This window comes from Anomaloglossus baeobatrachus, chromosome 3 (genome assembly GCF_048569485.1).
Source record: "Anomaloglossus baeobatrachus isolate aAnoBae1 chromosome 3, aAnoBae1.hap1, whole genome shotgun sequence".
Taxonomy (NCBI): Eukaryota; Metazoa; Chordata; class Amphibia; order Anura; family Aromobatidae; genus Anomaloglossus; species Anomaloglossus baeobatrachus.
Genome location: NC_134355.1, coordinates 320,093,968 through 320,166,056, shown reverse-complemented (window position 1 = coordinate 320,166,056; position 72,089 = coordinate 320,093,968).

Genomic DNA, 72,089 nt, shown 5'->3' with positions numbered 1-72,089 from the left:
CCTCCGGAGAGGCAGGTTGGAGGGAGGGCCCACAGCAGAGCAGGCTGGGGCCCAGCCACCACAGGAACCGGTGGCTACCTTCTGGAGGGGAAGGACAGATCCTGCTCGGGTAACTTGTGCTGGACTGGGGTCAAGGGGTGCTGCCTGGGTGTTAGGGGCAGCATCAGGGCCAGGTTACTTGGGTGGGAGAGAGCGGAGCCGCAACCGTTTAAAATGTTGTAACGTTTAAGTACCGAACCACCCGATGTGGCATGATGTCATAAACTGTAAATATGTTACCGTTTTCTACTTTTCAGAAAAACAAAAAGGAAAATAAAACCAGTGTTGGACGGGCAGCCCGAGGACGGTCTGCGTTTTGCTAAGGGGGAATGTGACGCCCTGGGCAAGCCTGGGGTCACAGGTCACAACACCACACGCACCCTACATTCCCTGCAGGTACACCTAGCTAACCCAAAATCCTTGTTGCCTTCCTCCAGGGGCTGATGTCCACACCAGGGGGTGGGCCAGGCGGTTGGCTCCGCCCACCGAGGAGTTCACAGCCCTGGAGGCGGGAGGAACCAGGCAGATAGAGTTTGGACAGGAAGAAGAACGGAGTTGAGCTCAGGCAGAGCTTGAGTGAGGAACAGAGAACAGTTAAGGAAGTGAAGTAGTAGTGGAGCTAAGGAGAAAAGCTGAAGTGACAGAAAAGTGAGAGTAGTAAAGCCTGAAGTTGGTCCGGGTGTGTGCCCCGGACTGTGACAGCAAGGTCAGCAGATGGCGGTGATAGTCTGCAGGGGGACTGCTCGGAGGTTGCTGGAAGGACCGCGGACGGGTGGTGACCCGGCGGTACCGGAGCAGTATACAAAGAACAGTCAGCACCAGGGCAGGGGCCTTTCGGATCCCGGCAAGGCTAGGAGTCGCCATAATTTGCCAAATCCGTCAGTGAAGGGGACGGCTGTCTCCTAACAACCAAGTCCCGATTGAAGGCAACAGTCCGACCGTGAAGGGGAGACACCGCCACCGCCAGGGCACCAGTTTCCCAGGGCCAGCGCCTGCGGGCAAGAGTGGAGCTCCTTCGGCCCAGCTTGAAGCCGAGGAGTGGGTAACCGGTGGGAACCCATCGCTACCAAAAGGACTTTACATAGGTGCAGGGAAGAGACCGTCACCGCTAACTGCAGGGAACATCAGTACCGTGAACCGTCCGAGGGACCCGTCCAACCAGGCGTTTGTTTACCGAGAACTGTGTCATGTTTACTGGCTGAGTGAGTACCTCCGTGCCGTGCGGCACAGCGCTGCCCCTGCGCCCCTGCACCTCCACAGGCCCCATTCCCGCCTGTCCACCATTCCAACCCCATCATTGGGCCCCGGGAGCACCACAACCCCTACCCACGGAGGGCACATCAACAACTGGCTGCTCCATACCATCACTCCCGGGCTCCCCATACAGAGCAGCGGTGGTGTTAACAAATCACCACAACCGTGGGTGGCGTCACGGACAATAAACTATCCCAAAACCCAATCCCCTTTCACTCACGGGCGAGGAGCGCCGCTCGAGTCCCCGGGATCCGGCCCATCGCTCAAGCCACCGAGCAGCGGCAGGCCGCAGCAGCCACGGCAGCCGGACCCGAGCAGTGGGAGAGCGCGGTGTCCCCTCCTCCGCCCGCAACAATACGATCTATCGTGCAATTTCACGATCAATCGTACCCGCTCCCGTCGTTTGTGCGTCACGGGCAATTAGTTAGCAAAGTCGTTAACCCCATCAAACGCACTTACCTGCTGTGCGACGTCACTGTGGGCGGCGAACATCCTCTTCCTGAAGGGGGAAGGACGTTCGGCGTCACAGCGTCACACAGCGGCCGGCCAATAGAAGCGGAGGGGCGGAGATGAGCGGGACGTAAACATCCTGCCCACCTCCTTCCTTCCACATAGCCGGCGGGTGCCGCGGGACGGAAGTAAGCTGCTGTTCATCGTTCCCGGTGTGTCACACGGAGCGGTGTGTGCTACCCCAGGAACGATGAGCAACCGACACCATTTTAATTAAACGAGATTATGAAACCGAGCGACGAGTACACGACTCACGATTTGTGAGGGATACTGCGTCGCTCGGAGGTGTCACACAGTCTGACGTCACAAGCAATGCCGGATGTGCGTCACAAAAACCGTGACCCCGACGATCTATCGCACAATAGATCGTCTCGTGTAAAGCACCCTTAACTCATGCTGCAGTCAAGAGTTGCATTTTCCACTAATTTGTATAAAAATTACTTCCTCCTCTCTTCTGAAAGTAGTACATGGTCAGGTCCGATTCTTGAGATAGAAGCAAATCCCACTGGTGGGATCCATCTCTATTATATGTTTATGGAATATCCAGTGCTATTCATGTACAATGTGGGAACACCACTGTAAGTAAACACTACTGTCTAAACATCTATCCACAGGTATTAAAGGCTCCAGGATGTGCCAATTAGAGCTGAGCGAACCCATGGAAGTTCAGGCTTTGTGATTTCAGCTGAACTTTAGATATACAGTTAGGTCCAGAAATATTTGGACAGTGACACAATTTTCGCGAGTTGGGCTCTGCATGCCACCACATTGGATTTGAAATGAAACCTCTACAACAGAATTCAAGTGCAGATTGTAACGTTTAATTTGAAGGTTTGAACAAAAATATCTGATAGAAATTGTAGGAATTGTACACATTTCTTTACAAACACTCCACATTTTAGGAGGTCACAAGTAATTGGACAAATAAACCAAACCCAAACAAAATATTTTTATTTTCATTATTTTGTTGCGAATCCTTTGGAGGCAATCACTGCCTTAAGTCTGGAACCCATGGACATCACCAAACGCTGGGTTTCCTCCTTCTTAATACTTTGCCAGGCCTTTACAGCCGCAGCCTTCAGGTCTTGCTTGTTTGTGGGTCTTTCCGTCTTAAGTCTGGATTTGAGCAAGTGAAATGCATGCTCAATTGGGTTAAGATCTGGAGATTGACTTGGCCATTGCAGAATGATCCACTTTTTTGCACTCATGAACTCCTGGGTAGCTTTGGCTGTATGCTTGGGGTCATTGTCCATCTGTACTATGAAACGCCGTCCGATCAACTTTGCAGCATTTGGCTGAATCTGGGCTGAAAGTATATCCCGGTACACTTCAGAATTCATCCGGCTACTCTTGTCTGCTGTTATGTCATCAATAAACACAAGTGACCCAGTGCAATTGAAAGCCATGCATGCCCATGCCATCACGTTGCCTCCACCATGTTTTACAGAGGATGTGGTGTGCCTTGGATCATGTGCCGTTCCCTTTCTTATCCAAACTTTTTTCTTCCCATCATTCTGGTACAGGTTGATCTTTGTCTCATCTGTCCATAGAATACTTTTCCAGAACTGAGATGGCTTCATGAGGTGTTTTTCAGCAAATTTAACTCTGGCCTGTCTATTTTTGGAATTGATGAATGGTTTGCATCTAGATGTGAACCCTTTGTATTTACTTTCATGGAGTCTTCTCTTTACTGTTGACTTAGAGACAGATACACCTACTTCACTGAGAGTGTTCTGGACTTCAGTTGATGTTGTGAACGGGTTCTTCTTCACCAAAGAAAGTATGCGGCGATCATCCACCACTGTTGTCATCCGTGGACGACCAGGCCTTTTTGAGTTCCCAAGCTCACCAGTCAATTCCTTTTTTCTCAGAATGTACCCGACTGTTGATTTTGCTACTCCAAGCATGTCTGCTATCTCTCTGATGGATTTTTTCTTTTTTTTCAGCCTCAGGATGTTCTGCTTCACCTCAATTGAGAGTTCCTTAGACCGCATGTTCTCTGGTCACAGCAACAGCTTCCAAATGCAAAACCACACACCTGTAATCAACCCCAGACCTTTTAACTACTTCATTCATTACAGGTTAACGAGGGAGACGCCTTCAGAGTTAATTGCAGCCCTCAGAGTCCCTTGTCCAATTACTTTTGGTCCCTTTAAAAAGAGGAGGCTATGCATTACAGAGCTATGATTCCTAAACCCTTTCTCCGATTTGGATGTGAAAACTCTCATATTGCAGCTGGGAGTGTGCACTTTCAGCCCATATTATATATATAATTGTATTTCTGAACATGTTTTTGTAAACAGCTAAAATAACAAAACTTGTGTCACTGTCCAAATATTTCTGGACCTAACTGTAGTTCCATTTGGGACCTGTACTTGACCTGAACTCCAAAAGAAGTCAATGATTGGTCAGTTCAGCTCTCTGCCTACATACAGCCAGGCATAAACAGAACCCTTCCAGGGGAAGAGCAGGATTTTCTTTGGACACACTACATTCAATAATGCTGATTTCCGAACTGAACACAGACTTTTGATAGAATATCCAGTTCCTGTTCAGGTTTGTCACCTGAATAAAGCTTGTTGAATGGTTGCCAATCAGCAAACTTTTAGACTGTGGGCACTTCTGGAGCCAATACTTGGCATGGCTGTAAATGGCCAGGGAAATCACTGCAAAAAAAAAAAATGATGTGGGCTACAAATGGAAGTTAAACAGTAGTAAGAGCAGGATAGTTATACAGACCATGTTTCCCGGTGATTGTCGGAGGATCACTCTGCAGTTAGACTCTAATTAAAGGTAATCAATATTCACTGCTTCACGCACCGTATGTGCCAGCGTCTGTGATTGGTTGGAAACTGCTTTACACGCCCTCCTCCCTGTGTCTGCATCTGTGACTGGTTGCAGTCAGTTTGCTGTATAGTAGTGTAAAAAGAAATAAATGAGTAATTAAAAAAAAAAATTTTGCAGACTCCCAGAAGCAGTGAATATTGATGAACCTTAATTAGCGAGCCCAGAAGAAATTCTGACTGCAGCATGATCCTCTGGGAAACACAGTTTGTATAACTATCATGCTCTTACTACCATTTAATTTCTATTTGCAGCCCCCTAGTACTTATTACAGGCCCAAACGTCTTGTTCCCATTGATTTCTATGGGGATCGTTATTCGGTCTTAAGTTCAGTGTCAAGTTCACTTGCCTATCCAAATTTTTTTTTCCCGTGCTCGTTTAGCGGACCCGAATAGCCATGGGTTTGCTCATCACTACTTTTAACACCAATCAGGAAGGATTGATCTGTTACTGCAATTTGTTCGATATTCTGAACTCACCATAGCATTATTGAACAGTAATCTGGATTTATCTTACAAGGCAATGTATTACAATGCTCCAAAACCCAATTTTAAATTTTCACTGGAGTGCTTTGCGTTTCCGATACCCTTAGACAGCAATTGCACGTGCGCTGAAATGAAAGCCCATTTGTGCAAAGGAAAGAGTTGTGCATTCTGATACTTTAGCTGGAGAACCAACATTGTATTCAAATTGCTTGACTGTTCATCAGAATGATTCTTGATCTCGCCCTTTGACTGCTTGTGATGACGAGTTGTTTACGTCAATAGGATTTCCTTTCGCCAAATGTTTGCCTCATGCATGCCACTCAGAAAATGATCAACAAAATTGCATAAGAAAACGTTTTCCTTATTTTAGTTTCGTCCCTGGTTAGCATAAGAAGGAAGACAAGGCCAAGTCACCCAGAAAACATGCTCACAGCACACCTATAGACTAGTATAGACCTACACTGTATCTCCATGTGCTTCCAATTTCACACAAAAGCATGCAAGTTCTAACACTCACATTATGTACAAAAATGATTGACAAATTCAAGAGATGACATTCATTGTGTATTCTAAGTATATACATTAACTGAGAAACTATAATTAAACAACATTTATAATAAGGCATCATCAGGACAATACCCCGATAAATAATGGCTATACATTGGTATTGTGACGCCCTGGCAAAACCAGGTAGTCCCAGTTAGGCCCCTGCACAACACCTTCCCTCACTAGGAAACACACAGCCAAACAGTAAACCCTTAGTGAAAGATAGACACACCAGTGGGCGTGACCAGGCGGTTGGGACACGCCCAGCCAGGGGTCTAGACAGTCCAGGGCGGGAAAAACTGTAGATCAGTTTTGGAGTTCAAGGACAGAGGAGTGTGGAGTGGAGGTCAGGCCTGTGTGTCAGGCCTGACGCTGACTGACAGGTACCAAGGTAGGAGCCCTGGTGCCTTGGCTATGAGGCAGATGGTGGTCTCTGTCAACAGTAGATGGGAAGATGGCTCGGTGGAACCGAGGTGGACCGGGCCAGGGTTGTAGCCCGCCAATACTGACACGGGGAACCGACCCAGAAACCGTAGCACAAAGGGGGGTGCTCGGATCCTGAAGCCAGGACCAGAACCTACTGGAGTTGGTTAATTAACCAATTGAGGCCAGGACTAGAGGTCCTGTCCCACCCAAAGTCCCTCATAGAAGACAACAGCCCACCGATTAGGGATAAGAGATCACCGCAAGGGCCCATAGATCCCAAGGGCCAGCATCTGCGGGCACGGCTCCTTAGGCCACATCCAGCCGGGAGCGGACTCCTACGTTTGAAACTGGGAAGGTAAAATATATCTTTGTACCGTCTCGAAAGCTTGCTATTATTACCATCTTTGCAGTTAGCCATTAAAAGGTATCAACCACTGAGGACTTCAGTTCTTTTAAACAATTTTTTGAAACTGGGAAGTCATTTCTACTTAAAGCAGTGCAGGAAAAGGATAGAGACCACCAGCTGGGTGGGAGATCCCGAAAGCAACTGGCCGCGGCACCGGCCACCACCACCTTGGTTTACCAGAGACTTGTGTTTTTTACTAAAAGTGAGTACACCAGCACCCCCTGCGGTCGTCATCTCCCCTGCACCAGAGCCACCGGGTCCCGGGGCCACCATCCCTGCCCAAGGAGGGGTTAACAACTTGCTGCACAACATCTCCCCCGGGTGCCCCATAACAGCAGCGGTGGTGTCCCACCTCACCACACACCGTGGGTGGCGTCACAAACCTATTACGGCCTAGCCCGTATGTCTACGTCCCCCATTTTATTCGTCATGTACGTGAGACCCCCGGGTCCCGAGACCCTCGAGCCACCACCTCTGAAGGCCCGGATCTGAGCAGCGTCGTCTGCTGGCACGGGGGTGGCACAGTATAGTTACTACGTATTTGAATGATTCCTTTCATCTCACTGGTTAAAGTAATGATAACATTTGCTGCAGGAGAGTAGTAGTAATTTGTAAGGGAGGCTTCACCTTCAGAATGATGCAGATCTTTTGTCTAAACAATATTTAGTCAAGCTTTGTTTTTCTTCTGTAGGAGCATAACTTTGGAAGCTACATATCCTATTTGTGGCACAAAATGCTTTGATTGACTTTCAGTGCAACAGCAGGTTTGCTCCCATGAATTGTCAACTGTGAGCGTGTAGTATATGTCGCTTAATACTCTATCCACAATGTAGTAAAGTCCATGTCCAAATTTTTTCACTTGACTTGCATCAGTAGAATTCTGCATCAATGATATCAACCATACTCCAATTTGCTTGTAGTTTAAAAGACAATACAAAATTCCACATTCCAAATTTTAACACTTGGCCATTTCTCCAAACATCTCATTTCTACTCTCTACTAGTCCATCTACACTATGCACCAGATCCTGGAGTATAGACAAACAGGAGCTAAAGATGTAAAGTATGCAAGGAATTGCTGTTATGTAATGTGAACAACTCCATATAACAATTTATTTTGATTGCAACAAATGAAGGGCAAAACAGCAGATCAGAACTAGGATGTAGATGCCGATTGTAGGAACCACATGAGTTTGTAGAGATAAATTGGAGCATAATGTGAATTTGTAGTGCTTACAGCAAATGATGGGTTAATCAGCAGGTCTTAGAAGACCTGTAAAAATCTCAGGACTAGTGATGAGCGAGCATGCTTGTCACTACTCGGTACTCGCACGAGTATCACTGTACTCGGGCTGCTCGGCGGGGACCGAGTAATCTCGCGATACTCGTGCTTTACTCGTGGTCTTCATTTCTGCATGTTGGCGCTCTTTTGAGAGCCAGCCCTCATGCAGGGATTGGCTGGCAGACCACTGCAATGCCACAGCCCTGTTAGTTGTGGAATTGCAGTGATTGGCCGGCCTGCACAGCGTCACCGAGCCTTTATATAGGCCGGCGCGCTGTGCTCTGCTCACAGCTATTCTGACAGTGAGTGTAGGGAGAGTGTCGCTGATTCAGGGAAAGCTTTGCGGCCCTTTATAGTTAGTTCCGGAGCAGGGCTGCAAACAGTGTGACCAGAAGTCCTTCTCAGGACTATTCTAGTTGTATACAGGCAGGCAGGGTATAGCCAGGTCGGAGTACAGTAGCAGAGTCCTTCTCAGGACTATTGTTGCTATATACAGGCAGGGTATAGCCAGGTCGGAATACAGGCTAGTGACCAGAAGAGTCCTTGTCAGGACTATTGTAGCAGTATACAGGCAGGCAGGCAGGGTATATATAGCCATTCCTAGTGGTGACCGTATACCAGCCTTCATCATATCTGGGGCTGGTGTACACAGTGTAAAACAGTCCAGATAGTGTCAGACTTCTCAGTAATTGTCGCTCCTAAAAACCAGTTAGGTTCTTATTGCGTCCGTGCTTGCATTTAAAAACAGCACGTGTGTGGCAGTCGGTGGCAGGGTACAGGTGCGCGTTTTGCACAAACTATTATATAACGCACAAGTCTAGTGTATAATACACGTCAGTCAGCAGTGTCTGATAGTGTCAGACTTCTCAGTAATTGTCGCTCCTAAAACCCAGTTAGGTTCTTATTGCGTCCGTGCTTGCATTTAAAAACAGCACGTGTGTGGCAGTCGGTGGCAGGGTACAGGTGCGCGTTTTGCACAAACTATTATATAACGCACAAGTCTAGTGTATAATACACGTCAGTCAGCAGTGTCTGATAGTGTCAGACTTCTCAGTAATTGTCGCTCCTAAAAACCAGTTATGTTCTTATTGCGTCCGTGCTTGCATTTAAAAACAGCACGTGTGTGGCAGTCGGTGGCAGGGTACAGGTGCGCGTTTTGCACAAACTATTATATAACGCACAAGTCTAGTGTATAATACACGTCAGTCAGCAGTGTCTGATAGTGTCAGACTTCTCAGTAATTGTCGCTCCTAAAAACCAGTTAGGTTCTTATTGCGTCCGTGCTTGCATTTAAAAACAGCACGTGTGTGGCAGTCGGTGGCAGGGTACAGGTGCGCGTTTTGCACAAACTATTATATAACGCACAAGTCTAGTGTATAATACACGTCAGTCAGCAGTGTCTGATAGTGTCAGACTTCTCAGTAATTGTCGCTCCTAAAACCCAGTTAGGTTCTTATTGCGTCCGTGCTTGCATTTAAAAACAGCACGTGTGTGGCAGTCGGTGGCAGGGTACAGGTGCGCGTTTTGCACAAACTATTATATAACGCACAAGTCTAGTGTATAATACACGTCAGTCAGCAGTGTCTGATAGTGTCAGACTTCTCAGTAATTGTCGCTCCTAAAAACCAGTTATGTTCTTATTGCGTCCGTGCTTGCATTTAAAAACAGCACGTGTGTGGCAGTCGGTGGCAGGGTACAGGTGCGCGTTTTGCACAAACTATTATATAACGCACAAGTCTAGTGTATAATACACGTCAGTCAGCAGTGTGTGATAGTGTCAGACTTCTCAGTAATTGTCGCTCCTAAAAACCAGTTAGGTTCTTATTGCGTCCGTGCTTGCATTTAAAAACAGCACGTGTGTGGCAGTCGGTGGCAGGGTACAGGTGCGCGTTTTGCACAAACTATTATATAACGCACAAGTCTAGTGTATAATACACGTCAGTCAGCAGTGTCTGATAGTGTCAGACTTCTCAGTAATTGTCGCTCCTAAAAACCAGTTAGGTTCTTATTGCGTCCGTGCTTGCATTTAAAAACAGCACGTGTGTGGCAGTCGGTGGCAGGGTACAGGTGCGCGTTTTGCACAAACTATTATATAACGCACAAGTCTAGTGTATAATACACGTCAGTCAGCAGTGTCTGATAGTGTCAGACTTCTCAGTAATTGTCGCTCCTAAAAACCAGTTATGTTCTTATTGCGTCCGTGCTTGCATTTAAAAACAGCACGTGTGTGGCAGTCGGTGGCAGGGTACAGGTGCGCGTTTTGCACAAACTATTATATAACGCACAAGTCTAGTGTATAATACACGTCAGTCAGCAGTGTCTGATAGTGTCAGACTTCTCAGTAATTGTCGCTCCTAAAAACCAGTTATGTTCTTATTGCGTCCGTGCTTGCATTTAAAAACAGCACGTGTGTGGCAGTCGGTGGCAGGGTACAGGTGCGCGTTTTGCACAAACTTTTATATAACGCACAAGTCTAGTGTATAATACACGTCAGTCAGCAGTGTCTGATAGTGTCAGACTTCTCAGTAATTGTCGCTCCTAAAAACCAGTTAGGTTCTTATTGCGTCCGTGCTTGCATTTAAAAACAGCACGTGTGTGGCAGTCGGTGGCAGGGTACAGGTGCGCGTTTTGCACAAACTATTATATAACGCACAAGTCTAGTGTATAATACACGTCAGTCAGCAGTGTCTGATAGTGTCAGACTTCTCAGTAATTGTCGCTCCTAAAAACCAGTTAGGTTCTTATTGCGTCCGTGCTTGCATTTAAAAACAGCACGTGTGTGGCAGTCGGTGGCAGGGTACAGGTGCGCGTTTTGCACAAACTATTATATAACGCACAAGTCTAGTGTATAATACACGTCAGTCAGCAGTGTCTGATAGTGTCAGACTTCTCAGTAATTGTCGCTCCTAAAAACCAGTTAGGTTCTTATTGCGTCCGTGCTTGCATTTAAAAACAGCACGTGTGTGGCAGTCGGTGGCAGCGTCAGGCTCCACGTTGTCCCTGGATAGAGACGTGCATGAGGGCCTCAAAACATTGTTCCCATTGCAAAGGAGTGGGTCTCCTGTCGTTGTAATGTCCATTCTGCAAAGAATGGGCGAAAAAATTTACCACTGGGGGTATACCTGAAACAAAGGCCTAAGTATTGCAATTTGTAACGGTCATCATCATGGTGGCGCATGAGGAGAAGGAGGAGCAGTCCAGCGATTAGCCAAACTCCAGAAGTGTGTACCCATGGGTGAGTGGAGGTACATGGCAAACTTTAAATTCCGCTCTCATTTGCTGGTGGTGTGGTGAAGTCTGGCCCAATCCAACCCTTGTTCATCTTGATCAGAGTCAGCTTGTCAGCATTTTCAGTTGACAGGCGGGTGCGTTTATCTGTAATGATTCCACCTGCGGCACTAAAAACACGCTCTGACAAAACGCTAGCAGCAGGGCAGGCCAGGCCTTCCAAGGCGTAGAGAGCCAATTCATGCCACGTGTCCAGCTTGGATACCCAATAATTGTAAGGCACAGAGGAATGTCGGAGTACAGTTGTTCGATCTGCAAGGTACTCCTTCAGCATCTGGGCAAACTTAGGATTTCTTGTGGCACTACCCCGCACCTCAGGGGCTGTGGTACGTGAGGGGCTGAGAAAACTGTCACACATCTTAAAGACTGTTCCCCTACCTCTGGCGGATTGGACTTGTGCCTCTCTCGGCTGTACGCCTCGGTTGTCCACTGATTCATGACCTATGCCGCTAGCGTTTTGTGAGGGGAATGCTTTGCCTACTTCCGTGACTATGGCCTTCTGGAACTGCTGCATTTTGCCTGACCTCTCCGCCTCGGGAATAAGAGACATAAAGTTCTCCTTTTAGCGTGGGTCTAACAGTGTTACCAACCAGTAATGATTGTCGGCCAAGATGTTCTTAACGCGAGGGTCACGAGACAGGCAGCTTACCATAAAGTCAGCCATGTGTGCCAGACTCTTAACAGCCATCACTTCAGTATCCTGACCGACACGATGACTGAACATGCTGTCCTCCTCCTCCTCATCATCTACCCTGTCCTCTGGCCAGCCACGCTGAACCGAGGATATGACTGCATGTCATATCCTCAATTTGGCCAGAGAGTTGCTCCATGTCTTCATCCTCCTCCTCGTCATAGTCCTCCACTGCACGTTGTGATGAGACGAGGCTGGGCTGTGTGTTATCATCACCCACACCCACTACTGTTTCTTGCTGAAACTCATCGCGCTCCGCCTGCAATGCATCATGTTTGTTTTCTGAGCAGAGACCATTTTAGAAGGCAGAGAAGCGGTATGGTGACGCTAATAATGTCGTCATCGCCGCTCACCATCTTGTTGTAGTCCTCAAAGTTTTGGCGGATGGTGCATAGGTCGGACATCCATCTCCACTCCTCAGGTGTTATGTGTGGAGTTTGACCCATTTCCCGACGGCTTAGGTGATGCAGGTACTCAACAACTGCCCTCTTCTGCTCACATATCCTGACCAACATGTGCAGAGTTGAATTCCAACGCGTGGGGACATCACACACCAGTCTGTGTGCCGGAAGATGCAAACGGCGTCTTAAGGCGGCAAGGCCGGCTGAAGCAGTAGGTGACTTTCGAAAATGTGCAGACAGGCGGCGAACTTTTACCAGCAGATCAGACAGCTCTGACTATGACTTTAGAAACCGCTGAACCTCGAGGTTGAGCACATGGGCCAAGCATGGAACATGTGTCAGCTGGCCTCGCCTCAAAGCCGCCACCAGGTTCCGGCCATTGTCACACACCACCTTTCCTGGCTTTAGGTTCAGAGTTGTGAGCCAGTGATCTGCCTGCTGTTTCAGAGCTGTCCACACCTCTTCTGCATTGTGGGGTTTGTCACCTATGCAGATTAGCTTCAGCACTGCCTGTTGCCGCTTCGCCGAGGCAGTGCTGCAGTGCTTCTGTGTCGCCCTGGACAAGCCAGGGGCCACAGAGCACAACACTTAAACACCCCACACTCCCTGCAGGCATATCATAGTCAAAACACAAAATCCTTGTTGCCTTCCCCAGGGGCTGTTGTCCACACCAGGGTGTGGAGCCAGGCGGTTGGTCTCCACCCACCGAGGAGGAGGGAAAACACAGGCAGTGAGAGTTAAGCTAAGGAAGTGGAAGGAGGAAAGTAGTAGAGAGGAGAAAAGTGACAGCAAAGAGCCTGAAGTTGGTCCGGGTGTGTGGCCTGGACAGGACAGCAAGGTTGGCAGGATGTGGTGACCGTCTGCAGTGGAGGCCGATTGGAGTCTGCCGTAAGGACCGTGGACGGGTGGTGACCCGGCCGTACCGGACCGGTATACAAAGCGAAGCCAGCACCATTGGCAGAGGACTTTCGGATCCCGGCAAGGCTTGGTGTCGCCGTGAATTTGCCAAATCCGTTATTGAAGGGGACCTCAGGGTTTCCAAACAGCCAAGTCCAGATAGAAGGCAACCGTACAACCGTGAAGGGGAGACACAGCCACCGGCAAGGGCAACCGTCTCCCAGGGCCAGCGCCTGTGGGCAAAAGGGGCTCCTCCGGCCCATATCCAGGTCAGGGAGCGGGTTACCGTTGGGAAACCATCACTACCAACACTTAACTTCGGTGCAGGGAGAGACAGTCATCACTAACCTGCAGGGAGGAACAACCGCAGCCGTCCGAGTGACCCGTCCATCCAGCCACTTGTTTTACCCTGAACTGTGTCATCATCATTGGGCTGAGTGAGTACCTCCGTGCCGTGCGGCACAGCGCTGCCCCTGCGACCATGCACTTCATCAGGCCCCGCAACCCGCCTGTCATCCATCTCTACCCCATCACCAGGCCCCGGGACAACCAACCCCCCTACCCACGTAGGGGAGAAATAACAACAAAGCTGCTCCCTGTCACAGGCTCCCGGGATCCCCGTCCAGAGCAGCGGTGGTGTCCACACAATCACCACAACCGTGGGTGGCGTCACGGACAATATCCCCAAAACCCAAACCACCCCTTTTCACTCACGGGCGAGTAGCGCCGCTCGAGTCCCCGGGATCCGGCCATCGCTCGAGCCAACGAGCAGCAGCAGCCGTAGAGCTGCGTCAGCCGGACCCGAGCAGTGGGAGAGCGCACCGTCCCCTCCTCCGCCAGCGACACTTACAGCTTGGGACTGGTGTGGAGGGTAAAGTGGATCAGGATGCGCAGGAGGAGGAGGAGGCTGAGGAGCATGACATTCCGGAGCTGTAGAGTGTGTGTGAAACCCTGACTGAGGTAGGGCCTGCAAAACTTGGTGTGTGAAGGACGTATTCCGTCCCTCGCTCAGACTGGGTCCCAGCTTGCACAATATTAACCCAGTGTGACGTCAACGAGATGTAGCGGCCTTGCCCACATGCACTTGTCCACGTGTCTGTGGTTAGGTGGACTTTGGCTGAAACAGCGTTGTTCCGGGCACGTGTGATGTTTTGTGACACGTGGTTAGTTATGCAATGCGGGGACGGCACACAGGGAGAAATAGTGGCGGCTGTGGACCGAGTAACGTGGGACAGCTGCCACCATCAGTTCGCGGAATGCTTCTGTCTCAACCAGCCTAAAAGGCAACATTTCCAGCGCAAGCAGTCGCGAAATGTTAGCATTTAGAACTGTGGCATGTGGGGTGTTGGCAGTGTATTTGCGCCTGCGCTCAAAGGTTTGCTGAATGGATAACTGAACGTTGCGCTGGGACAAGGACGTGCTTGATGATGGTGTTCTTTCTGCGTAGGCAACTGCAGGTGCAGGAGTGGAGGAGGCTTGTTCGCAGGCAGCATGGACAGGGGATTGGCTCGCATGCACAACCAGCGAAGACGTAGCAGTGACATCAGCAAGCACTGCTCCTCGACTCTGTTGTACTTCCCACAAAGTCGGGTGCTTGGCTGACATGTGCCTGATCATGCTGGTGGTGGTCAGGCTGCTAGTTTTGGTACCCCTGCTGATGCTGGCATGGCAGGTGTTGCAAATGGCCTTTTTAGAATCATCTGGAGCCAACTTAAAAAACTGCCAGTGTCAGAGTTCCTGGTTTTCCAGTTTTCTTTTGAAAGAGCTTGCCCTTTGTTAACATGGAGTTTTCTGTTATGTTGCCCTACTTCCTGTCCATCTGTTTAAAAGCCGCCCCTAAAGCTTAGTCCAGTGCCTGAGTATACTGCTTCCTGTGTGCTCCTGCCCTGCTGCTTTTGGTTCCTGATTGTTATTCGGATCCTCTTGGAAAACAACCGACACCGACTCTGGACTTCATCTGGTATCATCTAGCTGTACCTGGACTCCGTTTGCCGTCTTTGGTCGGAACTTCTGCCCGGTTCCTTCCGTTTAATACCACTCTGGACTCACATCACGTACAGACATTTTTCGACTTACCTATTGCCCTTTTGTGTCCCGGCTGCTGCGCATTTAGGGCTTCTGGGGTGATTGCCAGACAGTCCCTGTATAGGGGTTTGCTGTTGGTGGTCTCCCTGGGGGAGTCCGGTGCGCGGTACCGGGAATTCCCTTTCGCTCAGTCCCTGGAAGGTATTTCCTGTATTTATGTTCTACTGTGTTTTTGTTCCGTTTATGTACATATTTGCTGGTTGCATATTATAAATGTCTTGCACCAAGAACTCGTCTCTGGTTGTCATTGCCCTAACGCAATCGAAATCCTCAATACATACAATAGTATTACAGCCAGACTCGGGAAGACCTAACATTTGTACAGGCACCTTGTGTCGTGTTGTTCCGGGGAACAGTTGACTGACGTCTGCCTGGGGCCACCACTCTGCTTCTTACTGCCTGTTGTGATGCTACGCCTCCCTCCCCCTGTGCACTGCTGTCCTCGCTCTGCATATCCTCCTGCCAGGTTGGGTCAGTTACTGGATCATCCACCACGTCGTCTTCCTCTTCCGCACCCTGCTCCTCCTCCTGACTTCCTGACAATTGTGTCTGATCATCGGCCACCCCTTGTTGAGACACGTTGCCAACTTCGTGAGAACGTGGCTGCTCAAATATTTGTGCATCTGTACATACAATCTCGTCATGGCCCACTTCAACAGGAGCTGGCGAGAGGCCAGAATTTGTGAATGGAAACGTGAACGAACAGCTATTCCGAGTGTCCAAGTGTGGGATCAGTAATGTCCGTGGACGTGTACTCGGCCTGGTGGTAGGAAGGAGGATCAGGTTCTGAAATGTGCGGTGCAGTATCACGGCTACTGACACTTGACCGTGTGGAAGACAGAGTGTTTGTGGTGGTGCCAATCTGACTGGAAGCATTATCCGCTATCCAACTAACAACCTGTTGACACTGGTCTTGGTTCAAGAGGGGTGTACTGCTGCGGTCCCCAAGAATTTGGGACAGGACGTGCGAGCGACTAGATGTGGCCCTTTGTTGTGGCGAAATTAGAGCTTGCACACAACCTCGGTGTCTGCCTGCACCACCATCACGTCCACTTCCTTGTTCGTTGACAACGCCCTTGCGCATTTTGCAATGCTGTGCTGATGTGTATTCACTAGACTTGTGTGTTATATCCAAGTTTGTGCAAAACTCACACAAATGCAGCGGAAAGCTGCCACCAACAGGCACACACGTGCGGTTTTTAAATGCAAGCACGGAGGCACTAAGAACCTAACAGGTCTCTATCCAGGGACAACGTAGAGCCTCCCAATGTTTGGCTTCCCTGCCTAAGGGCTATACTATAATACACCCACTTCCTTCCAATGGGCACTTCAGGTTTACAGGCCTTCATGCACGTCTCTATCCAGGGACAACGTGGAGCCTCCCAATGTTTGGCTTCCCTGCCTAAGGGCTATACTATAATACACCCACTTCCTTCCAATGGGCACTTCAGGTTTACAGGCCTTCATGCACGTCTCTATCCAGGGACAACGTGGAGCCTCCCAATGTTTGGCTTCCCTGCCTAAGGGCTATACTATAATACACCCACTTCCTTCCAATGGGCACTTCAGGTTTACAGGCCTTCATGCACGTCTCTATCCAGGGACAACGTGGAGCCTCCCAATGTTTGGCTTCCCTGCCTAAGGGCTATACTATAATACACCCACTTCCTTCCAATGGGCACTTCAGGTTTACAGGCCTTCGTGCACGTCTCTATCCAGGGACAACGTGGAGCCTCCCAATGTTTGGCTTCCCTGCCTAAGGGCTATACTATAATACACCCACTTCCTTCCAATGGGCACTTCAGGTTTACAGGCCTTCATGCACGTCTCTATCCAGGGACAACGTGGAGCCTCCCAATGTTTGGCTTCCCTGCCTAAGGGCTATACTATAATACACCCACTTCCTTCCAATGGGCACTTCAGGTTTACAGGCCTTCATGCACGTCTCTATCCAGGGACAACGTGGAGCCTCCCAATGTTTGGCTTCCCTGCCTAAGGGCTATACTATAATACACCCACTTCCTTCCAATGGGCACTTCAGGTTTACAGGCCTTCATGCACGTCTCTATCCAGGGACAACGTGGAGCCTCCCAATGTTTGGCTTCCCTGCCTAAGGGCTATACTATAATACACCCACTTCCTTCCAATGGGCACTTCAGGTTTACAGGCCTTCATGCACGTCTCTATCCAGGGACAACGTGGAGCCTCCCAATGTTTGGCTTCCCTGCCTAAGGGCTATACTATAATACACCCACTTCCTTCCAATGGGCACTTCAGGTTTACAGGCCTTCATGCACGTCTCTATCCAGGGACAACGTGGAGCCTCCCAATGTTTGGCTTCCCTGCCTAAGGGCTATACTATAATACACCCACTTCCTTCCAATGGGCACTTCAGGTTTACAGGCCTTCATGCACGTCTCTATCCAGGGACAACGTGGAGCCTCCCAATGTTTGGCTTCCCTGCCTAAGGGCTATACTATAATACACCCACTTCCTTCCAATGGGCACTTCAGGTTTACAGGCCTTCATGCACGTCTCTATCCAGGGACAACGTGGAGCCTCCCAATGTTTGGCTTCCCTGCCTAAGGGCTATACTATAATACACCCACTTCCTTCCAATGGGCACTTCAGGTTTACAGGCCTTCATGCACGTCTCTATCCAGGGACAACGTGGAGCCTCCCAATGTTTGGCTTCCCTGCCTAAGGGCTATACTATAATACACCCACTTCCTTCCAATGGGCACTTCAGGTTTACAGGCCTTCATGCACGTCTCTATCCAGGGACAACGTGGAGCCTCCCAATGTTTGGCTTCCCTGCCTAAGGGCTATACTATAATACACCCACTTCCTTCCAATGGGTACTTCAGGTTTACAGGCCTTCATGCACGTCTCTATCCAGGGACAACGTGGAGCCTCCCAATGTTTGGCTTCCCTGCCTAAGGGCTATACTATAATACACCCACTTCCTTCCAATGGGCACTTCAGGTTTACAGGCCCTCATGCACGTCTGTATGCAGGGGCATTGGTGAACCTCACAATTTAGGACTGCCCTGGCAAAGGAAAATACTACAAAGACTCACTTCCTCAAAATGGGCACATTAGACTCAAGAGGCCTTCATGTACGTCTCTTCTCAGGGACATCGGAGTGCCACACAATGTTTTCACGTAAAATCTTTCATGTATTGATCTCAAAAAGTAACATACACCAGCTCTATCTCACTATTGGGTATGTGCCCTTAACATTTCCGCCATGAAAAATCATTTTGGGGTCATTTTGGAAGGTTTTCTGGTGAGTCCGTAAAAATGGCGTAAAACGCGGACAAAATTGTTCACAGCTGTGACTTTTGAGTGATAAATGCTTCAAGGGGTCTTCCCCATGCTGTTGCCATGTCATTTGAGCACTCTTCTGAGACTTTTGTGACATTTTTAGGGTTTCTCCATGCTGCCGGGAGGTCATTTCACAAAAATACTCGGGTCTCCCATAGGATAACATTGGGCTCGTTGCTCGGGCCGAGTACACGAGTATCTTGGGAGGCTCGGCCCGAGCTTCGAGCACCCGAGCTTTTTAGTACTCGCTCATCACTACTCAGGACTTTGCAGATGTTATTGAAACTTAACCTGAACAGTCTCTATATAACTGTTTGTAATGTAAACAGTAGATGATAAGTTAATCAGCACACCTGAGAAGTAGATTGATGCAAGCTGTATAATCCAGAGGAGTTTGCAGTGATGATGGCAGCTGAAGGAACAAAATAGAGGCAAACCACAACTGAACACATAACTTACTGAGTACTAAGATAATATGAGTGTCAAAGTTGACCTTAAAGGCGCTGTCCACTACTAGAACAACACCTTCAGAATTCCTATGTTTCTCCCTTATATAATAACATTTATATTAAACTCTGGTGCTGATGCCATTCTAATGGTGTTAACACTACTAGACATGAGCCACCCCCCTAGCATTCGAGTTCGGTTCGGTTCGTCGAACAGAGACTCCATTCGACGAACTCCTTCGAACCCCATTGAAAACAATGGCAGACAAACACAAACACATAAAAACACATTATACATGTACACATACAGTTAATAAAAATTGCCATTACACCTACAGGTCCCAGTGACGTGTCCTGCACTCTGTCTCCCGCCGCTTTTCCTTCTGATAATCGCTGCGTCCTCCCGGTAACCAGCACTGATGATAGGACTTTCCGTTATGTCAAAATAGCATGTGACCAGTCACGTGTGTATTATCTCATTGGCTACAGACTGGTCACATGGCTAGACGTCATGCTAGGTCCTGTCAGTGCATCTCTCCAGTACGCGGTGCTCGTTTGTGCATCTCCGTGTACCGGCGAGATGCTCTGGCACATAGTCGGCTTCCTCGTTCCTGCATGTGGGCGCTCTTTACAGAGTCAGCCCACATGCAAAAACTGGCTGCCACCGCCGGTGAATTGCGGCACTGAGAATCACGTGATCGGAGCACTGTTGCTATAGTAACCCACCTGTCAGATTACTTTAGCAGCGGTGATGTCACTGCTTACAGCCCGCCGCCTCTGCTCACTCTCACTGAGTGATTAGACTGCACGGGGAGCAGCAGCGTCTTCCTCCCATGCAGTGCTGCTGATGTAGCAGAGCTGCATGGGTTGAAGGAGAAAGAAGACAGAAGACCATGGATCGTGGAGGGATAAGAGGGAGTAATAAACATGGAGTCTCTAAGTGTGTCTGTGTATTTATTTCTATTAAAGTATTTTTTCTCTGTGTGGTGTCTTTTTTAACCCTTTATTGGAGATTCTTAATGGCTGGGTCAAACTTGCCTGACATTAAGAATCTCTGGCTTAATACTAGCTAGTAAAACAAAGCTAGTATTAACCCATTATTACCCAGCAAGCCACCAGGCTTCAGGAAGAGTTGGATGCAGCGCCAGATGATGGTGCTTCTATGAGAGCGCCATTTTCTGGGGTGGCTGCGGACTTCAATTCGCAGCAGAGGGGCCAGAAAGCTCGGGCCAACCTGTGCTGCAGATTCCAATCCCCAGTTGCCTAGTTGTACCTGGCTGGACACAAAAATGTTGGGGTTTTTTTAACTAATTCATAAAATTCATGAAATAATTGAAAAAAGGTCTTCCCTATTTTTTTTTTAGTTCCCAGCCGGGTACAAATAGGCAGATAGGGGTTGGGGGCAGTCGTACCTGCCTGCTGTACCTGGCTAGTATACAAAAATATGGCGAAGCTCACGTCATTTTTTTGGTGGGCAAAAAACTCCTGCATACAGTCCTGGATGGAGTATGCTGAGGCTTGTAGTTATGCAGCTGCTGTCTGCTCTCCTGCATACACTAGTGAATGGAGCATGCTGTGCCTTGTAGTTCTGCAGCTATTGTCAACTGGCCCTAAGGCCGAAATTCATGGTGTCACGCCAATATTAGACATGGCCACCATGAATTTCTAGTACAGATTAAAAAAACACACCACACAGAAAAATATTTTTATTAGAAATAAAACACAACACAATTAGTGACTCCATCTTTATTGAAATAAAGAACCCCCCTCCGCAGTAATCCTGGGTCAAGGGTCCCAAGCCGTACAATCCGGCCGGGCGGTAAAAAGCCGGCCTCACCGCTTGACTCATAGTGTCAGCTGATGCTGTCAGGTGACCGCATCAGCTGATCATCGCCAGGTCTGAGAGAGAGAAAAAAGAGAGAAAAGAGAGAGAAAAGACAATTGAGAGAGGGAGAGAGAAAAGAGAGAGAAAAGAGAAGAAAGAGGAGAGAGAGAAGAGAGAGAGAGGAGAGAGAGAAGAGAGTGAGGAGAGAGAGAGAGGAGAGAGAAGAGAGTGAGGAGAGAGAGAGGAGAGAGAGAAGAGGAGCAAAGAGGAGCGAAGAGGAGAGAAGAGAGAGAGAAAAGATAGAAAAGGAGAGGAGAGGGAGAAGAGAGAGAGAAGAGAGAGAGTAGAGGAGAGAACAGGAGAAGAGAGAAGAGGAGAGAAGAGGAGAAGATAGAAGAGGAGAGGAGAGAGAAGGGAGAGAGAAAGGAGAGAGAAAGGAGAGAGAAGAGAGAGAGAAGAGGAGAGAGGAGGAGAGAAGAGAGAGAGAAGAGAGAGAGGAGAGAGAAGAGGAGAGAGGAGAGAAGAGAGAGAGGAGAGAGAGAGGAGAGAGAGAGGAGAGAGAAAGGAGAGAGAAAGGAGAGAGAAGAGAGAGAAGAGGAGAGAGGAGGAGAGAAGAGAGAGAGAAGGGAGAGAGGAGGAGAAAAGAGAGAGAGAAGAGAGAGAGGAGAGAGAGAAGAGAGAGAGAGAAGTGAGAGAAGAAGAGAGAGAGAGAAGAGAGAGAGGAAAGGGAGGGAGAAAGAGAAAAAGAGAGAGAAAAGAGAGAAAGAGAGACAGAGAGAGAGAGAAGAGAATGAGAGGAGAGAGAGGGGAGAGAGAGACGAGAGAGAGGAGACAGCAATGCAGCCTCATTCTGTGAACTGCTCCGATTTTAGCAGCTGATGTCCGACTCGTCCCTTCAGTGCATAATTAAATTAAATTATAATTATATTTTAAATTAAACTCTTTACCGGGGCGACCGGGACTTGAACTCGTGAACTAATGCTCCCTAGGCAGTAGCTCTAACCATTGAGCCACTGCCTCTAATGAGAAGTATAGGAAGATTTGGTCATCTTGACCTCTGAATTGCAGAGTGAAGTCTCCGGTGACAACACAGCTCACTTCAGGTGCTACGTGGAGAGGACACAGATCGCTCATGTTCTACGGCGCTTCCTGTCATCTTCATGTAGCAGAGCTGAAAGCGTTGTGTGGATTACTTCAGACCTGGATTGTTGTTTGGGGATTAATAAAGAGGTAAATGAGGTGTTTTTTGTCTTTTATTCCAAATAAAGGATTTTTTGCTGTGTGTGTTTCTTTACTTTTACTTACAGGTTAATCATGGAAGGTGTCTCAGGGAGACGCTTGTCATGATTAACCCCGTTATTACCTCGATTGTCACCGCACCAGGGCAATTCGGGATGAGCTGGGTAGAGTCCCGGGACTGTCACATCTAATGGATGCGGCAATTCTGGGCGGCTGCCTGCTGATATTGTTAGGGTGGTGGGCTCCCCATAACGTGGTGCTCCCCATCCTGACAATATCAGCCTCCAGCCGTGTGGCTTTACCCTGGCTGGTATCAAAATTAAGGGGAACCGCATTTTTTTTTTATTATTTATTTATTTATTTTACTGCCCGATATAGCCCACCAGCGGTTGTGATTGGTTGCAGTGAGACAGCTGTCACTCATCGTGGTGGCGTGTCTGACTGCAACCAATCATGGGCGCCGGTGGGTGGGGAAGACAGGGAATATCTGATTGAATAATGAAGCGGCAGCCATTTTCAAAAGAGGAAAAGCCGCCGAAGATTTGTGACAGCCGTGCAGCGAGGCGCCCGTGATCGGGGAGTAAGAAAGAGAGAGGGATTGTGCTGGGGACACAGGACGCACGCAGATACGCATTGTGCGCACAAAGCCTTACTCTGAAAAGCCACTCTTTTGGTGATCAACCCGTTCTCGAACGGTAACTCAAACTGCCGAACTTGAAGCAAATTCTTCGAGTTCGTCGAACGACCAAAATCACTCGAACTTGAAATTGGCGAACCGTTCGACTCGAACATCACTCAACTCTAAACACTACCTCTCCTGGGGATCATGTAATATTGTTATGTCAAGCAATTCCAGCAGCCAATCAATGCTGGCTTTACTCTCCCCTCCTTTTGACAAATCACATTCATCTGGAAAAAGTGAGATCTGCTGTTCTCTCTCTTTCTCTGGATGTATGTAATTCTCTGGAATGACGCTGCCACCAGAGTTGAGTATAAAGGTAAAGTCACACTGGCGTATTACTCTCACGAATGCAGTGTGAGACAGTCTCGCTTTGCACTCTGCCCAATGTCAGTAAATGATGCAGCTCAGATCTGCAATGTTTTCCTCAGTCCTAATCAGACTGAGTAAAAGTGACAACATGCTGCAACTGTCTGCAAGTCACTCAACACTCACACCCATACAAGTCTATGGGTGCATGGGAACCATCGAACTGCGCTCGGATGTCATCCACGTGCAGTGTGATATATGCATAGACAGGCTGTTGCAGAAGATAGAGAGATTAATCTCTCCCTCTTCTCCGCACCTGTGATCTGATCACAAGATTGGATTACAGTTGCATGATACTCACCTCACGTTAGAGCAGAGCCTTAGCCGTGTGTCATCAACATATCACATCCAATGCTCTCTCATCGGATGCCATACATAATTCGGGGCCAGGCCTTACGGTTATTTTACAACCTGGAAACAGGGAATCAGATGGTGTTGCCCCAATAGTGGACAACCTGTTTAAAAGATCTTGGGTGCTGACGTCAGTGAGATACGTCAGGCAACTCGAGAAACCCAATGTGGAGCACAGAAAGAGCAGTGGCCATAACGGAAGGGAACAGAGCTTTGCACTGGAGTCGAGACAGGTGTGTAACAGCTTAATTTATGAAATTAGCAACTTCCAGCTACAGTCCACTGAAGGACTCTCCTCAAATATGCATAGATCTTTATTCAGACACTATGACCAGACAACTTATGCACTTCATGTGGTCTGAACAAAATCATAAACGCATTGGTGTCAACATATACCAGTTTATAACTTTTCTTCTGCCCCTTCCCTTTTAGGCACCTTTTCATGCATTAGTAGGGTCTGTCAGCACTACCATGCACAGTGGGCCTCCAGTCCTTTACATTCAAGGGCTAACAAAAGTGGGCAAAAAACTGTCATACATGCAAAACACATTACATATGAAACAAACATTCAGCATCAACCCTTAAAGTAACATACACAATCTATAAGGATATAAAACATTATCCGTAAGCCATACTTGTCATTTGTAGCAATATATAGCAAACTTTTCTTAAACATAGGTTCACTATTCTAACAACTTGAGAATGACATTCCTCCAGTTCTCTAACACAAAGTGTTAAGGCTATGATAATGACAAGAACTATATAGACAAACTGAAAGGAAATCTGCAGAAAATACATTTTTTTTCACAGGTTTCTGTCTTCATACTGAGAACTTTTCATCTGGGCTATGCTTGTATAGTTCTTCGTTCAAAGTCTACTATTATTATCAATTGTATGCAATCCTTCTTCATAACCTTTTAAAAGAGCCACTGGATCTTCCCTCTAGAAAAGAATAAAAGAGTTGAGATTATTCGCCTTCTTTACATCCTAATTCTTTTTCTGCAGTCTATTTTCTTCTCTTAATCTACAATATTTTACTAACCTCTTCATTTCGTTGTATAATCCGGAATACAAAGAATGTTTTGGTGAATAGAAAAAGTATTGTATTCTGCAAAAATTGAAAGGTATCTTGGTTCTTTTGCAGAGATCCAACTGGTGGAAGGAGTCCTGCATGCAATACTCCATGGAATAGCTTAAAGTAATACTAAAGACATGGGTCCACACAATGGAATATCGACTAGTTATTTTATTTAAATGACCAATGTCTACTATACTTCCACTATGTTCTTCTTTTTATCCTTTCAAAAACACCAGGTTACTATTAGCACAGTAAATATATTTCTTTAATTTTCAAAAGCAAATCCATAATGTAAACATCAAGATATTTTCAGAAGTTGATACTGAGTCAGAAATGAAAAAATGACCACTACATGTAAGAGGAATGACCTGAATGTAGGGAATGCTACGGTAGTGAGGTGAAATTCAATCCAACGTATAAATGGATGCTTAAAATTCATCTTCTCTTACAGTTTACAATGTGGCCTCCAAGTGCTCACATTAAACAGCGATAACAGGCAGTAAAGATAGTTTCTGTGGAATTTGGATTATTCCTGACATTTTCCTGCATACTTCCACCAGTTTTTGAAATATTGAGAGGTATGAATCATGAGTGAAGCAGTCCAATAACAGCTAGTAAATTTCTGCTTATCTAAAGATGACACATTTATAACAAAGTATTTTGCTGAGAAATCAACTTGACAGCAGAAGGAAAAAAAAAAAATATGTATATATATATATATATATACCTGGTTGCCATATATGATGAAAGACAATGTGGTTGGGAGTAATATACCCCAAATGATACTTAGTACAAGGCTGTCTGTATGGTAAGTATAAAGGCTGTACAATGGCAATAAGAAGCCCCAGTTGTGCAATGTGGATGACACACTGGTGTGACTAAAGCCTCTGATGCTGAGGTTAGGCTTGTGGTGAAAGGTATCTTCCAGGTATCACTCCAAGGTAGTCCCTGGTTCTGTGGAAGCTGACTCCAGGGGTCAGGGATGCAGGTATGGACTACGGTACAGCCAGAATGGCTGGTACGGACTGGTCAGCAGGTACTGGCAGCATGGCTAGTACAGATTGGTACATTAGTACTGGTATAAAGGACAGGAATGGACTCAGGAACTCAGGTTAAGTAACATAGGACTGGAACATACTCTGGAACTCGAGTTCAGAAGCACAGGACTGGAACAGACTGGAACTCAGGTTCAGGAACAGAGAATTCTAACAGACTCTGGAACTTGGGTTCAAGAACACAGGACTGGAACAAGTTCAAGGGACCTGACAACTCGCTAATGTTCAGACTAACTGACAAGACACATTGCTCAGGCACCTCACTAAGGGGGAGAGTGCCTTACATACCTAACATCCTAGCATTTGAAACCTGCCCCATGCCTGTAAGACAAACCCCACTGCCAGGAGGAAATTAACTTTAATCCTCCCGGCAGCATTCAGGTTTCAGTCACAGGGGTACTGCTGGCATGGGTTCAGTCTCTCCTCTGTGTATAGAGAGTGGCGGCTGTAATTGAACACCCCGCACTGACTGACAGCTGGGTTTAAAAATGAGTGCTGGTCAGTCAGTGCAGGGAGCGCTGTCACAGTCGTGACTGTCCTTACATAGAGCGCTGACTGAACCTCTGCCAGTGCCGCCCTTGTGACTGAAACCGGAAGTTGATTTCTGCCCTGCAATAAGATTCAATATGCAGGTGTCGGGCAGGTTTCAAAATATTATTAACCTGCAGATATTGTTTTTACAGGTGACAGGTTTCCTTAAAGGGGCCTTTATCATTTACACTGATCCATGCAGCTCAGCTCCCTACTTTGAGCAACTTTGCGTTGTATTAGAACTCAATCCATTCACTTGAACCAGATTACACTACAAAGAATTGTAATACCAAAACCAAAACCAAAAGTAAAGAGTTGTGCCTGATAAACTATCAAGAGAATTCTGCACTAGAAAAAATGATGTGGGCCCCCCACAAACAGCTTATTAATGGAAGTGTATAGAGTCAGACTCTCACAGATCAAATCAATTTTTGAAGAACTGGAAAACATTTTCAACTCCCGCAGGAACAGAGAATTGGATAACCTAACGATTTACGCTTGCAGTTTTTATGTGAAGGCAAAAAAATGTCTGATGACAATGCTTATAGTCTGTCAAGGTATAATGCAACCCCTGCCCACTTCACATCTGCGCTCATATTTATCTGAGTAATCCTCCACAGGCCCCACAACAACCTATACAATATATGCCTACCTAGTTCTCCTTGTGTACTGCCACCATTTTTTTTCAAAGCCAAATAGGTTCTTTGTTAGGTAATTTTAAGATCGGTAAACTGTAGTTTATTGATCCATACATTCTGCCATGTCCACATATTCCTTGTCATTTTACAGCAAGTTTGAGCTTGTTCATAACATACAGTGCCTTGAAAAAGTAGTCATACCTCTTGAAGGTTTCACATTTTTTCACAATACACCTAGAAATTTAAATGTCTTTCATTGGGATTTTATGTGAAATACCAACCCTAAGTAGAAAGTATTTGGAAAGGAAATAATATATGGTTTTCTATATATTTTAAAAATATAAATCTTAATAATGTGACTCTAGATAAAGGGAAAAAAGGAAACATGGCAGTAATACCTGCAGATATATAGGTTCATTAGCATATGTTTTGTAATCAAATTATCACACAAATTTCCTGGAATATACTGTAAGTGCTTTGCATTCTTTGAAAAGCTTTTACAGTAAAACACAATGGCCCCTCATCGGTTTGCACATGGCATTTGCATTGAAGCCTTTGGTCTGGTCCTTCTCCTGCATGATGCGTGTAATCCTAGGAATAGGCCAGTCAACTGTAACTGTACGACGAAAAATAATGGAAGCTGTGTGCATGGTCTCCTCTTTTCAAAGGAAGCCATTGTTATCCCAAGAAACTGAAATGCAACAATGTAGTCATAGCTGGGGGAGTGACAGTGGGAGTTGTTGCCCTAAGTCCCTGAACCATTAAATGTCCTCTGATAAATTAGCCAGCTGAGCCAGCAGTCATAATATACAACTATGATAATGTGCCTTACTATTATGGTTATACTATTGTGTGTATCTCTATAGGTAAAGCCTTCACTAAAATGTTCTACAATCTGAGAAGCGTAATATAATGCTTTATACTACATTGTAGCAAAATATTTTAGAGTTGCTTGTTACATAAAAGAATGATGTCATGCCTTTTATTCGCTCAGCACAGAGGCTGACACGCTATGCAGATGGTGCTCCTTAACGGGCTGTGCCATGAGTAAGCTGAGGGCAAGCGGTGAGGTCATGCAAATGAGCTTGGTATTTTATAAAATATATGTATGGAGAGACAGACCCAGCAAGAACAATAGGCCGCTCTCGCTTCTCTAACGTAATATATGGGAAGAGTAATTACTGGACTGTAAGCACTCATTTTTAACATAATGAGAATCTATGCCAAGAGCAAAAGTGAAGCTTAGTTGTAAAATAAAACTTGAATTTCTTTCTGGATGTCTTCAGCCTGCAACATGGACACTTTTTAATCATAGTTTTGACTTTTCAATTTGTTATACAAAAAAATGAAAGTATTCAGTTTACTAAACCACAAAGTCATTGTACAAGGTGGCCATAAAATAACCTAAGGTGATTGTGTTGCAGGCAGGGGTGACTGACCACGGCAGGGAAGGCTACCCGAGGCGCTCGGATTCGGGATCTTGGCAGTGGTTCGAGTGGCAACCGGATCCGGGGCTCGCGCAGCAGCCCACCGCCCACAACAATAAAAAAGGGGTATTTACAAGGGAAGAGTTTGTCAGTGACGCCACCCGTGGGTTGTGGTGATGGTTGATGACACCGCCGCTGCCTTGGTATGGGGCACTCGGGGCTGATGGAGCGGGGCAGCAGGATGGTATCCCCTCCACGGGTAGGGGAGGAATTGTCCCAAGGCACAGGTGTATAGGGAAGGATGTTGCGGAGTGTATTCTGTAGGGCTGGACCGGGTGGTATTGGTGTACTCACAGTTCCAGAGGAATTCACACAAAGTCCAAGTGGTAAACCAGCGGTGACCTCCGGCGGGTGTATTCGGGTCCCACACCCTGGTACAGCAAACAGGGGTCCCTTCCTCCTGCACTTCGTGTTTGTGTCCTTAAGGTACCGTCACACATAACGAGATCGCTAGCGAGATCGCAGCTGAGTCACCGTTTGGCGACGCAGTAGCGATCCCGTTAGCGATCTCGTTATGTGTGACATCTTCCAGCGATCAGGCCCCTGCTGTGAGATCTCTAGTCGTTGCAGAATGGTCCAGGCCATTTTCTTCAAAGGTGATGTCCTGCTGAACAGGACACATCGCTGTGTTTGACACTGTGTGACAGGGTCACAGTGACTGCTGAGATCGTTATACAGGTCGCTACTGCGACCTGTATTGTTCCTGCATCGCTGGTAAGATCTGACTGTGTGACATCTCACCTGCGATCTCCCAGCGACTTACCTGCGATCCCTATCAGGTCGCATCGTTTTCGGGATCGCTGGTAAGTCGTTGTGTGTGACTGGGCCTTTAGTTTGACTACTCCGCTTGGAACGGGGAAGTCCACTCCTTATGACTCTGTGTGTTGGGAGCTGTGGCCCGCGAGAACTGACCCGTGGGATCTTAGCAGGCAATTGCGGAGCCCTATCCCCCGCGTTGGGCTTCCGTCTCTCTCTCTGGGCTTGCTGGTGGGACAAGACGTGGAATATTGTCCCCTGCTGGCTAATTGACAAGGGGCTTGAAGCAGTCCTTGCCCTAGGGTCCAGGCAACCCGACTGTGCACGGCCTCCAGACCGGATCCCCGCTATCGGCACCGGCGGGCTACAACCCTGCCCCAGTCCACTTAAGGTCTCCCTCGACCGGATCTCCGTCGCCTGTGGCCCTGTCTGCCGACTGCCACATTGTCAGTAGTCCGGTAATAATAATAATAATAATAATCTTTATATAGCGCCAACATATTCCGCAGCGCTTTACAATTCAGGAGGAAGCTCCAACCCCTGACTACCCTGCCACTTCACACTCCTCTCACTTTCTCTGTCTGCACTGAACTGTCTTGTTCCTTCCCAGAACATCTCAGGACCCCTAGGTGGGCATCACCATCCACTTGTCCCCGCCCACTTGTGTGTCCCGATTGTCATGGGGGGTGACTAGGCTTTGCTGGCTGATGTGTACCTGGGTGTGGGTTTGGTTGGTATGCCAAGGAGGATGTAGTCCTGCACATGGAATATTTGTGCAGCCTCTGTGACAACCTGGTTTTGCCTGGGCGTCACACTCCCCCTTGGTAGAATGCAGCCCGTCCCCGGGCTGTCCGGCCACTGACGTTTATTTTTAACTGCATCTGGAAAATGTAGAAAATAAAAAATACATAACAATAAAACATTTAAACATTTCTTCCTTTATAGGGAGGCACATTTTCTTAAATGTTGCAAACCGTTCCTTCTCCCTTCAACCAGCCACCCAAAACACCTGAACCCGTGGTGCTACCGCTAGCTCTGGTGTCATACCACCCCAAGTTCCTGACAGTGTCCTTGGTGACAGAATTGAAGTTCCTTACCCACCAGTCCACTCCAAAGAGTCCCAAAGTTCCGGGACCCTCTGGCCTGGAGGTTAGCCATCGGTTTTGCTGGTGACTGGGCCTTGGCCGACTCTACCGCAGGCCCTTCCTCCAACCAGTCCTCTCCAGCCAGTGTTACAGTCCTGGTGGTGAGATAACAAGAAAGTAGATGGGGTTATATACAAAGACCCAAGAGAGTTTTTGGGTGACCTCTACCAGTCCAGAGGCCTTGGTCCATCAAAAGTAAACAGGGAAAAGGTGGGTTTAAACTGGGAAAGGGGGTAGCCGGGATCTGCTACCTATTACTCCTTTTCATAAAGGTGACGGTGGGAGGCGAGGCATGGCTGCTCATTGACCACGACCCACTTTTTGACATCTAGGGAAAGCCACCTTCGCTCTCCACAATGCCTGGTGTAGCCGACCATATCTTCGGGTTCCAGATTCCTGTCTGGGTGGCCTGACGGTAGATGGGGGGCCACATCCCTCCGGGACACAAATATCTCGGCTTCCAGTCCCGGCTCGTAGATGAACCGCCACCCTTTGTGGGGTCAAAATGGCGGACCTGTCCTCGGTACGTTGGGCCCCTGACCTGGAAAGTTGCTTGCCGGAGACAGTCCTTCTTCCGGTAGGTCCGGGCAACTACACCCGCCTTTTCTTCTCCTGGGCAGCGATCTCTTTACGGAGCTACTGCTGCTGCCGCTCCCAGTATGGAGCACGGGTTCCGTGCTCCTCCTCCTGCGCAGGAGTCAGGCCCACTCGGATGCCCTCGGCGTCGGCTACGACCAGCCTCTCATACTGCCTTGGGCACCACCGATCGGTGGCCTGCTCTGCTTCCCTGCAAGTACACTCCGGCTGCTTCTCGGCGGGTGCGGGTTGCTTGGGAGGGGTTGGTGCTGTAGCTGGGGTAGACTTAAAAACGGGTGCCGCCTCCGTAGCGGTCGGGCAGATAGCCGGGGCCGACTTCATCACTGGTGTGGCCAGGCTCGGGGCCGGGACGGACGACACAGGCGGTGCGGCCTGGCTAGGGGCCGGATGGGATGTCGTCAGCGGTGTCGGAGCGATGGTGACGGTAAGGCCTGAGAGGACCCAGCAGCTGGGTCCTCCCCTGCAGATGGTACGGGCTCCGCTGCCACGGACTGAGGCAGCGGGTCGGTCAGGGCATTGTCTGCGGACACGGGTGACGAGGGAGGCAGCGTGGCAGATGGGAGCAGACTGGACCCCTCAGCCGGGAAGGCCAGTTCCTGGGGAACATAGGGGTGTGGGTCACTGCATACCCGCTCCTCCGAGGCCATCTCCACTTCGCATGACTGGACAGCTGCAGCCAGACTTTTCATCTCCGACGTCCACTTCGCAAACATGAAGTGGGCTTGGGCCTGGATCCTCCGACACATCCTCTCCATCAGCTCCTCTATCCAATCAGCGGTTTCGAGGACGGGATTCTCCGGGCTCTGCTTGCCAGGTTGCTGCGACATCTTGCTGCCGGTATCCAGGAATGGGTTTCTGCAGAGTCCTGGCGTCCCTGCACTCACGCTCTTTTCTGGGATGAAGAAGGTGAGGTTGTTTTTGGCGCCAAATATAGCGGGCAAGATGGTGGCAGTCCAGAAATTTCTACGTTTCATAATTCAACAGTTAAGAAAAAGGTGCACTTCACCCAAATCAGTGGATGGGGTAAGAATCCTGTTTGTGACCCAAGATTTGTTGCGGGCAGGGGTGACTGACCACGGCAGGGAAGGCTACCCGAGGTGCTCGGATCCGGGTTCGTGGCAGTGGCTTGAGTGGCAGTCGGATCCGGGGCTCGCGCAGCAGCCCGCCGCCCACAACAATAAAAAGGGGTATTTACAAGAGAAGAGTTTGTCAGTGACGCCACCCGTGATTTGTGGTGATGGTTGATGACACCGCCGCTGCCTTGATATGGGGCACCCGGGGCTGATGGAGCGGGGCAGCAGGATGGTATCCCCTCCACGGGTAGGGGAGGTGTTGTCCCGGGGCACAATGTGTATGGGGAAGGATGTTGCGGAGCGTATTCTGCAGGGCTGGACCGGGTGGTATTGGTGTACTCACAGTTCCAGAGGAATTCACACAGAGTCCAAGTGGTAAACCAACGGTGACCTCCGGCGGGTGTATTCGAGTCCCACACCCTGGTAGAGCAAACAGGGGTCCCTTCCTCCTGCACTTAAGGGTGCTTTACACGAGACGATCTATCGTGCGATAGATCGTTGGGGTCACTGTTTTTGTGACGCACATCTGGCATCGCTTGCGACGTCGAGCTGTGTGACACCTCTGAGCAACACAGTATCGCTCACAAATTGTGAGTCGTGTACTCGTCGCTCGGTTTCATAATCTCGTTTAATTAAAATGGCGCCGGTTGCTCATCGTTCCCGGGGTAGCACACGCCGCTCCGTGTGACACCCCGGGAACGATGAGCACAGCTTACCTCCGTCCCGCAGCACCCGCCGGCTATGCGGAGAGAAGGAGGTGGGCGGGATGTTTACGTCCCGCTCATCTCCGCCCCTCCGCTTTTATTGACCGGCCGCTGTGTGATGTCGCTGTGACGCCGAACGTCCCTCCCCCTTCAGGAAGAGGATGTTCGCTGCCCACAGCGACGTCGCACAGCAGGTAAGTAGGTGTGACGGGGGTTAACGACTTTGTGCGCCACAGGCAACTAATTGCCCGTGACGCACAAACAGTGGGGGCGGGTACGATCGATCGTGAAATTGCACGACAGATCGTACCGTGTAAAGCAGGCTTCAGTGTTTGTGTCCTTAGTTTGACTACTCCGCTTGGAACGAGGAAGTCCACTCCCGGTGACACTGTGTTGGGAGCTGTGGCCCGCGAGAACTGACCCGTGGGATCTTAGCAGGCAATTGTGTAACACCCCGCACTCGGCTGCAGCCGAGCCACTCGGATCCGGGCTCGTTGGTGGGTGGCTCGGGGTCACTTCGCTCTGAAAGGGGGTGCTGACGCTTTTGGTGGGGGCTAGGTAGGTGCATGGCCGGAGCCGTACTTGAGTTTGTGACGCCATCCACGGGTCGTGGTGAAGTTGGACACCACCGCTGCGATTACTGGGCACCCGGGAGAGATGGTAGTGCAGCAAGATGTTAACCCCTCCGTAGGTAGAGGTGATGGCCCCGGGACCCCGGGATAGCTGGGCGGTGCAGGGAGGTGCGCGGCCAGATGGCACTGTTGTACTCATGGTTATTGACACACACAAGTCTCTGGTAAACCAAGTTGATGGTGGTCGGTGCCCGCAGCCAGCTGCGTCTGGTCCCTCACCCGGTTTGGTGGTCTTGGCCTTTCTCACGCATCGTGTTGTGTATCTGTGGACTGCCTGCGCTTCAGCGACGGGAGTCCACTCCCCGGCTTTGTGAATGTCGGGAGAGCCCTTTTGCCCGCAGACGCTGGCCCGTGGGATCTCTCTGCCTGTGCGGTGTCTTTCTATCCCCCTCCGTGGGCTGTTGTCTTCAGTCGGGACTTGGATGGGAAAGGACCTATAGTCCAGACCGCAATCAGTTAATTAACTCAGTCCAGTGGATTCTGGACCTCGTTTCAGGGTCTGAGTGCTCTGGTTTCTGAGTAGGTTTTCCGGGTCGGTACCGGCGGGCCACTACCCTGTCCCGGTCCACCATGGTTCCACCGAGCCATCTTGCTGTCTCCTGCAGGCTAAGGCCACCATTTGCCTCCTAGCCAAGGCACCAGAGCTCCGACCCCGGCACCTGTCAGACTCCTTCACTCCTGTCAACTCTCTAGTCAACTGAACTCCACTCAACTGAACTCCACTCAACTGAACTGCCCGTGTTTCCTGCCTCAGGCTCTCTGAACTCTTTGGTGGGCGTGGCCAACCACCTGGCTCCACCCCCTGGTGTGTCCATCAAGCACTGAGAGAGGTGACTAGGGTTTTAATGGTTGGCTGATGACACCTCATTGGGAGACAGGTGTAGTGCGGGGGTCTACTGGTGACTACCTGACTAGTCCAGGGCGTCACACTTGCGGAGCCCTATCCCCCTCGTTGGGCTTCCATCTCGCTCTCTGGGCTTGCTGGTGGGACAAGACGTGGAATCTTGTCCCCTGCTGGCTAATTGACAAGGGGCTTGAAGCAGTCCTTGCCCTAGGGTCCAGGCACCCCGACTGTGCACAGCCTCCAGACCGGATTCCCGCTGTCGGCACCAGCGGGCTACAACCCTGCCCCAGTCCACTTAAGGTCTCCTGTGACCGGATCTCCGACACCTGTGGCCCTGTCTGCCGACTGCCACCTAGTCTGTAGTCCGGTAGTCCAGAGGCTCCAACCCCTGACTACCCTGTCACTTCACACTCCTCTCACTTCCTCTGTCTGCACTGAACTGTCTTGTTCCCTCCCAGAACACCTCAGGACCCCTAGGTAGGCATCACCATCCACTTGGCCCCGCCCACTTGTGTGTCCCTATTGTCATGAGGGGTGCCTAGGCTTTGCTGGCTGATGTTGTGTACCTAGGTGTGGGTTTGGTTGGTATGCCAAGGAGGATGGAGTCCTGCACCTGGAAGATTTGTGCAGCCTCTGTGACAACCTGGTTTTGCCAGGGCATCACATTTGGAGCATGTGCAGACTGACCCAGTGGACAGAATTGGCTGAAAATTGCTATTCAAGGTATGGGGAAATGGAAGGCATCTTAAAAAAAAAATTATATCAAAACTCCCCACCAGGTGAAAAAGTGGCGCTGTACATTGAACGATCAGCATAACTGTTCAATATGGCCACCATCATTCATGGTGATCATGTTCATCCTATGCAGAACATGTGTGTAAGATGTCTGGTGAGATGCTGCGCACTTCCAAAATGAAGCGTTCTTTGAGGTCAAGCAGGGTGTCGACATTTCCCCGATAAACATGCTGTTTCAAGTGTCCCCACAACCAGAAATCACAAGGATTGAGATCGAGCAAATGTGGTGGCCATGTGTTAGGGAAGGCGCGGCTCAAAATCCTGTCATCGGGCAAATCTGCATGCAGATCTGTAATCGTTTTTCACATGATTTACCATTTGAGTAGGTGCTCCATCATGCATGAAGGTGGTTATCTGAAGACACTGCCGCTGTTGGAGTTGCGGAACGACCACTGTTTCCAGCAGAGGTGTATCTAGGCTTTCCAGCACCCGGGGCAAGACTTCAGTTTGGCGCCCCCCCCCCCATGTGACCAATTATTCATATGTGATTTGCACACTCACAGTCACGTGATGACGAGCTGCTCTTAATTTAATTCTTTCAATGTTCAAAGAGAAACAGAGAAAGAAAAGCCAGCTGTCACATGCAAGTATGAAAATCACATATGAGTGGAGTGGCCATATGATGACTACTGGAACCAGAAGCAGAGCTGGATCCTGACAGGGAGTATATTGCATACTGTTATGATTGGGTTACAGTGCTTATTTTTATAAGTAAATGGGTTGTCCAGGTTTGAGATGAAAATCTGCAATCAATATGTGACTGCATACTTCTGAATTCTTACAGTGCACACATTGCACGCTGTCAGGATTCTCTAGTGTCGGTGGTGTAAGTGGAAGGTCACGAAACTGAAAGTATGGGATTTACATATATGTGGTCACGTGCCGACTAGACATGTGTGGTCTTGCTCAAAATGAATTTGAGTGAGGCTGGGCTCGTCAAATCAGAATGTGGCCAGAAATACAAAAATGTCATACTTGCGGTCACATGACCGTCCACTATTGCCACTGGCACCGGAGAATCCCAAAATTGTGTAGAGTATGCACTGTGAGAATTCAGAAGCCCGTAATCACTGCAGAATTTCATCTCAAACTTGGGCAAGCCCTTTACTTATACTATTAAGCACTGTATCCCAATTCTAAGGGGCCCTTTGCACACTACGACATCGCAGGTGCGATGTCGGTGGGGTCAAATCGAAAGTGACGCACATCCGGCGTCGCTGTCGACATCGTAGTGTGTAAATCCTTTATAATGTGATTAACAAGTGCAAAAGCGTCGTAATCGTATCATTGGTGTAGTGTCGGTCATTTCCATTAATTTGGAAAGACCGATGTTAAGATGTTGTTCCTCGTTCCTGCAGCAGCACACATCGCTGTGTGTGAAGCCACAGGAGCGAGGAACATCTCCTACCTGCATCCCGGCAGGCTATGCGGAAGTAAGGAGGTGGGCGGGATGTTTACGTCCCGCTCATCTCCGCCCCTCTGCTTCTATTGGCCTCCTGCCGTGTGACGTCGCTAGGACGCCGCACGACCCACCCCCTTAATAAGGAGGCAGGTCGCCGGCTAGAGCGACGTTGCAGGGCAGGTGAGTGCATGTGAAGCTACCGTAGCGATAATGTTTGCCATGGCAGTTATCACCATGATATCGCAGCTGCAACTGGGGCGGGGACTATCGCGCATGGCATCGCAGCATCGGCTTGCGATGTCGTATTGTGCAAAGGGCCCCTAAGTAAAGGGGTTGTCCAATCTTATAATTTATGAATTGTTACTTGTGTGTTACATCACAACCATCAGCAGTACAGAAATTCATCATCAGAACGACCAGCAGCACAGAAATACATACATATAACCCCTTCAGTTCAGAAGCACAGCATCAAAACTCTCATCAGTAGAGAAATTCCTCATCAGTACCACAAGCAGTACATGGTACATCAATTGTAATGTCAAGTCAGAAACATACAAATTTTTGATTGCATGAACCTACAACTTCCAGTACATCCAGGGCTGGCTCCAGGTTTTTGGTGGACCCTGGGCGAAAGAGTCTCAGTCGCCCACATACACACATAGAAACTAAAGCTGCTCGGACTCTCAAAAAAACAGAACCGGTGGATCACTGCTCAATTAAAAAAAAACCCCAATCCACTCCGGAATCTGGTGTCCATATAAGTCAATGGGGACCAGAATCCAGAGATTAAAAATGTTGGTGGAAGGGATGGGGGGTAGGAGCGTGCGCGGTATACTCACCTAGGCTGTGTCCTGGCGACAAACTCCTTCCTGGTTATGCTATTCCCTTCTGGAGCTGACAATTTAATATTCAATGTTTTACCCGCCCACCGGCATGTGTAATTGGTTGCAGTTAGATGCCACTCTCCAAACATGAGTCTGCATGTACATAGAAACACATGTAGCTTGCTCATGTTAGAAGAGTGTGCGGCTGTGCCGGTGATGCGATGTCAGACTAGTGTGAGTCCCTTGGAAATGTGACTCTGACCTAAGAGAACCCTCATTCGGCTTTTATTTTTAATTTAAATTAATAATTGAAAAAAAAACGACGTGCGGTCCCCCCAATTTTGATCCCCAGCCTAGGTAAAGCCAGCTGGGGGCTGGTATTCTCAGCCCGCAGCCGCCCGGTATTGCTGCATCCATTAGATGTGACAATCCCGGAGCTTTACCAGCTCATCCCGATGCCCTGGTGCAGTGGCAATTGGGGTAATGAGGGGTTAATAACAGCGTACAGCTGCTACTAAACCCTAGATTAGTGATGGCACAGGCGTCTATTAGACACCTGCATCACTAACCTGTACATGAAAGTAAATAAAAACAAACAGAGAAAAATCCTTTATTTGGAAAAAAAAATACAAAAACACACCCTCCTTCACCCCTTTTTTAACCCCCACCACACCCTCCAGGTCCGGCGTAATCCACACAAGGTCCCACAGATATTCAGCTCTGCTACATCTAAATATCACAGCGAGCGGTTATAGAGCACGACCGCTTGCTGTGAGCTCCAGAGAATGAATGGGCTGTGCAATGAGCGGTGACGTCACTCAGGTCATTTGCGGTCACAGCTGGAGGTTCTCATTATCCTTCACCTGTGATCGCAGGTAACCTGACCTCAAGTGGAGGTCACTGAGTTCACAGACCTGCATCTCCTAGCAGAAAATCGCAGGGTTTTTTTTGGCCAAGAGATGCAGATTTGGTGCTGAAATGTTTACACCATATTCCTGAACCCAATCTACACCTCCTGGCAAAAAAAGCAGTTTTTTGACGCATTTGTTTTCCGCAGTTTTTGCCGTGGTTTTGTGCCAGGAGGTGCACATTTGGTTCCGAATTCGTTTTCACCAGATTTCAGCACCAAATTTCCACCTCCTGGCAGAAAAAAAAAATCATTTTTGGGCCAAGGGATGCAAATTTGGTGCTGAAATTTTTACACCATATTCCTTGCACCCAATGTACACCTCCTGGCAAAAAGACGTTTTTTGACGCATCTTTATGCTGCGTTATTTTGTTCAGGCTTTTTGCCGTAATTTTTGCTGCGGTTTTGTGCCAGGAGGTGCACATTTGGTGCTCAAATCGCCTGCACCAGGTTTCAGCACCAAATTTCAACCTCAAGGCAGAATTTTTTTTTTTTTCATTTTTGGGCCAAGGGATGCAAATTTGGTGCTGAAATTTTTACACCATATTCCTGCACCCAATGTACACATCCTGGCAAAAAACCCCATTTTTTTTACGCATTTTTTGCCGCGTTTTTTTGTTCAGGCTTTCTGCCGCAGTTTTGTGCCAGGACGTGCACATTTATTGCTGAAATCAATTGCACCAGATTTTAGCACCAAATTTCCACTTCCTGGCAGAAGGGGACAGACAGTACTGGGGTGGAGACAGACAGTTCTGGAGCTATGCAGCACTGGGGTGGAGACAAATGTGCCATTCCGGTATTGATCGGGCTGCTCGGATCCGGGATCATCGTGGCTCGAGGGGTCCAGACCCGGCTTGGCGGACACTCTGATCCATAAAAGGGGTCATTTACAAGTGAAAAGTTCATGATACTACCTGCAGGTTACGGTAATGGGAGTACCGCCGCTGCTGGAGGGAGGACCAGGGCAGATGGTGTGAAGCAGCAAGGTGTCAGTCTCTCCGCAGGTAGGGAAGGCCCCGGGCTCAGGGGGTTGGTAGATTTTGGAGTACAGGGTGCAGGGACCAGGGTACTCACTGCAGATAGTCATGGTGTTGGATGAGGTGGAGAAAGGAGACACACATACTGTAGGTAAACCAAAGTCTTTGAGTACAGCTGCTGCTGCCAGGAGCTCGTCCAAGTACCCGGTCCCACCGGTGTCACTTACAGATTCAGAGCCTGCCTCCGTGCACAGTTTGTTGTCCGTTGATGGTCCCCATGGTTTGAAACTGTTGGGGGCCTTGCTGTTGCTGTTCTTTCTTTGTCCTGAAGAAGAAGGCGGAGATACCTTTGAAACGCGTTGACCTTTGAAAATAAAGAAAGGAATCTATTACATCCCCTGGAATTGTGGTTTTTTAGTGCAGCATTAAGCCCGACTTCCCCATCCACATTGTGTTTCTCAGGTGAATTGTCAGGACGTTGAATCGGCTCCTGACCTAGGGTCCTGTACCCCGTCATGCTCGGTACTGGTCAGTTTCTTTTGGGCTTGCTGCTACCGACAGTCCTCCTAGACTATGTCCGTCACACCCCTTTCCAATGTCACTGCCACTGATCCACAACTCCTCTGGTCCCGGACCACCGTCTGTGGCCCAACCTCGGTCTACCTCCCCGGGAGCTCACTCTCCCCAGCTCCTCTCTCCTTGAGGGCTCTCACTACTCTCCTGCTTCCTTCCTTCCACCAGTCTGCCTGACCCCTAGGTGGGTGGCCCTTTTCCAGCTAGACCAACCCCCTGGTGTGTCTGACAGGTCATGATGTGAGGTGTTGATTGGGATTTGTGGTGCTGATGGTAGTGACACCGATTTCTTAGAAATCTGGAACCATGTGGGGTAGGCCCTGCACCCCGGGTAAGGATGCAGTACCTTGTGGCACCCTAATGTACTCAGGGGCGCCACATTCCCCCTTGGTTAAATCGTGGTGGCTCAAGGGGCCCGAACGTGGATTGTCGGACACTTTGATCTGTGAAAAGGGGGTATTTACAGGGGAGAAGTTTGTGATGCCCCCTGTGGGTTGCGGTAATGGGTGTACCGCCGCTGCTGTAAGGAGTACCGGGGCAGATGGAGTTAAGCAGCCTGATGTTAGTCCCACCACATGAGGGATGGCCCCGGGCTCAGCAGTGTGGGTGGTTGTTTGGGAGAGCAGGGTGCAGGGGAAGAGAGTACTCACTGTGGGTAGTTGTGGTGCTGGATGAGGATTTAAAAGGCGACACACACGCTGCAAGTAAACCAAGTTCTCTGTGTGCCACAGTCACTGCGGGGAGCCCGTCCAAGTATCCGCTCCCACCGGTGTCACTTAGCAATCCGGAGCCTACCACCGTGCACAATTTAATTATCTGTTTGTGACCCCGTGGCTTGAAGCTGTTAGGGCCCCGCTCACTTTGTGAAGTGTAGCTGTGCTTTTGAGGCCTGACACTTGGGACTTCAGTGGGCTGCTTTTTGGCTGGAAAACCCTGTCCCCTGCGTTGTGCTGATGCCCCTAATCTCTGAGCTCTGTGGGAAGGTCCCTGAAGGTGTCCTTATTCTGCAGGTTAATTGCCAGGACGTTGAATCGGCTCCTGACCTAGGGTCCTGTACCCCGTCGTGCTCGGTACCGATCAGTTTCTTTTGGGCTTGCTGGTGCTGACAATCTTCCTAAACTATGTCTGTCACACCCCTTTCCAATGTCACTTCCACCGGTGTGAGGTTTTCTGACTTTTTGCCTTGTTTTGTCATTTTGCTTTATTCTGTTTTTTCTTCATTGGCTATCTTGCTTCCTGTTCTGTTGCCTTCACCTTTTGTCCTCAGTCAATATGGATTCCTCAGCTACTATGTTCCTGCCCTGTTCCCTGCCAATTACCTGCTTATGCCATCTCAGCTGATGGACCAGGGCTTCTGAATCCTGTTTGCAGTCTGCCTGTAACCTGATCTCCTGAAGTCTTTGGAAGAACTACTTTTCTGCCCTCCTCTGTTTTGGATCCCTGGAACTTGTGTCCACACATGAACCTTTCTGCTCTGCCATGGACATTTACAAGTACAGTAAGAGAAACTGAATTATACTTTCACACTTCTGCTGAACTTTGAGGATCCATTCCTGCTTAATTTGTTCCGAGCCTCTACACCCTGCAACTGTTTAACCCTTCATGTTTTGTGCACTTACTTGTATGAAGTAATACAAGAACTGTTTAGCAAACCTGTGTCTCTGTGTTTTCCTTGTACCCTTGCAGTAGACTCTATACAAACAGTATTTAACACCTTACAACCAGTACCCGACTCCTCTGGTCCCGGACCGCCGTCTGCGACCCAACCTCGGTCTAGCTCCCCGGGAGCTCACTCTCCCCAGCTCCTCTCTCCTTCAGGTCTCTCACTACTCTCTTGCTTCCTCCCTTCCACCAGTCTACCTGACCCCTAGGTGGGTGGCCTTTTTCCAGCTAGACTAACCCACTGGTGTGTCTGACAGGTCATAATGTGAGGTGTTGGTTGGGATTTGTGGTGCTGATGGTAGTGACACCGATTTCTTAGGAACCTGGCACCATGGGGGGTAGGCCCTGCACCCTGGGTAAGGATGCAGTACCCTGTGGCACCCCGATGTACTCAGGCTCGCCACATGTGTGCTGTCCGTGTGACAGCCTTGTGTCATCCATATGACATGTACTGGAATAAAATGTGTTATAGATGTGCAAGGATGATAGATAGATAGATATGTTTTGAATAAAGAAAAAGATACATTTTTAACCATACAGGATGTGCTGGATTTGCTAATTTTTTGATAGATATAGCTTTCTTTTAACCAAACGAATAAATAATTGAATGAAAAAACACATGTGGGCAGGCTGATAGGAGCTTGAGAATCTCCAGGCTGCTGATGACTGGCAGTGACCTATGGAGCCTCATTCTGAGAATGTTCTTAGAACGAAGCTCCATAAGAATCAATAGGTATCATGAGACATGACTCCATTGGATTATGTCAGAACTTCCAGAATTTCTTTAGACTTAATTAATGAAGAATAGAGTGTGGGGAAGTCTTTATTCCCTCAATTAGAATATGTCAGAGCTTCATGGGAACATTTTTGTTAATAAATTAGTGAATGAGGGAGTGTGGGGGAGGCTTTATTCAAATAAACATTTTAGGATGGGTGGGGCAAATGACCATGGCCCTCCCAGTCTGATAATATCAGCCCCCAGTTGTCTGCTTTACCTTCGCTGGTAATCAAAAATATTTATTTACATAATTTAAAAAATCGGCATTGGATCCCTTCTGTTCTTGATAACTAGCCTAAGGTAAAGAAGACAGCTGAGGGTTGCAACCCGCAGTCATCTGCTTTACCTGTGCTGGTTATAAAAAATAGGCGGGATCCATGTCATTTTTTAAAAAATGTATTCTCTATCTACATTTGTTTGGAGGGCAATTGACCCATTTGCTTCCTTTTGCAACCCCCTAGCCCTTACTACAACCAATAGACAACCTTTTTATAGCACAGAAGTTCGGGTCCCCTTTGACATATATGGGGTTTGGGTTCTGGGGTCAAGTTCAGGAGAAGTCTTTGGTCTCAAACCAAACTTTTAACAAAAGTCCAGCCAAACCCATTAAACCCAAACATCCACAGGTCCTCTCATTTCCACAGCTGACACTGATCCCCTTTCCTTCACTAAAGGGTACTTGACACACTGCGATATTGGTACCGATATCGCTAGCGAGCGCACCCGCCCCCATCGGTTGTGCGTCATGGGCAAATCGCTTCCTGTGGCGCACAACATCGCTTACACCCGTCACACAGACTTACCTTCCCTGCAACGTCGCTGTTGCCGGCGAACCGCCTCCTTTCTAAGAGGGTGGTTCGTGTGACGTCACAGCGACGTCACACGGCAGCCATCCAATAGCAGAGGAGGGGCGGAGATGAGCGGCTGGAACATGCCCCCCACCTCCTTCCTTCCTCATTGCCGGTGGACGGAGGTAAGGAGATGTTTGTCGCTCCTGCGGTGTGTGATGCCGCAGGAACGAGGAACAACGTTACTGCCCAGGCAACGATATTTGGTGTTTGAACAACCTCTCCAAAACCAACAATTTCTACCACGTTTGCGATCGTTGAAGGTCGCTCGTACGTGTCACACGCTGCGATGTCGCTAACGACGCCGGATGTGCGTCACAAACACTGTGACCCCGACGATAAATCGTTAGCAGTGTCGCAGCGTGTAAAGTACCCTTTAGACCTTTGCACACACCCTTTGGATGTAATACAAAAGACAGGGTCAGATTTTGTTCATTTTCATGAGGATTTCCTCAAACAACAGGAAGTGAGAGCCTAAAAAAGCACAAGTGATCAGTGTACAAGTTCAAAAAAATGTACATTTTTATTTTTAATATAGATTCTGATATGAAAATAAAATATTGTCAACATTTTTTATTTACAACCACAATTCCCAAATAGTTGGTATGCTGTGTAAAACGTAAAGAATGCAATGATATGCAAATCTCTTATAGCCATATTCACAACAGAACATAAAGAGGATATGAGACGTGAAAGTTAGTCATTTTTCTATTTCATTTAAAAAGATTAAATAATTTAAAAATTGATGGCAGGAACACAACTCAAAAATGTATAGGCACTTCATGGACTACAGTATTATGCCTTTTCATCCAATGAAACATGGTATAAATCTGAGAGGAGAGAAGAAAGTCATCTGTATACCTCTGTATTAAATTAGTCTGCAACCTCAGAAGTCTATATTACCTCTTCGTATGACTCAGAACCCATATAGACCAGTTAAACATTCATGTTCACCGACAAGCAAAAGGGTAACAATATTTTGAACTTTTGACATCCAGGCCCCCTATCTCATCATCAACTACAGCTTCAAATATGAGACTACCATCATTTTATAGACAATCATATCTCATACATACATTTGACTTGCAACTATTTAGCATATGATTAGTTGTGCAGATTTTTATCATGTCACTGCATTGTTACTGTTTTGTTCCTGGTGGTGGAATATATTTTTCTTCCTGTATACTACAAATTACAACCTGTTCTCACATTGATTCCCATGAAATAAGAATTAGCATCATCTAGCTCATCAATAGCAGTCTCTTGGTTGCCAAACTGCATCAAGTGCGTGCCATGACAATTGGAAGAATATAAAATGAAGTACGCAAGAGGTTGGTGGACGTCCAGGCAATATATTGGAGCCAACAAGTCGGCTCATTGTAAGGTCTATCAGTTCTGGTGCAACAAATACAGCAGTGGAGGTGGCTTATATGCTTCATAGTAGTGAAATGACAGACGTCCATGCAAGCACCATGTGACGCACATTACATAAGTTTGAAATGGTGGTTCAAAAAAGATGAAAATGTCTCGACTTCAATATCGTCATAAGAAACATTGGTTCAAGTTTGTAAAGTACGAAAAGTGGACAGTAGAAGATAGGAAATGGATGATTTGGAGAACTGAGATGAAAGTCAATAGGCAGTGGTATTATATGCACATAGGCAGTAGTCAGTCAAAGAAGTATGTATAGGCAGATTTTTAGTCACAATGGTTGTAAATCCAAATTTAGACATCCTAGTATCAAATTATGGCAGAGAAAATGCTTATACCGACTGCAGAGCTACCACATAGGAAGAGTCCCCAATGCACGTTTCACGTATTAAATGTGTTGCTTCCTCAGGAGGTCCTGTCAAATCTATAAAGTATTCATAGATTGATGACAGGGAGCTATTTTTTCTCCCGGAGTTATTATACATATAGCAGCTCTTTTGATTACTAGGCACCCACAGCTTTATGATGCTCAACAAACAATATGATGTCTCATGAGGCCTTATGCTACATCATGACATCATGGGAGCTTAGTAACTAAAGTATGCCCAGGATGCCAGTATCCAAGTGTTGCCAAGGAAGTTCACATTGTCCTGGTGCAGTTGTTATAGAGTACTGTGATGCCGGACTAGGGTAGTGCATATTTTTGTGTACAACTCTAAATGGCACCAATTCATGAATAAAGTATTGAGCAAATGATAGCTAACCACTAAGGTTTGTTGCTCCTTGCTGATATGTTATTTTACACATGATCCAAATAATAGGTCATTTTCTACACCGTGTGCAGAATTATTAGGCAAGTTTTATTTTAGAGGATTTTTTTTATTATTGATTAACAACTATGTTCTCAATCAACCCAAAAGACTCATAAATATCAAAGCTTAATATTTTTGGAAGTTGGAGTGGGGTTTTTTTTAGATTTGGCTCTTAGGAGGATATCTGTTTCTGCAGGTAACTATTACTTAGCAGAATTATTAGGCAACTTAATAAAAACCAAATATATTCCCATCTCACTTTGTTTATTTTCCCTAGGTAAACCAATATAACTGCACAAAATTTAGAAATAATCATTTCTGACATGCAAAAAGAAACCCCCCAAAAAATTGTGACCAATATAGCCACCTTTCTTTATGATAACACTCAACAGCCTACCATCCATAGACTCTGTCAGTTGCTTGATCTGTTTACGATCAACATTGCATGCAGCAGCCACCACAGCCTCCCAGACACTGTTCCGAGAGGTGTTCTGTTTTCCCTCCCTGCAGATCTCACATTTTATGAGGGACCACAGGTTCTCCATGGGGTTCAGATCAGGTGAACAAGGTGGTCATGTCATTATTTTTTCATCTTTTAGACCTTTACTGGCCAGCCACGCTGTGGAGTAGTTGGATGCATGTGATGGAGCGTTGTCCTGCATGAAAATCATGTTTTCTTGAACGATACAAACTTCTTCCTGTACCACTGCTTGAAGAAGTTGTCTTCCAGAAACTGGCAGAAGGTCTGGGAGTTGACCTTCACTCCATCCTCAACCTAAAAAGGTCCCACAAGTTCATCTTTGATGATACCAGCCCATACCAGTAGCCCACCTCCACCTTGCTGGCGTCTGAGTCGGAGTGGAGCTCTCTGCCCTTTACTGATCCAGCCTCTGGCCCATCCATCTGGCCCATCAAGAGTCACTCTCATTTCATCAGTCTATAAATCCATTGAAAAATCAGTCTTAAGATATTTCTTGGCCCAGTCTTGACGTTTTATGTTATGTTTCTTGTTCAAAGGTAGTCGTTATTCAGCCTTCCTTACCTTGGCCATGTCCCTGAGTATGGCACACCTTGTGCTTTTTGATACTCCAGTAATGTTGCAGCTCTGAAATATGGCCAAACTGGTGGCAAATGGCATCTTGGCAGCTTCTCGCTTGATTTTCCTCCAATTCATGGGCAGTTATTTTGCACCTCCTTTGCCCAATATGCTTCTTGAGACTCTGTTGGCTATTTTCCATGAAACACTTACTTGTTCAGTGATCACGCTTCAAAAGTTTGGCAATTTCAAGACTGCTGCATCCCTCTGCAAGACATCTCACAATTTTAGACTTTTCAGAGCCCGTCAAATCTCTCTTCTCACCCATTTTGCCAAAGGAAAGGAAGTTGCCTAATAATTAAGCACACCTTATATAGGGTGTTGATGTCCTTACACCACACCCCTCCTCCTTACAGAGATGCACATCCCCTGATTTACTTAATTGGTAGTTGGCTCTCAAGCCTATACAGCTTGGAGTAGGACAACATGTATAAAAAGTATCACGTGATCAAAATACTCATTTGCCTAATAATTCTGCACACAGTGTAATGATGGCTTCCCTTTAAGGTACAGTATCTGCACACGTGTCAGTTATGAATTATATAAATTCAACAATTACAGCATTTACTACAGGATCAATGGCTGACATCCAAGGGTTATACTTGAATTTCTTCCATAGATCTTTGCAATGCCATGGATTGACATAAATCTTAGCTCATTGCAATTTGGATTAATGTGTGGATATTTTGACTGCTTTTTCTTTCAGAATGCATTTCATTATTCTGCCAGATTTTTTTCCACCCTGTCAAAAAATTTGCATGTAAATCTTCAGTAACACATTAACTGGCTTGTGGAAACCCTATTTACATGCATGGCTTGTGGAATGTCTGTGGATTTTATGCAGATTTCAGCATCTGTGACATTCTGACCTCCATCCTTTTTATAAATTTGGAGCTTTATTTTCACTGCCTAAACCAAACAAACAGGTAACAAAACATTATTTGTTATGTTGTAGAGGACTCAGCCTATCTTATGATGTCACTTCATGACATCATTGTAATGAGATTATTAGTGTAGTGTTCATTCAGTGGTAAATAGAAAGGCTATGAAAAACTTTCTTATTTCATACATCTACTTTCAAGTGGTTTCTTCCTTTCTCATATTGTGACATCTAAAGCCTTTCCACAAAAGACAGGAAAACAATTCATGCTTGACTTGTGCATATTTTTGTTTTTTCCATAGTTTGTTTCAAAAGACCAAGTTTGAAAAGAGATTATATTTAATCTTGAATTATGGACTACTTTGTTACGTAAATTCATTTCATAACATCAACGATCAAAGCCTCTGACAGTGGCTATTGTCAGTAATGCACAAGACCTAGGCCAGCTGTTATGAAAATCTTTCCTTGGCCCTGCAAGACAAGGTCTTTAAATCCCAGACTGAGATGACATCACAATGTCCTGAATGCTATTCCACATGTGTTTTAAAGACATTTTTTTTAAACCACTTAGCTATTCAGTAATAGTGGGATGAATATTCAGTTTCATTTGAAGGAATAGTCACATTCTCAAAAGGTCCGAGGCCTCAGCCTACAACTATGTAAGGGGAGTAACCATAGTATTCCATCTCTGCCCGCTTGTAAATAGTGTGAGGTTCCCTGTGAATTTTAATGTTGCTCTGTTTGTGTGTCCTTATATGTGCCCCTGTGCCTCTACCATACACTGAGGGGCTGCCAGACTTTTCCAGTATCATTGAGCACCAGGAAAGTTTCCTATGTACCGGCTTACTAGAGAAGGAGGCATAGAGAATATTTGCCAATCCATGTAAAGCCTGACCTTAGCATTGTGATGCTAGGTGTTTTGCAAGTGGAGCATGTAGGAGTGGTGATTGAAGTGATTGAGATCTACAGCACTGCAGGAAAATAATAAATTCACAAAAAAATCAAATTCTCCAGATCTCAGAATTTTTGTGATTCTTTTTAGGACTGGGAAGGGATTAAAAAATAAAAACCATATAACTTGCCTCACTGCTCAACTATCCTGGTCCACAGCTCCTCATCCAGTCCTCCACTGGCTTGTTTCTTCAGACGTCTCTTGATTTCTCTTCTGTCTTCTTCCTCAGGTAATGTCATGACATTACAGGTTGATAAACATCATAACATCATGTGAGGCCTAGTCAGCACTGGAGGTGCCGACGAGTAAGGACAACTAAAGATGGAAAGAAAGACTCCAACCGGAGGGAAAACCGAGTCGGAGAAAGAATTGCGATGAGCGGCGTGAGGTCAATATTTTTTAATATCTATTCCCTCCTTTTATTATGCAATGGAGTCTGGAGACACATCAGAGCATAATAAATGGCTTTTACCAGCAATTAAATTCTAGAAAATTCAACAGAAATTGAATTTCCCCATCAAATTCAAAAGAATCAGATGAATTGTATCGAACCAGATTCACTCATGATTAATAATGAAGTGTCGAGGGCGGAGGAGGGGACACTGCACTCTCCCACTGCTCGGGTCCGGCTGCTGCTGACGCTGCTCGGTGGTGGCTCGAGCGGTGGGTCGGATCCCGGGGATTCGAGTGGCGTTCCTCGCCCGTGAGTGAAAAGGGTGGGGATTGATTGTGGGGATTGGATATTATCCGTGACGCCACCCACGGTTGTGGTGAGTTTGGTGACACCACCGCTGCTCTGAACGGGGATCCCGGGAGCGATGACAGGGAGCAGCCTGGATGTTAGTTCTCCCCTCCGTGGGTAGGGGGGTTGGTAGTCCCGGGGCCCGGTGATGGGGTAGGGATGGATGGCAGGCGGGTTATGGGGCCTGGCGAGGTGCAGGGTCACGGGGGCAGCGCTGTGCCGCACGGCACGGTGGTACTCACTCAGCCAATGATGAGGACACAGTTCTCGGTAAAACACACGGCTGGATGGACGGGTCCCACAGACGGCTGCGGTGTTTCTCCTACCGGCAGGTTGATGGTGACTGCCTTTCCCTGCACATATGTAGTGTAACGGTTCCAATGGGTTCCCACCGGTAACCCGCTCCCCAGCTTGGATGGGTGCTGAAGGAGCCCCTTTTGCCCACAGGCTCTGGCCCTGGGAACTTTAGCCTTGGCGGTGACTGTGTTTCCCTCTTTTGGTTGGACGGTTGCCTTCTGACGGGACTTGGCTGCTGGGAAACCCAGGAGGTTCCCTTCTCTAACGGATTTGGCAAATTCACGGCGACTCCTAGCCTTGCCAGGGTCCGTAAGCCCCTGCCGGATGGTGCTGGCTTATCTTTGCGTACCGGTCCGGTACCACCGGGCCACCGCCCGTCCACAGTCCTTACGGTTAGCTCCAATAGGCCACTCCTGCAGACGGTCACCACCATCTGCCAACCTTGCTGATCCATCCGGGCCACACACCCGGACCAACTTCTGTCTGCTCAACTGCTACTTCCCTCCTTCCACTTTCACTTCCAACACTCAACTCCTTACTTTTCCCGCCTCCAGGACTGTGAACTCCTCGGTGGGCGGGGCCAACCACCTGGCCCACCCCCCTGGTGTGGACATCAGCCCCTGGAGGAAGGCAACAAGGTTTTTTGTCTGACTTCGGTGTGCCTGACCGGGAGTGTGGGGTGTGTTGGTGTTGTGCTTGTGACGTCCTGGCTTGTCCAGGGCACCACAGAAGCATTTAGCTATACCAGATACAGTGTATGTGGGCTAATATATATATATATATATATATATATATACTGTATATGTATATCATGGTCAGTCAAAGATTTGGACACAACAAAAGTAGCTTTTTGCACTGTTAGTGTAAAAAAAACTGTCTCTATCCAGACACACTTTTACTGAATAAGATGACAGTATGGGCGGCTTTGCACGTTGCAACATCGCACGTGCGATGTCGGTGGGGTCAAATCGAAAATGACGCACATCCGGCGTCACTTTCGTCATCGTTGTGTGTAAATCCTAGATGATACGATGAACGAGCGCAAAAGCGTCGTTATCGTATCATCGTTGCAGGCTCCGACTTTTTCATAATTACGCTGCAGCGACAGGTACAATGCTGTTCCTCGTTCCTGTGGCAGCACACATTGCTGTGTGTAAAGCCGCAGGAGCGAGGAACATCAGCTTACCTGCCGTCGGCGGCTATACGGAAGGAAGGAGGTGGGCGGGATGTTTACATCCTGCTCATTTCCACCCCTCCGTTGCTATTGGCCCCCTGCCGTGTGACATCGCTATGATGCCGCACGACCCGCCCCCTTAGGAAGGAGGCGGGTCGCCGGCCAGAGCGATGGTCGCAGGGCAGGTGAGTGCATGTGAAGCTGGTCTAGTGATAATTTTCGCTACGCCAGCTATCACAAGATATCGTACCTGCGACGGGGGCGGGGACTATCGAGTGCGACATCGCAGCATCGGCTTGCGATGTCGCAACGTGCAAAGCCCGCCTAAGAGATAGAGGTGTAATACAACTTATACCTCTGCCTCAGACAACTGCTAGTCTGGTCTTGTACACCTAACTAGGCCTAGTGACTAAATTGTAAATGCTCTTAGACATTCAAATACATTTGGATACATAGAGACTCAAACAGCGCTGCAAACATGGGTACAGTGACATAGAATGCTTTAAATTAAAAAAAATAAACTGTAACTAGAAAAGAAGTAAGTGGCTATGTATATGGACAAATGAGCAATGGAGGCCATAGGATGTCTTTAGGTTTCAATATATATTTGAGTTAAGGCAGAACTTTTCATGGACCTTGAGTCCTGATTACCATAAAACTTTGTTATGATATATCTTTGTAGTGTAAGACTCTGATCAAGCTATTTTCATGCAAAATAAATTGCAGAATATTGTACTTATTTCAAAGACTGTAGCTTGCGAGCAGGACCCTCATTCTTCTTGGTTTCCATTGAATTGTATTATTCCGTAATGTCTGCTATTGTCTGAATATGCATGTTAAAGTGCTACGGAATATGTTGGAGCTATATAAAAATACAATTATTATTATTTTGTTCTATTCATTTTTTTCCTTCTTATTATTAATTTTCAATAAAAAGTAATACATTTTAAAAAAAGAAAGATGTGCTATGTGGCACACATATTAAACAAGACTTGTAGACTGTATGGCCTCACGGGCAGGGTCGTCTCTTCTCCTGTGCAAGTCTGTGCCTTGTATTGTTCATGATTATTGTACTTGTCCCTATTTCATCTACCCCTTTTCCCTTGCAAAGCGCCATGGAATGAATGGCTCTATAATAATAAATAATAATAATATTGGGCTAAAATAGTTGTTATGAAGTATGCCCATCAACCAGACGTTCAAATATGTCCTTGCACTGACAGCAGAAAAAGCAGCAAGTATCTAGGTATTTCTAGGGATATGCCATCCAAATAAATAACGTAAATATGCTATGTTTAAGATTTCAGTGAACATACTTTAAAACAGAACACATCTTACTTTGAACTTTAAACATGTTCTTCCATAAGAATTCCCAGCATGATTCCAGAAGCTAGTAAAATCTGAGTCCTGTAGGACTGGTTGCCCATTTTCATTAGTTTCCATCTACAGGGGCTTTAATGAGCTTTCAAAGTAGACACATAGGCTCAAATATATGACCTTTAACCTCAGTCCCATCCTGCCATTATTCACTTATGCAATATAATACAATTTAAACAGCCTAATGCACATCACCTTGTTGTAGCTTTCTACTTTAATTATACTCTTGAATAGTAGCTGATCTGCAGTTCTCGGCATTGGCTTCTACATATTGCGTAGAGCAGTGGTGTTCATCTTCGTTCAATGTTAACATCCCGCCATCGCAGGAACAAATAGCTGAATGGGGGGCAGTGGCGAGTGTGAGACCCCAACTGATCAAATATTGATGACTTATCCTAGGTTAAAGAGTACCAACCACCAGGATTTTCTTATATAAACTAAAGCCAGTGCTATACTGGTGCTATCATGCTGATTCTATACATACTTTTAGTTGTGAAATCGGATGTATAGTTTGTGAAATACAGGCAAGTAAAGTTTGTCAAATACACTGTTACTTGATTGAAAGTGACTACGGGTTTTGCTACTTACTCCCGCCCCTGTCTGCCTGCCTGTCTTTCCTCCCCCATCTCTGTTATTACAGACTAAGGAATAAGAGAGGAAGGACAGGCAGGCAGACAGGGGCAGGATTAACTACCAAAACCCGACCCACCTATTTAGATATTCTGTAGCTGCTATCAAACAAGTAACAGTGTATTTCACAAACTTTACTTGTCTGTATTTCAGAAACTATACATCCGATGTCAAAACTAAAGGTATGTTTAGAATCAGCGTGATGACACCAGTATAGCTCTGGCTTTAGTTTATATAAGAAAATCCTGGTGGTTGGTCCTCTTTAAGTCATCTGTGTTATAAGCCTGGACAACCACTTTGTTACCTTTATTAGTATATATGAAATAAATAAATGTTGTCCTTTTTTATTGCCTAGAAAAACTTAGTTATATCCTATACAGAGGAAAAATGAAAACCACATGGTATATATTTTTTGCAATGTGAATCTATGATGAACATAGGCTACTGTTTGCCTATACAGTGGTATACTTTGGAGACTTCCATTGGAGCTACACATTACAGAAGACTTCTCCAACACAATAAAAAAAAAAGAAAATCATGTCATCAGGAAACATATACAAAAAAACAAACAAACTTTCAACACTGGACATGATCTTGTCTTGGCTGATTGTTATTGTGTAATTTACCATTAAGGACCCTTTCACACATGTCTGTGCAGACGTGATCCTTTATCATGCTTCATGCAATGCTGAATATTATGTGATATGTCGGAAAACTGTGTAGAGACTTTACACAGTAAATAGGCCACACACCAAAAAATATTGTAAGCGGCACATTTACTGCATGACTTACTTCTTTGTCGTTCTTGCTGAAAGGATCATCACACACTTGGATGGAGACATCTCATCAAGCCTTATATATACAATATGGTAATATGTAGTTCAGTCTCATAAGTTCAAGTGCGTTATTAACAAAAGATTTTTTTTCGAACCGAAAGAATCAAAACACTTTTAGCGATCGGGGTAAGGGATCTGTTTTCATCCAACGTTACTGCAGTTTTATTACTTTTGCATTCTCTCTTTTAGGTCGGAAATCTTTTTTTACAGAAGGGATGTAACAGCGCCCCCAACTGTGATAGCTAATCGATTTATTCTTAACATATAACAATCCCCTCCAAAAATGTAAGAGACCTCGGTGTAGCATCAGCACAGGTAACTCTACAACATTTCTATTTTTTAAGAATTTTGATTAATGCAAATATTTCCTATATCTAATGTACAGTATAGTATCCTATCTATATTATTTTAGACATGTCAGTTAAATTTATCATGAGATTATGTGTTGATAACCTCTTCTGTATTCACTGCACATTTAGGGCATTAGGAGAAATCAGTATAAAAATTCTGGACATCAACTAAAGTTCCCCATTCGTACAAGACATTTCTATTTCTATCTTTAAATATACACAGTTGGAAAAAGTGTCCGGTAGCGGCAGTCTGTTTCGTTATTAATATAGTTAATGTATATCATATGGTACATAACTGCATTAAAATCAGTGTGAAATTCAGGGTAGAGATAACCATACACATTAGAGAAAAAGAACATTTAATGTGGTCCCTCTTAAAGAAAAAGCCATGGAAATAATAGGACAATAGAGGACACAGCTGGCCGGCAGCCGTAGACATGAAGAATAACCAGTAAGGGTAAGATCTGAATAGTCCTTGAAGGATAGGTTTAAGAAGAATTCAAATTTCCAATATCGGCAGAAAAAAGGAGACTTAAAAACGTTGGTATAGATTGTAGATCTGTCCAGCATGCAGAACATACAGTATATCCCCACGTACAACAAGCTGGATATTAACATATTTCAGCAGGCTCCTGCTCTGTTCAAGCTCAGTGTAAAGACGATAAACAAAGGCCAAATGAAGGGACATTGAAATAGGTCCGTAGTCCAGTGAAGCGAATAAGGATTTACTTGGTCTCCCGGGTATGATTTGCTATGCTTATCTTAAAAGACTGGGTAGACTTGAGCTATGGAGCTTGCAGATCTGTTAAGCTTCCTAAAAAACCCAGCAATGGATGTGCTGCTGCCTTGTCTGTATGACTGGCTCCATCTGTGTTTGTTCGCCTTCACGTTTTCAGCTGCTTGCTGCCACTTTAGAGAAAGACTGATGTCATTTGAGAATTTGCATTAGGTGTGTACATACTGAGCACTCGGGAAATCAAAGAACACCAAACGTTTGCCGGTGTAGTAAATTAGGCAAAGTGGCGCGAAACTCATTGGATGTTCTCCTTTGTGCAATGCCCATTAGAGAGAAATATTGATCCAGAGCGACTCAATGATATATTAAAAGTCTCCAACGGTTGGAAAAAGGGAAATATTTTTATCCTGAAAGGAAAAAGAGCTCATTAGTATTCTGCTCGAATCAATATTAAGTGCGGGAAGATATGCTCGTCGGGAGGTGGGACTGAGCCAATGTTGCCAAGCAGAATAGCACATACAGGATATATGAGGAGGAGGAGGAACAATTTTATATTAGGATTTCATTTATTCAGCCAGTGGTTGTGCATTTACACAATTTATTCCTTACTATTACCTTTCCCATGCCCATGACTGAACACATTCTTATTTCCTGGGAGCTTGCTGCGTTTTAGATTGGCCCATTAACTGAATTAGAACTTATTGATGTAGTTCACTATTTGTCAGCACAATGATAAGAAGACGCCTTTTCGGGTTTTTATTGCTTTTCTTGTTGATTACTATGGACATTTAGCTATAAAGACAATACAATGTGATGTACGACATGCATGTCATAAGGGACTTCTCTATGCAAAAGGGTGAACAGGGTAATGACTTTCTTAAGGATTCTTCTCAAAGATCAAAAATGTGGGTGACATACTGTACAGCTGTTTAACAATTTTGGGTAAAACACATTTTAGACAGAGATGGCTGTATTCAGTAAACAGGATCTACAGATAAGACTAAAATGATATACTGACAATAGAATTACTCTGCTCATTCATGGGAAAGTGGATCAATAATGTTTATGGATTTTCTAAATATTACCATGAGCAATACAGATACTGGATTGCGTGTCAAACATTTTCATGTCAGAATATTTTTACTCTGAGCCATGTGAAGCAGAACAAGATACTGTATATTACAGACTAAAGGCTTAACTCAAATATAGGCCAGTATTATTTATATCGGTCGATACAGGCTAATTTGGCCAACGTTAGTCTAATGTGTATGGAGACTTTAAAGGGTTTGTCCACTACTCTGACATTCCTTCTTAAATACCATGTTTCCCTCCAGTAAAATAATAATAACCTATATAAAAAAATAAATAAATAAATAAATAATAGCACTGGCTCTCCCAAGGATCGTGTGACAATGTTATGTCACGCAATCTCTACTGCCAAACAGCAGTGGTTTCACTGTCCTCTCCTTCAGGCAAATCAGACATCAAGAGGAAGTCAGATCTGTTGCTGCCCTCTTACATCTGATGGCAGAAAAGGATAATAGAACGGGGCTTTCATACACCGCGCCAAAGATCACGTGATGAATTCTTGGATTAATGTAAACTTTTATTTTTGCACAGGTCTACGCGTTTCAGGAGGCTCAGCTCCCTTCCTCAGGACCAAAAGGCATAAGATACATCAAATGAGATTTGATGTATCTTATGCCTTTTGGTCTTGAGGAAGGGAGCTGAGCCTCCTGAAACGCGTAGACCTGTACAAAAATAAAAGTTTACATTAATCCAAGAATTCATCAAGTGATCTTTGGCGCAGTGTATGAAAGCCCTGTTCTATTATCCTCTTCTGCCATCAGCCTCTTGGTGTACTGCTGCCGTTGATCTGAATCTATGCTGGTATAGGAGTTGTGCCTGTCACAACCCTATTTGGTGAGTAGGATTACCTTCTCTTCCACCCCCTGTTTGTCAGGGTAAGACCCTATTGCGCTTTCTTCTCCACAGGTTTCTTATTGTTTTCTCTTACATCTGATGTTTGATTTGTCCAAAAGAGTAAATGCAGCACTGATTGACCGCAGAGATCGTGTGACATAACAATGCCACATAATCCCTGAGAAAGCCAGTTCCAACACCACTGGAACGGCACTGGCAGCGAAGGAGAAGATATGTGTTATTATTTTACTGATGGGAAACATGGGGATTGAGAAGGGGTTGTCCGAGTGGTGGATTTATTAAAACAATCTATTAAAAATAATCAAATTGATATTTTGAAAGACCACTTACCATTTTACACAATTTTTTTCCAATATTACAGATTATAAATAAAGATTATCATCCAATTGAATAAAGCTATAGCAATCGTCCAGGAATGCAGAGTGATGCTGGAAGAAAACTCGCAAGAGATGGTTTTAACATTCAAGCAAGACATTTTCAAATTCAAGTCAGCTCTTACATATGCTAATCAGAACTTCTTCACAATTCTCATATTCTCATCATGCCACAACCCCAAAAAGATATTCAATACTTTTTATTTTTTTCTCCATCCACCCTTGCCCACCCCCCTATTTTAGCAGTTTTTACCTCTCATTTCAAAAACAAGATTGAACATTTCAGCACCAACTTTAATGTACAAGTTCTACAATCTCTTTGCATAATGCCCAGCCCCCATAACCTTCTTTCCCATCATCATTGTAAAAAGCTCTACAAGTTACATTGACTAGTGCTGGGAGGACCCGAACTGTAAAAGTCCGGATCTGCATGGGTTCAAAAGTACCAAAGTGCCGGGCCAAGAGTTCTCAGGGAACTCTGGGTAACGATCCAAGTCTGTCCCCCTGGGTAATGAAGAGAAAAAGGAAAAATAAAGAAAAAAAGAATAAATCAAGCACGCTATACTTACCGTGTCTGTTTTCACCGCCCACCAGCAGTCCTGGCGCCTCTGATTGGTTGCAGTCAGACAGCGCCCCCACCCTGTGTGACAGCGTGTCAGTCTGCTTGCAATCACAGGTGTTGTCTGGGGCTCTATTGTGGTGTAAGAATAAATAAATAAAAAAATAATTGCCATATCTGGCATAGCTGTCACTTCAGATGTAGCAGAGCTGGGATCGTCGTGGAACCTCTTGGGAATTACGCCAGACTTGGGTGTTTTGGGGGTTAATAAAGGGGAGAAAGAAGATGTGTTTCATTTTATTTCAAATAAAGGATTTTTGATGTTTGTGTTTATTTCTTTTCACTTACAGATTTGTAATGGGGTGTCTCATAGATTCTTCCCATTACTAATTTATGACTTAATGGCAGATGTGAGCTGTTATTAATCCCGTATTACCCCGACTGCCACCGCACCTGGGCAACCGGGATGAGTAGAGTAAAGTTCCGGAATTTTTGCATTTATTGGATGCAACAATCCTGGGCAGCTGCAGGCTTCTATTTTTAGGCTAGAGGGCCCAATAACCATGGGTCTCCACAGCCTGAGAATGTCATCCCCCAGTTGTCGGTTTTATCATAGCTGAGCATCAAAATTGAGGGAGACCGCACGTTTTTAAAATTATTTATTAATTTATTTTTTCTTTTTAAAAAGCTGCATGCTGTCCCTCTTATTTTGATATGCAGCCAAAATAAATGCACAGCTGGGGGCTTCAGCCAGTAGCTGTATGCTTTATCTTGCTGGGTATCATAATATCGGGGGACCTTATGCCAATTTATGTATTTATTTTTACAGCAAGAGACGTAGACAGGGTCTGTGGTTGCACGCACATGGTGTCAGACATGTCAGACATGGTGTCACACAGGCTGGGGGCGCTGTCTGACTGCAACCAATCACAGATGATAGGACTGCTGTTGGGCGGAGAAGCCATTGATATGTATGAGCAGCCCAGAAGCCATGCCGGAGACTGGTAAGTATAATGCACCTGCTCCAATCTCCTTATCCCTTCTGCCACTATTTTTAAGTGCCAGATTCTGGTCCCCATAGATATCCAAGATCAATTCCAGGCCGCAACTGTTTTTTTTTGTTTTTTTTTCTAAACCCAGTAGGCATGACCGGACTTCTGATCATGCGCATTGAGCCTAAACCCAGCATCAGAGGCAGTGACAATGGACAGTTACAAACATCTATACCGATGATGCTGGGCATTGAATATCATGTTAGCACGCTCCTGTGGGCGTACTTACATGTTAAGAGGGCAGACTAGTCAGGGAAAAAAAACGCTCTTGCAATTAGTCTCTGTGCTCATTAGGATATCATAAAGGCTTTTTAGGAAATACTTTTTCTAAAGATCTCTTTATGTATGCTAGTATATGCTGAGACAGTTAGGCAGAGATTAGCACATGTAACTACTCCTGCGGCTGCTCATTCACTTTTGGGGCTGCTCATTATCCTTCATTGCATGCATAGGCACTGCTTTCCCTGCCCACTGGCATCTGTGATTGGTTACAGTCAGACGCGCCTCCATGCTGAGTAACAGCGTGTCTGAAGATCCCAATCACAGACCCTATGTGTGGGTCTTACAGTAAAAATATTATGATACCCAGCACAGATAAAGCTTTTGACTACAGGCTATAGCCCCAGCCACACGCTTATCTTGGCTGTGTATAAAAATAAGAGGAACCGCATGCATCTTTTTTAGTTAAATAAATAATTAAAAAAAACAGCATGCGCTCCCCACAAATTATGATACCCAATCATGATAAAGCCCGACAGCTGGGGTCTGTTATTTTCAGGCTGGGAAGACCCATGCTTACTGGGCCCTCCAGCCTCAAAATAGGAGCCTTCAGCTGCCCATGATTGTCGAATCTATTAGATGTGACAGTCCCAGCACTTTACCAGGCTCTTCCGAAGCCCTGGTGCAGTGGCAATCAGGGTAATAAGGGGTTAATGTCATCTCACAGATGTCACTAAGTCCTAGATTAGTGATGGGGAGGATCTATGAGTCCCCCCCATTACTAATCTGCCAGTGAAAGTAAATAAACACAAACACCGAAAAATCCTTTATTTGAAATAAAATACACAAAACCACCCTCTTTCATCCCTTTATTAACCCCCAAAACACCCCTGCAGGTCCGACGTTATCCACACAAGGTCCTTCGATGATTCCAGCTCTGCTACATCTAAAGCTCACATCAAGCACCACAGAACATGACTGCCCACTGTGAGCTTCAGGCAGATTACTTGCGATCACAGCACAGGTGGAGGACTGTGGGAACCACCAACTGTGCCCGCAATTTACCTAAATAACATCACCATTGATCTCTGCTCAGTCTCTACCTCTACCTCTGCTGTGCCTTCAGTAATGTAGCAGAGCTGGAATCATCGTGGGACCTTGTGTGGAGTACGTCAGACCTGCAGGGTTTTTTGGGGGGTAATATAGTGGTGAAAAAGGGTGTTTTTATAATCTTACTTCAAATAAAGGATTTTTTTGGTGTTTGTGTTTATTTCTTTTTGCTTACAAATTAGCAATGTGGGTGGTCTCATAGACCCTCCCCATCAATAGGGCTTAGTGGCAGCTGTGACTTGCGATTAACCACTTATTTTCCCGATTGCCACCACACCAGGTCTATCGGGAAGAGCAGGGTAAAGTGCTGAGATTGTCGCATCTAATAGATGCAATAGTCTTGGGCGACTGCAGGATGCTATTTTTAGGCTGATGTGGGAACACTATAACCGTGGGTCTCCCTAGCCTGGAATACCAGCCCCCAGCTGTCGGGCTTTATTATGGCTCGGTATCAAAATTGGTGGGGGATCGCACACAGGTTTTATAAATTATTTATTTAAATAATAATAAGAAAAGCCACATGCGGATCTTCCTATTTTGATACACAGCCAAAATAAGTGCACGACTGGGGCCTGTAGCCATAGGCTTTATCTGTGCTGGATATCATCATATGGGGGACCCTATGCTAAATATTTTATTTATCTTTATACCACAATAGATGCATACAGCGTCTGGGTTTAGAAGTAGTCAGCTGACACTCTGACACTCAGGATGGGGGTACATCAGACTGCAACCAATCACAGACGCTGGTGGGCGGGAAAAGCAGTGCATATTCATGAAGATAAATGAGTCGCCCAAAGTAAATGAGTGGCCAGGAGGCAGTTACAGCCACACAGGAGCCTCAGTAAGTACAGCCCGTTTGCTCCTATCCCTTATACCACCATTTTTAATTGCCAGATTCTGGTCCACATAGACTTATGTGAGGACCGGTGTCCATCCAGATAACCAGAATCAGGTCTGGGCTGCAACCGGATTTTTTTTTTAATCTGGTCAGGTCCGCCAATCCCTTTTATCTGCGAGTCCACCCATCACTAGTAGTAGCGCAGTAGGAGAATTCTGCACTTGCTCTCATTGTCCACATAGATTACAGGTAAATACTGATATGCACACTGAAAATCAGTATAACAGCAAATAAGGTGGGCATCAAATATAGTGGCTGCAATGAACTCCCCAGAGTACTAGGCAAAAGGGACACATGACTGTAGGAAGGGGAGGACATTCAACTCCTAGAATTATTTATCTATATTTATAATGACTTTACGGGTTGGGTGTTTCCCATTTTAGAAACAGTTTTTTATTTTTGACAGTGATTTGTTTTATATACATGCAGCGCCCAACGAGGTAAGTGGTTGACCTACTCGTTGCCGGGCCGTTGAGGGTCGGGTCAGGTGATGTCACTGGTGGCCTTCCCGGTTACATTGCCCCGAGGCATACAGTAAAAGGAAAAGAAAGTGGGGTAATTGTGAAAGTTTGTCGTGACGCCACCTGTGGTATGCAGCCAAGGAGTATCCGCCGCTGCACAATTCCTTGCTGGGGCAAGTGTTATGGCAGCCGGGATTGTGTCATTCCCAACAGGTGGAGCAGGCCCCGGGTAGATGACCAGGGAGATAATGGCTATTGGTGCCCAAAGCGCTGGGCGGCAATGCCGGTAAGGACAAGCTGACACAGTCTCTGTGGGTTCAAGGTGTCTTTTACTCACTGAAATTAAAGCTGCACCCAGGTGCCGATCTCTGCCGTCGTGGGCTCCGATCAATCCCAAGCAAGTGAGGGGCCACCACCTGTGTTTGAAGAGAGAGAGAGTGTCTTTTCTTTAGGGTGTCTCCCGTGGAAGTTAGGAACCTTGGCTGAGCTCCCGCTCCAAGCCCCGGGCCCAATTTTTATATGTATGTAACAGGTTAACAAATAACACTCTTCCCTTTATGGGAGGCAGCAATAATTTCAAATGTTTCAAACATTTTCAATAATACCGGTCACAGGGCATCAAAACATTTCTAGACAACCAAACATCAGCATTTGGAAAACATTCTTCATATGAAAAATATTAACAATTATTCTTTCTTGGCTGTTGGTGCTTTTTCCAAAAGGCCGGTCTCGACCCCCTGGTTCGGCACAACCACTGGACATCCTCTGGCATAATGTCCCGACTTGCCGCAACGGCGGCAAAATGGGCTGCCTGTCAGCATTGTAACGGTCAATCACTGGGGCCAATGGGTTCTTTCCACGTCGCCGCCAGGGGAGATCATCGTCACTAGAAGCCAGTTCAATGGTCACCGGTTGCTGGGTCCCTGTTTTGGTCTGCATTACCTGTCAGGACTGTTTTTTCTGTCTATCCTGTTTGAGCTTTTTGCCCTTTTCCAAGATGGTGTCCCCTGCTTCATTCTTCTCCATGTGTTCTGTGTCCTCTTGCCTTTATAATTCCAGTCCCGCCTCCAGTCCTCTAGTTGAGTATTCTGCCTGGTTTCCTCCTCCCAGTGGTGTCTCAAGTTTATCCATTTACCCCAGCAAAGTCTGTATGACTCACCTGTTGCTGCTCATCAGAGGTTTTCCCAACGTCTGCCCTCCTGCTGATTCCTGCTTCTGATGCCTAGCCCCTGATGCGGTTCTTGCCTGACCCGCCTTCCTTTCACGTAAGCTGGCTTGTTCTGTTACTTGCTTTTTTGACATTTGCAAATTGCTCTGTTTCTTGTTTTTTGGACACTTGCAAATTGCTCTGTTACTTGTTTTTTGGACACTTGCAAATTGCTTTGCTGCTTGTTTTTTGGACACTTGCAAATTGCTTTGCTACTTGTTTTTTGCACTTGTTTGTTTTTCACATGTGTGACAATATAAATTTTATCACCTATAAACTGGGTTCAGTTGTGTCATTGCTCCACGCAAACAGATTCCTGTGTAATCCATTATAATTGTTACATTACCTTAATCAGAGTAGTCATGCATTTGCTCAGTTCCAGAATCTGGAGCTGCAACTCTTTGATGGAATCTTTGCCCAAGGTTTGCTGCTTGGTCTCTACCACCACCGAGGCTGCTGGCATCCTTCCAGGTTGATAAAGTACAGTGTTGTCATGAGCCGCTTCACGCAGCACCCGGATGGCCCGATCCTTAAACTCTGCAAAGCTGAGGTCAGAATGTTGCATGGCCAAGATGCGTAGCTGGGTACGATGATTATCAGACAACAGTCCCTCAATAAACTGATCAATTAACAGGTGGTTCTCATCCTCTATCTCTCCCTGTTCCACCTGTTGACCGCTTTCATTGCTTCTTGAAGGTTGAGAGCATAGTCCTGTATACTGTCCTGTACTCTTTGCTTACACCCATAAAATTGCATTTTTATATCAGATGCTGTACAAGTGTCAAAGGTTTCTTTGAGTTTAGTCAGAATGTCTTTCAACACCCTCTTATCAGTCTCCGGCCAGGACTTAACTTCACGCCGAGCCGCCTCAGTTAGTTGGCCAATAAGGATGCTGGTCATTTGATCCTCCATCATTGGATACACCCGGAATAAACTGTAAAGTTTCTCCATGAAATTGGTCAGGGTGTAAGCTTCCCCCAAGTACTGGGGTAACCATGTTGCTCCTGGGAGGTATGGTATGGAAAATGGTATCACAGGAGCTACCAATGGTGCTGCAGCCTCAGCAGTGGGAGCCACTTTATCCTCCTCTGCAGACTTATCTTAAATCCCTGCCCTTGCTCCAGAGCATGGGGTTTCCTGGTAATTTTCTGGCAGCGGAGCTTTCTTTAGCGCGCTTGTCTGGGCTCCACCCACGAAGGCACGCCTCCTCTTTTCCCACGCTTTGCCGATAATGGCGACTATCCTTTTTCATCAACTCTAAATTAACCAGTTTAACACAGTTCTGTAGGCACACAGTACCCTTTTGGGTGGGCATGGTATCCTGTTTGTGACGTCAAATGCAGCACCCTACGGGGCAGGTGGTTAACCTACTCATTGCTGGGCCATTGAGGGTCGGGTCAGGCGATGTCACGGGTGGCCTTGCCCGGTTCCATTGCCCCGAATCGTACAGTAATAGGAAGGGAAAGCGGAGTAATTGGAAAAGTTTGTCGTGACGCCACCTGTAGGAATAGCCGCCGCTGTAGAATTCCTCGCCGGGGCAGGTGTTATAGCAGCCGGGATGTTAGGCCCAGGGTGGATGACGAGGGAAATAATGGCCATTGGCGCCAAAAGCGCCGGGCGGCAACACCGGTAAGGACAAGCTGACACAGTCTCTGTGGGTTCAAGGTGTCTTTTACTCACTGACTTAAAGCTGCACCCAGGTGCCAATCTCTGCTGTTGTGGGCTCCGGTCAATCCCAAACAAGTGAGGGGCCACCACCCGTGTTTGAAGAGAAAGAGAGAAAGTGTCTTTTCCTTAGGGTGTTCCCCGTGGAATTTAGGAACCCTAGCTGAGCTCCCACTCCAAGCCCCGGGCCCTGTGTAGATCGAAGAGTTCCAAAGGTATCTTGTCAGAACTATGGTCCCAACTTGTCTGCTCTGTGTGAGTGCGTTGCGCCTACTTCTACCCCCAATGATGCCCTCCCCCCGGCGGTTGCCCTAGCGATTGGGAAGTCCTATGTCTCTGAATGGCCATCCCCCATCTGCCCCAAGACAGCTCCCCAGTGGGAACCACCAGACTGTGAGATGAAATGTGGTGACACCGATAGTTAACCCCCTTTACCTAAGATGGATACCACACCTTAACTGAGGTGCAGTACCCTGTGGCGACCAGAGCCTTAGGGGCGCAAGATATACAGTTGAAACCAGAAGTTTACATACACTATCTTGAAAGATATATATGCATATTTTTCTCACTATCTGACATGAAATCAGAATAAACCATTCATGTTTTAGGTCAATTAGGATTACTAAAATTATTTATATTTGCCAAATGCCAGAATAATGACAGAGAGGGAGAGAATGTTTTAACCCCTTAAGCACCCGGGCGTTTTGCGTTTTTCCATTTTTTTTTCCTCTCTTTCTCCCAAGAGCTGGAACTTTTTTATTTTTCCATCAATCTTGCCATATAAGGGCTTGATTTTTGCGGGACAAGTTGCAGTTTTAAATTAAACCATAAGTTTTACCATATACTGTACTGGAAAACGGCAAAAAAAAGTGTGATCGCACAATCGTTTTTGGGATATTTTATTCACCATGTTCACTATATGGTAAAACTGATGTGTCGCTGTGATGCCTGAGGTTGGTGGGAGTTTGCAGACACCAAACATGAATAGGTTTAAGCTGGCTTTACACGCTGCAATGTATCTTACGATGTGTCGGCGGGGTCACGTAGTAAGTGACGCACATCCGGCATCGTAAGGTACATTGCAGTATGTGACAAGTACGTGCGATTGCGATTGAACGGTAAAACATTCATCGCACGCACGTCGTTCATTCCTCATGGATTGAACGTCAGATTGTTCATCGTACCCGGGGTAGCACACATCGCAGTGTGTGACACCCCGGGAATGATGAACAGATCTTACCTGCGTCCTGCGACTCCCAGCCGGTAATGCGGAAGGAAGGAGGTGGGCGGAATGTTTACGTCCCGCTCAGCTCCACCCCTCCGCATCTATTGGCCGCCTGCCGCGTGACGTCGATATGACACCGAACGCCCCTCCCACTCCAGGAAGTGGACGTTCGCCGCCGACATCGAGGTCGTATGGAAGGTAAGTACGTGTGACGGGGGTTAATCGTTTGTGCGGCACGTTCAACAAATTGAACATGCCGCACATACGATGGGAGCGTTGCAAATCGCATACGATATCGTATGCGAAATTGCAACGTGCAAAGCTGGCTTTACTTGTATCTAAGGGGTTAAAAAAATGAACAAGCTTGTCCAAAAAAAGTGGTGCACATTTTGCGCCATTTTCTGAAACCTGAAGCGTTCTTATTTTTTTGGATCTATGGCTCAGTGATGGCTTATTTTTTGCGTCTCGAGCTGACATTTTCAACTGTACCATTTTTGCGCAGATGCTACATTTTGATCGCCTGTTATTGCATTTTGCGCAACATTTGCGCCGACCAAAAACCATAATTTTGGCATTTGGAATTTTTTTGCCACTACGCTGTTTACCGATCAGATTAATTGATTTTGTATTTTGATAGATCTGGCATTTCTGAACGCGGTGATACCAATTATGTGTATATTTTTTATTTTTTTAACCTTTTACTTTGCTTTACTTTTAATGTTGGCACTATTCCGGAATTGAGAGCAAGTGACTCATGTTAGCTACAGGTGTCATCACATGACCCTGTGCTACCATGGCAACCACCGGAAGTCACGGGATCACGTCTCGTGACTTCCAATGGGGGTGGGGTAAGTCATCATAATGGCTGCGCGCATCTACATCTCGCTGCCAAATTTTGGCAGCGAGATGTAAGGGGTTAATAGTTGCGGGTAGAACGCGATTCCACTAATGACTAGCAGGCACACATGTCAGCTGTTGAAATCAGCTGATCTGTGTGTGTGGATCGCCGCAGACTGCCCTCGGCAGTCCGCGAGTATTAACCTCACACGATCCATGATGTACCCAGTACGTCATGGATCGCTATGGGGTTAAGACATTTTTATTACTTTCTGCAAAGTCAAAAGTTTACATACACTAAGAGTACTATGCCTTTAAACAATATGGGACAGCTTAGATGATGATGTCATGTCTTTGGAAGCTTCTGGTTTATTGGCAACATCTGAGTTAATTAGAGACACACCTGTGGATGTATTTTAATACACACCTGAAACACACTGCTTCTTTGTGTAGCATCATGAGAAAGTCAAAATAAATTAGCCAAGATCTCAGGAAGATAATTGTGGACTTGCTCAAGTATGGTTCATCCTTGGCTGCAATTTTCCAGATACCTGAAGGTGCCAAGTTCATCTGTACAAACAATTATACGCAAGTACAAAAAAGATGGGAATGTCCAGCCTCATACCACTCAGGAAGGAGACGTGTTCTGGGTACCAGAGATGAACGTGTTTTTGTCAGACATGTGGATATCAACCCAAGAGCAAAAGGAAAAGACCTTGTGAAGATTCTGGCGAAAGCTGGTAAGATTCTGTCATTATCCACAGTGAAACAAGTACTACTATATATCAACATTGAAAGGCCACTCTGCAAGGAAGAAGCCATACTCCCAAAAAAAAAACATAAAAAAAGCCAGACAGGAACAAAGACTTTATTTTTTTGGAGAAATGTCCTGTGGTCTGACAAAACTAAAATTGAACTGTTTGGCCATAATGACCATCGTCACGTTTGGAGGAAAAAAGGGGAAGCTTTGAAGCCTAAGAACACCATCTCCACTACGAAATATGGGGGTGTCAGCATCATGTTGTGGGGTTGTTTTGCTGCATGAGGGGCTGGTGCATTTCACAAAATAGATGGCATCATGAGGAAATAAGATTATGTGGTAATACTGAAGCAATATCTCAAGACATCAGCCAGAAACTTAAAGCTTGAACGTAAATGGGTCTTCCAAATGGACAATGACCTAAAGCATAGTGCCAAACTGGTTACAAAGTGGCTTAAGGATAACAAAGTCAATGTTTTCGAGTGGCCATCACAAAGCCCTGAGCTCAATCCTGTTGAAATTTATGGGCAAAGTTGAAAAGGCTGGTTTGAGCAAGGCGACCTACAAACACGACTCAGTTACACCCGTTCTGTCAGGAGGAATGGGCCCAAATTAATACCAACTATTATGCGAACCTTATGGAAGTGTATCCAAAACATTTGACCCAAGTCATACAGTTTAAATGCAATGGTATCAAATACTAATGAAATGTATGTAAACTTTTGACTTTGCAGAAAGTAATAAAATGCCTTAAAATATTCTCTCTCTTTCATTCTTATTTATTATTATAGCACCATTTATTCCATGGTACTTTACATGTAAAAAAGGGATACACATGATAGGGACAAGTACAATAATCCTAAACAAAACAAGGCACAGACATGTACAGAAGGAAAGAAGACCCTGCCTGCGAGGGCTCACAGTCTACAAGAACGGGTGAGGATAGAGTAGGTGAAGGTAGAGTTGGTTGTGCGGTGCTACAGCGGACTGGGGGTTAGTGCAGGTTGTAGGTTTGTTGGAAGAGGTGGGTTTTCGGGTTCCTTTTGAAACTTTACAAGGTAGGTGAGAGTCTAGTATGTTGTGGAAGAACATTCCAGAGGATGCACGGCAGAAATCTTGGATGCTATTATGAGAAGAGGACATGTGAGGGGAGTAGAGCAGGACATCTTGTCAGAATCAGAAGTTACATGCAGGTAAGTACCGGGAGATTAGGTCACAGATGTATGGAGGGGACAGGTTGTGGATCGCTTTGTATGTCAGGGTTAAAGTTTTGAACTGGAGTCTTTGGGCAATGAGAAGCCAGTGAAGGGATTGGTAGAGAAGTGAGGTCGGGGAGTAGCGGGGGGACAGGTGGATTAGTCGGGCAGAATAATTTAGAATAGATTGTAGGGTTGCCAGACTGTTAGTAGAGAGACCACAGAGAAGGGGGTTGCAATAGTCCAGGCGGGAGATAATAAGGGCATGCACTAGTGTTTTTGCATCTTCTTGGAAAAGAGATGTACGAATCCGGAAAATATTTTTGAGTTGGCAGGAAATGAAGAGAGCGTGGATGTGTGGCTTGAAGGAGAGAGCAAAGTCTAAAGTTACCCCTAGGCAGTGAGCATGTGGGACTGGGGAGAGTGAGCAGTCATTGACCTTGATGGATAGGTCAATTGGGGGTGTTGATTGAGGAGGAGGAAAGATAATGAATTCTGTTTTGTCCATGTTCAGTTTTAGAAATCGAGCAGAGAAAAAGGATCAAATAGCAGACAGACATTGTGGGATTCTGGTTAGTAAGGAGGTGGGGTCAGGTACAGAGAGGTAGATCTGTATATCATCAGCGTAGAGATGATACTGAAAGCTGTGGGACCCTATGAGCTGTCCCAGGCTGAAGGTGTAGATGGAGAAAAGCAGTCGTCCAAAAACTGAACCTTGGGGGACACCGACAGATAGTGGGTGAGATGAGGAAGTGGTATGAGATTTGGAGATGCTGAAAGTTCAGTCGGTTAGGTATGAGGAGATTATTCTGGCATTTGGCAAATATAAATAATTTTGATTATTCTAATTGACCTAAAACGGAAAAGGTTTATTCTGATTCCATGTCAGATAGTGAGAAAAACATGCATATGTGTCTTTTTCGATAGTATGTGTCAACTCTATATATAATGTGTGTGTGTATATATATATATATATATATATATATATATATATACACAGGGGGGGAGAGAGAGAAAGAGAGAGAAAAAAAATTATAAATAAATAAAAAAAAATGAAGTAAATTAAGAGGTTAAAACAGCAAATCTGATTGGTATAACGTTGTCACAGCTATGATATTGTGGTTGGGGATAATTATCTTAATTTAATAGAGGCTGTTACACAACGGCCGTGAATAGGCTGAGCTGTGGTGACCAGCCTGGAGGATATGATGATGGTAAAGTCATCCAGGGGAGGCTTTGCTGTTAAGCACAGGAATTAGGATCTTAGTTAGAGTCTTTGGAGCCCTTGAACTGGACTGGCTTTGCTACTTTGGCAAGTCAGCGCATGCCGCCCATGGATTGCTGCCTGTTGATTGCTGTATAGAATAGAAGGCAGCTCGGAGGTCTCACAGTGTCTGTGAATCTCAGAATACACTTGCCTAGCATTTTTCCTGACTCATTTTATTCATGTAATTTTAAGTTAAAAGCTGTGGCCTTTTGACACCAAAAAATAACATGTTGTGTATTTTATTCTATTGGGCTATGTAGTTTGGGTTATGTGCTAATAAATGAGGGTTCATCCCATATCCAGTCCCGACGCGTATCACTGACATTACTAGCTTCCTTAGGGGATCCCCTGAGGTAGCTAGTAATACCATTGATGCGCGTGGAGACTGTGGGCCCTAGATGGATTACATAAGGTAACCCTCAACATTGGTAATTATTTTATTTACATAGTGCCAACATATTCCCCCGGACTTTATAATTGAGTGGGGACATGTACAGACAATAAAGACATCACAGAGTAACACATAGTTCAACAGTTACAGGAGGAACTAAAGCCTGCTTTACACGTTTCAATTAATCGTGCGATCGCATTTGCGATCGCACTCATCCCCATCGTTTGTGCGGTACGGGCAATTTGTTGCCCGTGTCGCACAATGTTGTAAACCCCCGTCACACGTACTTACCTTCCAAATGACTTCGCTGTGGGCGGCGAACATCCACATCCTGAAGGGGGAGGGACGTTCGGCGTCACAGCGACGTCACACAGCGGCCGGCTAATAGAAGCGGAGGAACGGAGATGAGCGGGACATAACACCCCGCCCACCTCCTTCATTCAGCATTGCCGGCGGGACGCAGGTAAGCTGTGTTCATCGTTCCCGGGATGTCACACGGAGCGATGTGTGCTGCCTCGGGAACATTGAACAACCGGATGTTCAATTTTTAGAAAATGAACGACGTGTCAGCGATGAACGAGAAGGTGAGCATTTCTGCTCGTTCATAGCTGTCACACGCTACGATATATCAAGCGATGCCGGATGTGCGTCACTTACGACGTGACCCCGCCGACATCTCGTTAGATATATCGTAGCGTGTAAAGCCCGCTTAAGTGACGTACATTTTTTTGTATTTTGAAATGTTTTAATTTAGTTTGTATCTATCAGATTTGTTATTTTCCAATAAAAATATGAAACTTGATTTAGTTATTTGGAACTGTCACATGTATGACAGTGTCCTGGATGTTTTGTTTGTGTGTTGATGCATGTTTTGCAGTGGTTTTTGTCCACTCTGGTGCCCACCTTATGTTGTTGTACTGATATTCATTACATGCACATCAGTAATTAGCTGTAATCTATGTGGACACTGCCAGTAAGTGCTTAATTCTCCTGCAGCGCCACCACAAGGGAACTGAAGCATTCCAAAGTGACAATTAAAATCAATTAAAATGTAGTAACTTCGAATATCTTTATGAGTCTAACATTTCTATTGTTCCCAATGAGGACTCTCTAGGTAGTAGTCAGAATACAATTCCTCTGGTTTTCTGTTTCTTTACCTTTACAAGATTAGTTGGCTCGGTCCGATCATGGAGCAGGTGTTAGGCTGGGGCCACACGGGCACTACTGCGATCCACTTGCATGAGACTCGGCTCGTGCTGGCAGTACAGCAGAGCCGAGTGTCATGCCTGTGTCCTTGCAACTGAGGTCCGTTCGTGCGAGCAGACCTCAGCTGCGGGGGGCGGGCCGGCACTCAGGAGGGGAGGGAGGGATTTCTCTCCCTCTCTACTGCGTAGCCGGCTATTGCCATTCTCGCACTGCACTAGCAGTACACCGGTGTACCGCGAGTGCAGTGCGATTTTTCTCTCGCCCCATTCACTTGAATGGGTGCGAGAGAAAGAGACTCAGCTTACAATCGCAGCATGCTGCGATTGTTTTCTCAGTCCGATTAGGGCTGAGAAAATAATCGCCCATGTGTGCTGACACACAGGCTAGAATTGGTCCGAGGGGAATGCGATGTTTAATCGCACTCCACTCGCACCGATTTTCTCGCCGTGTGGCTTAGCCCTAACTGTAAAAACCATAATGGTAAGAAAATGTCAGCTTCTAAATTATACTTTGAGAACTAAAAACTTGTTGCTCAAGTCTAAAATAGATATTACAAGCTGTTTATAGGTGTTTTGCGATATTTATCTTGAAAATCAACAAGATAAAGAGATATTGTTTTCTCACTTTTTAACTAGGACAAGGAACGCCAGCAGGTGTTAAGAGATTGATGATAAAATACTTATGAGTATTGTGCTGGGTGATTGAATAAAAGGTTTCTCATTTGCTTTGTTAATGGTCGGCAAATGGTTGTTCTTTTCCCTCAATTGCTTGTATACATAAGATGTGAGGAGACTGTCAATCGAGAAAAATGCCTATCTTAGTAAGGTTAAAACATTTCATATTATCATTAATATCTAGAGTAAGGGAAATTATAATGTCAATATAACATTAGATTAAATCAGCCATTTACAGGATTACCATTACACAAAGGGCCATAACATCTAGGAACTCTTATTACAGGTCAGAGGCCAATAGGAATTCAGAACTAAGAAGGCATCGCTGGGGCTACAGAGAATGTCATTCCTGACCCTTTTGCCTGGTAAGACAAGAGCTTCAAAGGTTGGGCAAATGCCCTTTCTAGCCAACTGGAAATCTCACATTTACTGTAGGGAGGGGGATGCACAAAACAAGGCACGTAATATGCAAAGTGCTCAACTCCTTATTAGTTTACAGTCCATTTACTGACCAGTTATATTTCCATCATTTGATATTTATGTATATTTATTTAATGCTCTTCAGCTCAATCTCAAGCCACAGCGACTTGGTGGATGAACTCTCTGTAAGAAGATGGATCCTGTGCAAGCCTAAACGTCCAACAGGGTCTTCTCCACTGTTAACTTGATAGTGTCAAGTCATCAGGTTGCTGGTCTTCCTATTTGCCTTGTTCCTTCTAGTCTCTGACCATGAGGTCCTTATCCTGTGATTTCTCTCTAAGGGCGCAGTCACACTAAACAACTTACCAGCGATCCCAACAACGATACAACCTGTTAGGGATCGCTGGTAAGTTGCTAGGAGGTTGCTGGTGAGATGTCACACTAAGCGATGCTCCAGTGATCTCACCAGCAACCTGACCTGGCAGGGATTGCTGGAGCGTTGCTACACGTGGAAACATGCTGCGCTTGGTAACTAAGGTAAATATCGGGTAACCAACCCGATATTTACCTTGGTTACCAGCGCACACCGCTTAGCGCTGGCTCCCTGCACTCC